This window comes from Equus asinus, chromosome 11 (genome assembly GCF_041296235.1).
Source record: "Equus asinus isolate D_3611 breed Donkey chromosome 11, EquAss-T2T_v2, whole genome shotgun sequence".
NCBI lineage: Eukaryota > Metazoa > Chordata > Mammalia > Perissodactyla > Equidae > Equus > Equus asinus.
In genome coordinates this window covers 12,506,468-12,576,095 of record NC_091800.1, presented here as the reverse complement: position 1 = coordinate 12,576,095, position 69,628 = coordinate 12,506,468, and the positions used below count along the sequence as shown (strand labels likewise).

General features: G+C 43.4%; 2 protein-coding genes across 4 annotated transcripts; both read right to left on the bottom strand.

The window, feature by feature from the left end:
• Positions 1 to 15,346: 15,346 nt before the first annotated feature.
• On the bottom strand, positions 15,347 to 45,665 carry TEX26 (testis expressed 26). 3 transcript variants are annotated; one of them, XM_044777329.2, is made up of 7 exons: positions 45,444 to 45,623; positions 40,127 to 40,208; positions 34,455 to 34,620; positions 31,050 to 31,206; positions 23,187 to 23,363; positions 21,325 to 21,486; positions 15,347 to 15,989 (listed from the first exon to the last, which is right to left on the bottom strand). In XM_044777329.2, the coding sequence occupies exons 1-7, from the start codon at positions 45,502 to 45,504 to the stop codon at positions 15,916 to 15,918; spliced, it is 879 nt and encodes a 292-aa protein (XP_044633264.1). In that variant the 5' UTR covers positions 45,505 to 45,623; the 3' UTR covers positions 15,347 to 15,915. The 3 variants fall into 3 exon arrangements, with proteins under 3 accessions (XP_044633264.1, XP_044633263.1, XP_070376568.1); XM_044777328.2 differs by having other exon boundaries at positions 40,127 to 40,211; positions 45,444 to 45,620; XM_070520467.1 differs by lacking the exon at positions 34,455 to 34,620 and having other exon boundaries at positions 40,127 to 40,211; positions 45,444 to 45,665.
• Positions 45,666 to 51,098: 5,433 nt separating this feature from the next.
• On the bottom strand, positions 51,099 to 68,259 carry MEDAG (mesenteric estrogen dependent adipogenesis). The gene is made up of 5 exons (XM_014831945.3): positions 67,710 to 68,259; positions 57,700 to 57,809; positions 54,771 to 54,883; positions 54,046 to 54,331; positions 51,099 to 52,300 (listed from the first exon to the last, which is right to left on the bottom strand). Exons 1-5 carry the CDS (start codon positions 67,985 to 67,987, stop codon positions 52,176 to 52,178), a joined length of 912 nt encoding a protein of 303 aa, XP_014687431.1. The 5' UTR covers positions 67,988 to 68,259; the 3' UTR covers positions 51,099 to 52,175.
• Between the last annotated feature and the right edge of the window lie 1,369 nt (positions 68,260 to 69,628).

The window sequence follows — 69,628 nt, the reverse complement described above, 5'->3', positions numbered from 1 at the left end:
ATTCTGTCTGGAAGACGATAGTCTGATTTGTATATAGCTCTGAATAAATTACTCGTTATCCTTTACAGCCATCAGAGTATGAGTCTCTTCCTCTTTTTTTTTTTTTTTAAATTTTAGAGAGACAGCAAATTGTGTCAGCAGATGTGAAATGAAATGTTTCCTATAACAACCATACTAGAGGAATCAACACCCAGGGCATCACCCTGGGAAGAAGTCTAGGCGTTACTGAACAGATCACAAATGGCATGGATTTGGGAGGGATGGAGCCTATGTCAGGTAGTTGATTCCAAAGGGATCCTAAGGTGGAGCTTGAATTACAGTGAGAAGCAGACAGGAGCAGAGGGCGATGCAGCCCCACCCTGGGCTTGATCCATTCCAGCTGGGCCCAAGCTCTCTCTTCTGTTTTCTTTGATGTATAGCATACACTCGGGCAGTTTGAAGTGTTGTGCCAATTCATCACCTCTCCCTGTATGCACATTCCTTGCCCTGTAACTCTGTAGATCCTCCCACAAAAGGCATCACGTTCTGCCCCTGACTTTGGGCTTGGTCTTGTAGCTTGTTTGACTGATTGGCTGAAGCGGCAGTGTGCCGGTTCTGCGCCTAGGCCTTAAGAGGCATGAAGTGTTTCCACTTGCCCTCCTGTGCTTTTTGTCATCACCATGAGAAGAACTTCCCTTGGGCAGCTGCTGCCCCTTCAGCTGGGATCCAGAATGAATACAAGTGAAGGTGGGTTACCCGCATCAAACCCAGCCAGAGCGACGGTTGAAGAACTACCCCAGCAATGCCCGGCCTAGATAAGCCACATCAGCCAAGCTGCAGATGCATTGGAAATAAATGCTCATTGCTATATGCCACCAAAATTTTGTAGGTGCTTGTTATGCAGTGGTACCTGACTGATATCATCCTCCATCTTTCCAACATCGTGGCTAACAGTGTCATTGATGATGGAAAAGATAAGAACAACATCCTTCATCTCCCCATTTCAGTAGTCACTGATCACAAGCCTTATTGAGAGAAAATCCAGGTCATGCGTTACAATTTCAATTTTCACTGGGCCCTCATTGTGCATCAAATACGGCATCGCCACCAGGGGCGTTATGGGGGCCAATGCATCTGAGAGAAGCACCAAGTAAATTGTAAGATTCCATCTCCACCACTCCTTTAGTGCTCACGGAAGTCCTGTCAAAGGATTGGCGGGACTATGTTTGAATTAGGGAAGAAGAGTGACATTAGACCTCTCAGAAAGCGTTGTCAATGTTTCTTCATCCCAGAGAGAACACCTTTATCAGAGTGCTACACATTATTACCCTCAAGCTCTTTCTAACCTCCACGTTTCCACTCTCCAGTCAAGATATGCACCACACAAGCACAGCCGATCAATTTTCAACAAATATTTATTGAGCACTGACTATGGGCCAGGCCCTTGGAGTGGCATTCTTTGATGCCGTGTTAAGCAAAAGAAAAGTGGTTGTGATGGGTAATCAGGGAAAGTGAGTCAAGACTGACTCCAAGCCATCTGTTCTGAAGAACTGGGCAGATGGAGGTGCCATTTACTAAGACGGGAAAGCCTGGGGAGGGACTGGTCGTGGGGAAAATAAAAAGTTGTATTTGGGACATACCATGTTTGAGATGCTTCTGAGACACGAAAGTAGAGCCGTCAAGTGGGCAGCTAGACGTCTGGATATGGAGCTCAGAAGAAAGAGGTCTGGGCTGAAGATATCAACTTGAAATGTTGCCAGCATGTAGACGGCATTTTAAAAGACAGGACTGGATGACATTTCCTAAGCAGAGAGTACAGATAGAGAAAAGAAGAGGGCCCAGGCTGAGTGCTGAGGAATCCCAGTATTTCAAGGACAGGTAGAAAAAGAGGAGTAAGCAAGGGGACTACAAAGGAGCACCTGGGGAGGTAGGAGGAAAGCCAGAGTGTGCGCTTGTCCATCCATTTCTACCCAGCAGCCGTCTTCCCCATCTTCCCGCTGATAGAACTCTGCCTTTGCACAGGTGTGGGGAGGTCGTGCCTTTTGTGAGAGGGCTTCTCCCTAGTCACAGGGAGTGAATCGTGGGGTCTAAGACAACCAAGGTAACCCACTCTCCTTGCTCATTTGGGCTTAGTCAAGAGCATTTGATTTGGCCAATCAGATGTGAGTGGAAGTTCACCAGGTGGCTTCTGGGAAAGGTTTTCAAGCTTTTAAAAAGTGAAGAAAAGCAGAAAACCGAGTTCCTCCCCTGCCTCAGACTCTCTGGATGAAGATGTTGCAACCATCTTGCAACCAGGACAAACGTGAGACCAAAAACCCAAACAACAAGGATAGGAAGAATATTTGTGTTAAATTACACCTTTGAATTGTTGAATTAACCAACTTTGGAGAACTCCCTACCAACAAATCTATGTTGTAAGGTAATCAATTTTCTAAATGTTCAGGCATTGTGGGTCTTGTATGACTTGTAGCCCAAAGCATCCTGACACCTGTGGCTTCACAAGACAGGGAGCAAAGTGACTCATGCCCACGGGTAACGTGATTATGCCAAGGGCTTGAAGGTGACGCTTAGCCCATAACTCAATGATTTCTTTTACCTTATTTGGGGGAATAGCAATTACGCAATCTTTTGGGCGTATTGTTTGTCAATCTTAATACTAATCTAATATTATGCTTATAGCTTGTTACTTTCAGCAGTCAAAATACAAATTAAAGCATGTTTTGTCTTAACCATCTCAGAAGAAATGGATCACTTTTAATTATGACGTTTCACCAACACTTGGCCAGTAAGAAAGATGAGTTGAAAGACTGAGTTGGAAGTATTTTTGGGCTTATTTTCCTGCTAACATGAAAAAGAAGAGATTCATGATAGGGCAATGTGAGAAGAAAAAATAGATACCTAAAGGTCAGGACAACAAGAAAATTAAATAGAAACTTAAATATAAATAAAGTAACTTGAAGTCAAAATGTTTGAAATTACATTTAGTATCTTAATTAACCAGACTTTAAGATAACGACTATAGAGTAGGTATCTTCAAATGGTTTGGGACATCCTTCCAGCTCTTTGAATGTGTTCTTTTTATTCAATTAATGTTTCTGAAAGAGCTTTAATTTTACATTAATCAAAAGCCCTCATGATATTCTCGGGATTTACTCAAATTCAAGGTTTTTTTAAAGCACAATTAAGTTATCAAGGCAGAGGCTCTGATTACAGGGACAAAATTCCATAGCAACAGCCTGTTTAAACACTGAGCCCAACGTGCTGCTGCACATGACGCTCGTGCCAGGCCAGCGGGGCGGCGGTCAGGCTCCACAGTGAATGGGAGGAACTTCTCTTTACCTTCCTCCTCAGGAGCAAAACCTGCTTCCTTGACAATGTAAACAGTTACCTTATAATACCTATTTTTACAGCAAACAGCTCTCTGCCTGTACCCCAAGCAGAATTCTAGAAAATTCTATGAGATTAAAAAAAAAGAAAAGACTGAAGGTAACTCTTACCTGTTAACATGAGATGTTTCTACCTTCCCAAAGCAGAACCTGCTCTTCTTCTCCAGTTCATGGAATCAGACAGCAAAACCTGCCAGGTACTCTTTTACTGATCGCAGTTGTGTCCACCTGGGCCCCTAGAGCAATCACTAACGATCAGAGAGATGCCAGGTGAAGAGAATCCTGCTGCTTTCATTCTAAGAGCAGCCAATGCTGACGAGCTCTACCCAGGGTGGTGGCTTGCCTGCCACTGTCTGTGCCAGCGTTTGTAACTAGAGTCCCAGGGTAGGTTCCTCGTCTCTCTGCTCCTCCCCAGGTACGTTAATCCCATCACATGTGAAGGTAATTAATGCTAGCAGGAAGTCAGGGGGCGGCGTGGGGAAGAAATGCCAGGGAGTGAACAAAGAGGAAAAGAACTCTGGTCTTGGAAGTGTCAGAGTGCAATTAGTGATCATCAAAGCTTATATTTGGGTGCTGTCCACTGTCCAATCTTGGTTACCCAGTCTCACTGCTCCTCCATCTTCCCTACCTCAGAGAGCAGCTCCATTTTTTCCAAATGCTTAAGGAAAAACCCCTTGGAGTCACCTCCCTCCCCTCTTTCTTTCCCAAACACACATTCAGTCCACCAATAAATTCCATCAATTCTATCTTTGAATTATCTCCAGAGTCCAACCACTCCTCACGTTCTCCACCAGTACCTCCTGGTCCGAGCCACTCATGGCTCTCCCCTGGACTTTGGCAATAACCTCCTGATTAGTCTATTAGTCTCTCTGTTTTAATTTCTGCCTCCCTACAGTATAGTCTAGGTAGAGAGTGATCTTCTAAAAACAGAAGTTGGATAATGTCAATCCTCTGCTCATAACCCTGCCATGCTTCTCATCTCATTTAAAGTAAAATCCATAGCCTCAGAGGTTCCTATGACCCACCCTTCTATGTATCTGACCGCATTTCCTACCATTCTCCCCTCGCCGCTCTGGGACCACGTTGATCTTCTCTTAGAACATACAGGGCTTCTGCCCTTGTTCCCTCTGCAAAGCCTTCCTCCAGATGTCCACCAGATCGCCTCTCCTCCCTCACTTCTGTCAGGAACAAACTCAGTGCTCTTATAGAGGCCTTCCCCAAACACCCAGCCTAAGACAGCAACCCCTCTTGCCTCTCTGTCCTCAGCCTGCTGTATTTTTCTCCACATTCCTGAATTCAACATTGTGTTATATATTTACGTGGTATTTTATGTATGATGTACATATTTGTATTACACGTAGACGTTTTTCTTCATACTACTATAACTGTCATTATATCACACATTTGTTTATTAGTTTTTATCAATTTTCTCCCTTCAGAACGTAAGCTCCATGGACGTAAATTTCTCTCTTTTCATGCTGAATCTCCAGAGCCTAGAAATGTGCTGAGCGTGGTTGAAGAACAAATGAATGGCACTTCCCAGTTTGCCGATCGCTTCCAGATGGTTCATCCACTTAGTCTTTGGAATCACCCTCCTAAGTGTTGTGATCCTCATTTACACAGGAAGGACGAAGCCCAGATAGGATGCGACTCACCTGAGATTTCATAGTCAGCCCCTGATAGAGCCATTTCTGTTTGGAGATGTGCCAGCTCAGCCTCTGTCCTGAAGTGTGGGGGCCATTGAACTTCACCACAGCTGCGTCACCTGTGCCCTCTCCTGATGTTTTATAAAAAGCGTGCGATACTCTGACTGTAGGTACCATATGTGAGATATCATCGAGCATAGAACTCTGATAATAACTCCACATAAAGTGTACTGTGACGGACATCTACGTATTTTTGTTTTATTTATTTTACATTCATGTGAAGGTGTACAATTTTATATAAATGGGATTACATCATTTTGTAATCTACTTTTTTTCACTTAGCAAGATGTCTAGACTGTGTTTCATTATCAATAAATATAGACCTAAATGTGTGCATGGTGTTCCATTCCGAATTTATTTAACAGTCCCCTATCAATGGACATAAGGGTCATTGACATTTTCTGCAGTTTTATATAGTGCTTTGATATTTTAAAAAAACTGGGCATGTAACTTTTCCCAGTTGTGCAAAGATCTCCTTAGGGTAAATTAATAAAAGTGGAACTCTGAAACATATTGCTCAACTGACGTCATACTGGATTAGCTGGGCCCTCGTCCAATATGGCTAATGTCCTTAGGAGAAGAGGAATACTTGGACACAGATAGACACAGAGGGAAGATGACCACGTGAAGACACAAAGACACAGGGAGAATGCCATGTGACAAGGGAGGCAGAGGTTGAAGTAATGCATTACAAATTGAGGAACTCCTGGGGCTGCCAGAAGCTGGGAGAAGCATGGAAGGGTCGTCCCCTAGAGGCCTCGGAGGGAGCGTGGCCCTGCCAGTGCCTTGATTTCTGACTTGTAGCCTCTAGAACTGTGAGACAATACATTTCCGTGGCTTTAAGTCACCCAGTTTGTGTACTTTGATACAGCAGCCCTGGGACACTAGTACACGCCCTAAACATACGTGAGAGTGTCCTTTCCCACTCTCACCAACACCGTTTGGCTCATCTTGGCCAATATGGCAAACATTTGCCCAGTTTTCCATTGAGGTGTTTGTTAATTACTTATGGACTTAAAAGAGCTATTTGAATATACTACTACTTAGTTATAAGTGACACTAATACTTGCTCAGTTGTCTCTCACGTTTACGGTAGGGGTTTTGGGGGTGGCCGTTGTTTTGGCCACAGTGAAGGTGTAAATTTTTAGGTAGACGAATTTAGTCACCTCTTCATGTAACGATCTGGGTTTTGCAATACACTAAAAAAAATCTGGGTTTTGCAATACACTTAGAAAGGGCTTCCCTAGCTAGAGAATAAAAAAAATTCTTTTAGTAGTTGGATGATTTCATTTTTTTAACATTTTACATTTATTTGTTTCATCCATCTGCAATTTATTTTCATTAAGGGAGTGATGTGCAGACACATCTTTATTTTTTTTCAAAGGTTGGTTTTTCAATGACATTTATTTGATGAGCCATTTTCTCCCGATGGTTTAGTACTGGCACCTTCACTTTACACCAAGTTCTATATATATTTGAGGCTTTTCCTAGAGCCTATTTTTGTTCCATTAATCTGTTCATTTTTCCCTGCTCTTGTAACACAGCTTAATATGGCAACTTAATAGCACATTTTAATATTTGTAAGAGAAATTTCCTCCTAATTATTCATCTTCTGTCTCAAAAATTTCCTGGTTATTCTTGATGTTCTTTCCAAATGAGTTTTAGAATTTTTTGTCAAGTTACATAGACACACACATATACACTCATGAAAAATAGTCGGAAATTCTATTGATATTAAATTTATAGGTCAATTTAGGAAAAAGTATTACTTTTACAATATTGAATCTCCTATAGAAGACTGCAATGCCTCTTCATTTACTCAAGACTTACCCTGTGTTCCTTAGTGTATTTTATGAGTTTTCCTCATATGAGTCCTGTGTATTTCTCTTTTTTGCTTTTTCTCCCCAAATCCCCCAAGTACACAGCTGTATATTTCAGTTGTGGGTCCTTCTAGGTGTGGCATGTGGGACGCTGCCTCAACATGGCCTGATGAGCAGTGCCATGTCCACACCCAGGATCCGAACCGTCGAAACCCTGGGCCACCGAAGCGGAGTGCATGAACTTAACCACTTGGCCACGGGGCCAGCCCCTGTATATTTCTAATTAAACGTTATCCAGGGTATTTTATGGAGGTTTATAGTTACTATAAAAATTTTTTACAAATTAAACTAATAAAACAAAAATTAATAAAAATTAGTTAATAACTGATTACTGATTAATTACATAGGTCAATTAATTTTAAATGTTAATAATATTTCTATTTAAAAATATTTTATGATTTCTTTTTGAGATATAATTGTGTTGTAAAATTCACCCTTTTATTTTTTCCAGTTTTATTGAGCTAAAAATTGACATATAACATTGTACAAGTTTAAGGTACACACCATAATGATCTGATATATGTGTATGTTCAAAATGATTAGCACAATTAGTTAACATCTATCACCCTCACATAGTTACAAAATTTTTTCTTGTGATGAGAATGTTTAAGATCTACTCTCTTAGCAACTTTCAAATATACAATACTGCATTGTTAATTAGAGTCGTCAAGCTGTACATTACATCCCCAGAACTTATTTATCTTATAATCGGAAGTTTGTATCTTTTGCCCACCTTCACCCATTCTTCCCCACCTCCCACCCTCTGTCTCTGGCAACCACCAATCTCTTCTGTTTCTAGGAGTTTGGTTTTTTTAGAGTCCACGTATAAATGAGATTGTCCAGTAATTATCCTTCTCTGCCTGACATTTCTCTTAGCATAATGCCCTCAAATTTCATCCATTTTTTCCACAAATGGCAGGATTTCCTTCTTGTTTATGGCTGAATAATATTCCATTCCATACATACATATCTATATATATTTCAGATTTTCTTTATCATTCATCTGCTGATGGATGCTTAGGTTGTTTCTTATGTCTTAGCTATTGTGAATAATGCTGCAGTGAACATGGGGATACAAGTGTCTCTTCAGGGTGGTGATTTTGTTTCCTTCAGATAAATACCTGGAAGCGGAATTGCTGGATCATGTGGTAGTTCTATTTTTAATTGTTTGAGGAACTTGCGTACCATTTTCCTTAGTGGCTGCTCCAATTTACAGTCCCACCCACCGTGCACAAGGGTTGCCTTTTCTCCACATCCTTGTCAACACTTGTTATCTCATCTTTTTGATAATAGCCATTCTAACAGGTGTGAGGTGATATCTCATTGTGGTTTTGATTAGATTTTCCCTGATGGTTAGTGATATTGAGCCCCTTTTCATGTACCTGTTGACCATTTGAACATCTTCTTTGGAAAAGTGACTGTTCAAATCCTTTGCCCGTTTTTAAATGGGATTATTTGCTTTTTGCTGTTGAGTTGTCCTTCAATTTAGCTAAGCAGGTTTGGAGAGTCACCTGGACCCGTTGAGTGGCACAAATGAGCATGTAGCATTACCGGGAGCAGAAATTGCAAATGGACAGCCACAGGCCACTCCAAATCTAAGATATGTTTTGGCTTGCACATTTTAAAATTTTGAATTAGTTGGAAACTGTTAAGAGACAGAAGATTTCAAATAAAAACCATATTTTTTACTTTCAGCTTCTGCTCAGGGATCTAGAGAGCTGGAAAAGGTGCAATTCCCACCTTATAAGAGCAACAACAGAAAAAACTGTGAGTTCACAACTTTTCTTGTGCCTGTCAGAGAGTTGAAGTCACAGGGCAAGCAACTAGCCCCAAATCTAAGGAGAAACAGCACCTGCGGGGAGAGATGGGGCACTGTTGTTTGCTTACCTGGGACAGAAACAGCTGGACACCAGAAAGGAGAATTCAGCAAGAATAGTTAGTGATTCGGTAGAGACTGAATACCAGCTGGCAAGAGAGGTTGGAGCCCAATGAGGCCACAGATACGGGGGAGTTCCCACCCCCTGCAGAGTTCTCCATCGACCCCACCAGGAGCTCACAGCACGGATTGGTGAACCTCCAGAGAAAACATCCTTTCTAGTACGGGCGTTAGGGATAAGAGCTACCACAGCAGGGCCGGAAGGCCTAGCCAGCCCCCTGTCTGCATTTCCCCCAGGAAATAAAGCTCTAACCTGTAGGGGGAAAGGAAAGACCGCTGCCCTTGGGGCACAGGTGAAACCTATTGCTGCTAGGGGAGGGGAAGAGAAAATACTCTCTAGTCAAGGGGGAAGGACGGGAACAAGACCTGGGCCAGGAACTATCGCTGGGGAGAGGCAGGAGCCCTGAGAAGGCCAGACCCCAAGACCCAGGAACCCAGTATCTGCCTGAGAATAAGGCTTAACCAGAACAACAGAGAGTAGCCCTGCCAAAAGGCTAACAGTAACGAGTAAGAGTAGAACACTGCTGGGAGAACTGCACAAGTGCAGAGACAGCCACATTGAAGCACATGGTAAGGGAAAGACCTAAAGCTGACGATGAAGCGGAAATGGGAAAACCAGCCACTGCCCTAAACACAAGGTATTGTTAGAGGAATTTGAAGCCTGTGGTGCACAGAGAGTAACCGGTAACCGTAGCAACAACAAACCTCAAACTCAGCTCAGCTCTTGACTAGATTACTACTACCCCTCCCACTAGAGGTCTACCAGAAGGAAAAGCTTTAGAAACGTTAAAGGAAATTCTTTTGGCAGAAGCAATAAGGCATCAGACAGAAACTGAGATCTACACAAAGAAATGAAGAGTGCTGGAAATACAATGAATGAAGGTGATAGAAAATTTAATTTTTGTAGAAGAAAACTGATGCTCTAAGAAATAACAGCAACGTATATTTATAGCATAGGGAAAAATAAAATGTATGACAACAATAGCACAAAAGAAAGAAGGGAGGAATTAAGTATATACACTTATAAGGTCCTTAAACTACATATGAAGTGGTAAAATATTTGGTGGTAGGTTCCAATTAATTAAAGTTGTATATTGGAGAAACTAGGAAAAAAACTAAAGTTTTTTCTTAAAAAAATATAGAAATGAAGCATAAATAAAATAGTGGAGACAAAGATGGAATAATAAAAAATGCTGAATTAATCCAAGAGTACACAGGAAACAAGAAAAAAAAAACGAAGAACCAATGGAACAAATAGAAAACAAGCTATCAAGAGGGGAGATTTTAATCCAAACATATCAAGAATTACGTTATGTGTGAATGGCCTAAACACACCAACTGAAAGACAGAGACTATCAGATTAGATAAAAGAGTAAGTTCAACCATTTTCTATCTACAAGAAAATTGCTTGAAATGAAAAGACATAGGTAGGTTAAAAGTAAAAGGATAGAAAAAGATACACCACTCAGAAACTAACCAAAAGAAAGTTGAAATAGCTACATTAATCTCAAAGTAGACTTCAGATATGGAATATTATCGGGGATGAAGAGGGACATCACATAATGAAAAAGGGGTCAATTCAGGAAGACATAGCAATATGTTTGTACCTAACAACAGAGCTTCAAAATACACGAGGGGAAAAATTGATAGGACCTAAATGATAGATAAATCCACAATTACAGTTGCAGACTTGAACACTCCTCTCTCAAATAGAAAATCAATAAGGATACAGAAGATTTGAACCGCACTATCAACAAACTTAGTGTAACTGACATTTATAGAATACTCTACCCAAAAGCACATATACTTTCGTTTTCCAGGGCACATGGGCCATTCACTGAGATAGAGTGTATTTTGGGCCATCAAACAAACCTTAACGAATTTAAAAGAATAGAAACTATACAAAGTATGTTCTTGGACCATAGCAGGATTAAATTAGAATTCAATAACAGAAATATATCTGGAAGCCTGGGCTTTTGTATGTAGTACAGTACAGTGTCTGCCACGAAAGACTTTAAAGAAATATTTTTAAATGAATATTGAATGAAGGATAAAGTTTAAATTGTCGTTATCATACACCTTGGGTACATCTTTTCTGGAACAATCCCAATTTCATGAAAGGTGGTTATTTTTTATTAAGGTGATTCTACAAATGAATAAATAATTTCACTTTATATTTTGTAAAGCGTTTTATAAAATTACGTTCAGAAATCATATTCAGTACTTGGCCACACACTCTGCTTTTGCTTTTGGTTCAGAAAGGCTGACTGGCTGTGTTGGTTATACTGCTTGGCCTCCGAATCCCCTTTAAGGCCCTTCTCTAGCCTGGTCCATGCCCTGGAGGCTGACCCTTCGGGCTTCATCTCTCTTGATACCTTTCTGGTGGGCATCCGTTGGGCTTGGTCAATGGGAGCCATTGACAGAAGGTCAGATTATATCAGAGGGAAGGAGAAGGTGAGAGTGGAGTGTTTCTTACCCCCTCTCCCTGTTTCGTGTCTCTAGCCGTGGCTCTGTCCTCTCTGACTACACCCCCAGGGGACAGCAGCTCCTCCACTGCTCTGACTCTAACTGGGCTCCAGCCATGTTGTCCATTCAGGCCTGGAGATGGTAACGGTTTCCTTCCGTTGCTCGTCTTGGCAAGCCTCACCTCAGAAGCAGTCTCTTCATTTAAGCCCCATCGTGTGAAACAAATGGGGTGGATTCTGCTTCCTGCCTAGACTCGACTGAACTGTCAACTTCACCTTAGCAGGGGCAATTTGCTAATTAGGTCACCCCTCTAGGTCAGTGGGTCTTCCTCTTGCTGTGAATTGGAATCACCTAGAGAACTTTAGGGCAGACTGCCGCTGGGTTCCATCCCCCGAATTTCTGATGTCATTGGTCCAGGGAGTGGCCTGCGCATCAGAGTTTTTTAAAATCTCCCCGAGCCATTCTATTGTGCAGCCAAGGATGAGAAGCTCTGCTCTGCCTCATTCACCACCTGTACAGAGAGATTTTTAGCTCATAATGAAAACTCAGCTATATACATCCTATTGTGATGTTTTTCTCTTTTTACAAATTATCGCAGTCTGCAGTTTAAAGTGATGTTATTTTTCTACTCTTCTACTCGTGAAAATATTTTTAACAAAATAGGACAGGTTTACATATATTTCTGTAACAGTTTTCTCAAGAGGTTAAAAACAAAGAACAGATGTTTCTGGAAAGCATAGAAATGTGCTATATGTACTTTTTTTGATTGGGGTTGTGTGGAGGCGAGTTTTGCGAGAGGGTAGAAAGAGAATCCAAAGAGCCGTCAGGGGATTCCACGAGAGAAAACATTTCAGAATCATGTGTGTTGAAGCACTGCTCTCTTTGAAATACAAGTACAAGCACTATGTAATTAACTCACGTCGAATGCAGTGACTGATCTGGTCTTGACAATGTGCCCTGAGAAGGAACCACATTAAAACAATCATTTACATCTTTTGGCATATTGAAATAAGCAGTGGCTACCGGCCGCGTGAGAACCTTTGAAGTGTTCAATGTTTAAAATGCCTTCACCATTTGGCAAGTTTTAAAATACAAAAGAACCACAATTGTATTCTCCTCTTTTAAAAGACAATTTCACTTTTTAAACACTACTCATTTGTTAGTGGTGATCAGACTTGATATTTTTTGAGGGAGAACTGATTCTATCAAGTTTTTCATTTCATTTTGACCATTCCAGAGATATCTTATCTAAACAGATACTGTGCCTACATCAGTTCGCTATTGCCACATTCATCTCAGTGGCCAGCAAGTATTTATTTCTCACTCACAGGTGGTACGTCAGTAGGGCAGGTCAGCGGGGTAGCTGTATTGGTCCGTTTGGGAAGCTATAAAAAAATACCATAACTGGGTAGTTTATAAACAACAAACATTTATTTCTCACAGTTCTGGAGGCTGGAAATTCCGGTTTTGTGGTGTCAGGAGATTTGGTGCCTGATAAGCGCTTCCTAGTTGAGATGGCCATCTTTTCTCTGTGCCATTTTGTGGCAGAAGGAGCTAGGGAGCTCTGAGAGGACTCTTTTACAAGGGCACTCATCGTAATCATGAAGGCTGTGCTGGAGCATCTCCAGATCTCTACAGAATCTATGGCTTCAGACACCCCAGACCCTTCACAACCACCAAACTGAACTTTATGAGAGGGGTCTGGGGTGTTTGCAAAACCACAGATTCTTCACAGGTTTGGAGTAGCTGCAAGGCTTCCTTCTCCTTGAACCCTTGTGCCTTGAGAGAGCAGGATGCTCAGAGCCATAGAAGACTGTCTGCCGGAGCCCATGGCAAAGATCTCAGACTCCAAGGCTCTCTGGGCCCCAGAGGGGCAGATCTGGGAAGATTCCTTCAAAAGGGCCACACCTGTCCACTTGTTGCTGTGGTTCTTAGAGGAGCTGCCCAAGCTTGTTAATCATACAAAGCCTGGAGGGGTTTGCAACAGTGGGATAAACTTTCCCGAGTCTGTGCAGCTGAGAAAGAGTTGTCCTCCCTTATGTGGAGGAGGCCAGGGGGGGCCTGGGACTCTCAGCTGCACTTCAGTGGGCAAGTAAACCCTTTCTTTGTTAGCCCAGCCCCTTTACTGCCCATCCAGTAAACAAAAACTGACCAGCCTTCCCCTAAGACTCACTTTCCTTGGCCCAAGAGGCCCCAGTGGACTGGCCTAATGTGAGGGCATAGACAACCCATGTTACCCATTTATGAGCACTCCGTATGTTGAGAGGGAAGACCAGACCTGGCAATTAGAAAGGTGGCTCCAGTTAAGGCAGAGTCAGTGGAAAGGTAAAGGATAAGTTTAACAACACAGAAATGACTCTTGAGGAGATTCAATTATAGAGGAAAAGGCAACTTCCTAAAATAAAATGCATGGATTTTAAATTGTGGTAAACAGAATAATCACTGCTAAGACAAACTCATGCTCTGAGTGAGCAAAAGGAAGATCTAGCATACAACAGAAATTAAAAACATTAAAAAATGGAAACTACAAACAAAAAGACAGGAAACTCTAAGGATAGAACCAAGAAGCCTCTGATGCAAATATTATTACATTCAGGACAAGAAAACATATCACAGAGAGTGACAGAGAGAAAAAAAGTCATAGTAAGAAAAAATGAAATAAAAGAAATTTACTGAAGTTAAAGAAAGTTTCCAAAGGAAACTGAACATAGCCTCAAAAAATTACTGAAATACTCCAAAGCCCAAGAGACAACCTTATAAAGACTGTCTTTCAGAACAAAACCAGATCACTTACGTGGTAATCGAATCAGACTAGCGCTAACTTACAAATTACACTCTAAACCAAAGACGTTAGAATGACTGAGGACTACTGAGAAAAAAAGGGTAAGACTGAAGAATTCTATACCCAGCCAAGATATCATTTAATGCAAAAAAATGACATTTGGGGATAAGTAAGGATTCAATGTGTTGCCATCCCTGTAACCCATCTGAGGAAATACCCAGAAACTATTCTAATCAAAAACAAGTAAATCAGAACATGGATCTCATGATTTGGGAAAACAAGAGAGTGCAGGAAACAGGGATAGTTAAATACAAATGGATAACATTGCTGATGCGACTGAAAATTTATATGCGTTTAAGCCTTCTTTAAATAGAAAAGGAAATTATAAGGAAATCCCCAATAAAAGCTTGAAACAAAAATTCCAAACTATCTCAGCAATGAACTGTGTGAGTGTGTGTTTCCATGTGCATGGGCATGTGCAGAGGACGGGGTGGGAAGTACAACACGGAATGGAAAATAAAATCTCCTGTCAGTGAGTGCAGACGGGAGGAACTGTGAAGGCTAAGGAAGTGGGAGCATAGAGATTAGGTAATTTTTATATATTAGTAGAGAAATCCAAATTTAGTAATGACCATGTGTGATTTAAAAAAAACCTACTGGAATAAACAAAAATAGTATAATTAATAAATTAATAGTGTAAGGAAGAAATGAAGAAAATTAGGAATAGTAAAACTAAAAGGAACAAAGAATAGCAAACAGAAAAATAATATAGAAATCATAAAACCAAGTATGTTAAGCATTAAATTACTGTGTACTGACTAAATTCTCCTCTCAAAAGACAAAGACTCCCGTATTAGTTATAATGTAAAACTCAGACATAAGGTATTTTCTAGAAATGCATTGAAACAAAGTTACAAAGAAAGACAGAAATAAAGGGAAAGCAAAGATCTACTAAGCAAATACAAAGAAAAAACAAATCCCCCATGAATGGCAACATTGACATCGCTTAAAATGTAATTGCAGGCCTAATCACTAACGAGGTCAAAGAGGAGTAACATGTAGTGGGGACAAAGTTAATCAAGGAAGAAGTTCTGTAAAAGTCATAAACATTGATAAACAACATAGCAGCCATATATATAAAAAATACACAAATACATATATATAACACACACATATATGTAAAAATAAAATCCCAGAAATACAAGGAGACATTGATGAAAACATGTTTATTGCGAGATTTTAAAAATACTATTCTTTCAGAATTTGACAGTTCAAGTACACAATTAAGGCAAAGATATAACGGATTTTAAAAATATAATAACCTACACATTTTTTCTCTTCTTATATTCATATAATACACAAATTAATTATATACTTAGCATAAAAGAAAATGTTGCTAAATTTCCCAAAGCAGAGGTTTTTTCTTTTACTTTCTAACAGGAAATCAACCATAAAAAGATTTTTTAAATCCTCTAATGATTGGAAAATTAAGAAATCTCTTCCACAAGAGGAAATCAAAATTGAAACCACAAATTAAGTATCCAAAAGAGAATAGGAAAAATATTGTATCAAAACATGCTGTATACAGTTAAAGGTATGTTGGGGGGGTGAATTTATAGCCTTAAATGATTTTATTGTTTAAAAATAAAACAAAACAAAATTACACAAAGTCATGAATATCATATTTTGAAAATCTGGATCTTATTTTTCCTTGATTATTGAGAAAATGACCTGGTAGGCCCTAGTGCTTCCTTCGATTTTCAGATTTTCTGCTTCCGAACTATTTTCCTTTTTCATTCATCCCTTTGTCAATGTCACAGTGAGAGCGAATAAAGCGATCAAGAATTTGTCTGTCTGAAAATTATAAAGAAAAACAGGATGAAAATTTCCAGTTAACTATTAAAGTGCTATATAGAGAAGTTCTAGTAAGGAGGTGCATATCTGATACTAGTACTCTATAGAAATATTTGATGAGACTAAAATAATCTAAGAGTATTATATCTAATAGCTAAAAACACACAATTGTGTAATTGTTAATTCAAAAGAGCAAATTTAATATTCAAAGGATCAGCAAGGCTTCCTGGAAAGAGAACGGATTTTAGACTGAAACAGAGTAAGTTTCAGCTCTGTGCTGTAAGTATTAGCAAGTCATTTGACCTCTCCATTTCTTCATCTCCTCATCTTTGAATATAGGTATAGTGCTGACCTTGCACAGTTGTTGGAATGGATTAGGAATGCTTTGTGTGAAGCACCTAGACAGGGCCTATGCCATAAAAAGACACTCAATATATAGTGTCTTACACTGACCCTCTTATTACTGGGTACACAGTTTTAAATAGAGACTATTGTTATAAAAGTTTCTTCGAAGCCAGGACTGTTTTTCTGCCCACCAATGTTGGTATGCCTTGCTTTGAGTGATGACCGATCGTGGGAAAGCCCTTCAACTCTCTGGTCTCCATTTTCTCATTTGGAAAATGAAGGAATCTTGTCTAGTTCTGAATATCTATAGTTCTCTAATCCTAATTACATATTTTTTTCAAGTAATTTTATTGGGATCATAATGGTTTATAACATTGTGTAATTTTGGGTGTACATTGTTGTTTACCAATTCCTGAATACACTTCATCGTGCTCACCCCCAGTAGTCTAATTTTTACCCATCACCACACGTATGTGTCCCTTTGTCCCTTTCACCTTCCCTCCCCTCAATCCTCTTCCCATCTGGTAACCACTACTCTGTTATCTTTCTCCATGTATTTGTTATCTTCCACATATGAGTGAAATCATGCTAATTACATATTTTTTGATAGTACAGAGTAGAGCTGTAACACTTTGCTCACTCCTAGCAATAGCAATAGTCATCTATACAGCCAAAGCCAAAAGAGAGGAAAAATGCAAGTGATAACATGTTATCATGTTCAATGTCCACGTTATCACGCTCAGTGTTACACATGCCATCTGAGGCCTATAGATCAGGTGTGTGTGTGTGTGTGTGTTCCTCATTTACTCTCCAACGATGTCTGCATTTATTTGTTTTTGTGACCTCACATTTAATTTTGAACCATCTGCACCCTACTCCATACCTTTTTTGACCTCAGCATTTTTCAGTTGAGGTATACTTTTCATAAAGTGAAATGCACTGATGTTCTGTGAACAGTTCAATGGGTTGACATTTGCATTCATGTAACTCACACCCATATAATGATATCGATCATTTTCACCTCCCAGAAAGACGCATCATTCTCCTTCCCAATTAATACTTCCTACCCCAAGACAGATATTGCTCTGATTTCCTTCATCAGAGATAAGTTTTACCTGTTGTAGACATTCAAATAAAAGAAATCACACAAAAATGTATTATATTGTGTCAGGCTTCTTTTGCTCAGTATAACGTTTTTGAGGTTCATACATTTTGTTGAATACATCAATAATTCATTCTTTTTTATTGTCTAGTGGTATTCTATTTTGTGAATGCATCACAGTTTGTTTGTTTATCCATTCTCCTGTTGATGGAGATTTGGGTCGTATCCAGTTTGGGACTATTAAGAATAAAGCGATTACAAACATTCTTATACAAGTCCTTTTGTGGAGATGTTTTCTTTTCTCTTGGGTAAATACACAGAAGCAGCAATTCTGGACCATGGAGTTTAACTTTATGAGAAGCTGTCAGATTTGTTTTCAAAGTGATTGTACCATTTGATACTCCTACCACCAATGTATTGCTCTATATTGTCAACATTTGCTATTTTCAGTCCTTTCGTTTTAAGCCTAAAATGTCTCTATTTTAAATCTTTTATCAAAGAGTTAATTTTAAATAAGCAAAACAGAAAAACCTTTCTCATACCAAAGATAAGCATATAAGATAAATCAAGCTTGGCATGAATTAATAAAAAAAAGATGAGATTGTGTCAAATTTAATGTCAACTTAGGTCCAAAAGGCTGCCAGTTGTAAGTCAAATACTCCCCATATTTATTATGTACAGATGCAGATTCATGCCCTGTGATTTAGTTTATGCTGTTTCCTCTTCTTAGGAGTGGTCCTGCTTCTCCTCGTCATGCTGATTCATCCTTGACACTTAAAGGAGGCCTCTTCTGAGCGGCCTCTCCTAGTCCCCTGGGAACCCACACTTTGGGAGCACCACTTACAGGCTTCTAATATACCCAAAGACTACTTTGATTACGGAGCTTATGACACTATGACCGTGTGTCCATCTCCCACACCCAACAATGAATTCCCTGAGAAAAAGGATTTGTTGTTTATTTGTCTTTGTATCAAGTGAGCATTATAGGCATTCAATCAATGGAATTCATTGAATGAGTGAATAAATGTATTCTTAACAATATAGACTCACCCTCTAGAAAGAATACCCTTTGGATAGCCGTATTCATGGGAGTTTTAATTGAAGGAAGAGAAGAAGAGGGAGAAACAGCTGCAAAACTCTGAAAACCAGATTTCAGATCATTTTGTCTTTCGAGGGGGGAATAAGTGGAGAGATGACAGTCTTTACCAGCAGATAACAGAGGCTGAAAGGGTAAGCTGTTGGATAGTCTGAATCACTCAGATTATAACAGAGATTAAAACAATTTTCAAAAGAAAATGGCCACTAAAGACATCTAGTTCAATTTCCTCAAGTTATAAAAACAGAAACTCAATACCACACAGTCACACACAGTTATTGGAAACCAAAGGTTCGCCTTCAGCTGCTCCTCCTCTCTCCTTGCCCAGATCTATTGTGACCTTGTGGGGTTTTCTCTATCCGGCCTCACCCTGCCGTCTCCCCAGCCCCTGACTTAGGCCATTATGCTGGCCCTTCCCCTCTCCCTTTCAAAATGTACCTGTTCTGGGCTCCCATAGTTACCGTCTAACAGGGACAATCCAGTAAAACAATTTAAACTGAGGTGATAATAATTCAGCCCAATACATCTGCCAGGTTTTTTGTTCTGCATACTCACTCAGCCCTACCACAAATGAGCCCTGCTGAGATATTTGTCAGCTGAAAAGCATTAGCATCATCCCCAACACTGGAAAATGACAAGAGGTTTGGGCGTAAGAATTCAAAGGGAGCCTCCTGTTTGCTCGTCAGCCCCTAGCATAGCTGGCAGGGATGAGCAGGCCATTCTAAAGCAAAGCCAGGAAAGAGAAACTAACGCCCACAGAAAGCCGCTCTACATACGCCCAAGTCAGTGCAAAATGGCAAGGCTCTGGGGAGTGAGCCTTTGGGTACCTGCCCCCAGTGCTGTCCTGAGGGAACCAAGAAAGCAGGAGACCTAAGAAGAAACCAAAGCCGAGACTGGCCCCAAAGCTACTTTGTTAGTTAATAGATCGTGTCTCCCCTGTGGGGGTAGAAAAAGTCCAGCTGGATGGACAGGTTCACAAGAAAGGTCAGCTTGCCCTAGGAATCCTGGAGAAAGCAGATCTGAGTCGAGCAGAGGCTGCTCAAGTGCTCAATCTGAGGGGACCTTAGTTCACCCTTAGAGGACACTGTTAAGGCTCGGATGGCAAATGACACACAGACAACAAGAGGCAGGTGCCCAGCAGCCACCGTGGTTTACCTGTGGGCAGAGAAGGGACGGCTCCATCTGGACTGAGAGTCCCTGGACAGATAGCAGCATCTGCTTCAGGAAGGCAGAAATACTCATTCTATAGGGTCAAACAGATGTGGCTTCTAAAGGTGAAAAGAGCGCCTTAGAAAATGCAGACGATGGTTTGATATGTAAGAACCAAAGCTGAGGAAAGGAGCGGAAAGCAGGGCCAAGCACGGCTTCTGCTGTGCCTCCTGGGAGGATCCGACCAGCAGCCCTCAGGAGCCCTTGGTTTCCTTCTCAAGTGTGAAACCGGTCCAGAGGCATCTGTTGAGAGGAATGAGCTCCCAGTGGAAAACACAGACTTCTGCTTCTGCCTGAGAGTGAGGAAAAGCAGCTGCTCCTTGTACTTCCTTGAAACCCAACATCCAAGCTTTTTTAAGGGCCTTCGGGCCACTAGTCCTCAGTCTGTGAGGGTAGAAAATATTGTCTTTTCCCCCAACACACACACACACACACACACACACACAAGCACACCTCCCTTTCAGTCTTTTCCACAGTGGGGTTTCAGTCCTGTGTGGGGCAAGAGATCACAGAATAAAATGGTGTCAAGGAGGATTTCAGAGGAGCGAGCTCTTCTGATTGTGGCTGGGGACAGGCAGAAGACAGAGAATTGGGCACCCAACAGAGGAAGGAGACAGGGAACAGTTGGAGGGTTACTGAGTACCTGGTGGAAGACCTCAGCTTAAGCCTAACCACAGGGCACAAAACGAATCCGTGATCCCCAAAGAGCCTCGAGCACAGAGCAGGGTGCAGAGAATGATGCACTGAATGCAGGAAGAAATACCAGACCCTCTCCTATATTTGCTTTTTACTTCCTCCTTTAACATTTTGTAAGCTTTACAATGCACATGATGCATTAGTTTAGTGGTATATGAATATACTTTGTATAAACATGTGGACCTGCATTGGGGCATGTACTCAGAAATGAGGGGTAATGGAGCGTGTGATCTATAGCATTGGGTGCTGAGGGGCAGCTGTTGGAAGAGTTTAGTTTCTTCTCCTCCAACTCTTATTCCCTGAGTTGATATTTTACACACACTCAGACTGACCAGTTGCCCCCAAGAGGCTCCCAACGGATTCCAGTCCCTCGGCCCCGGTCTGGGATAAGGCTTTGCTCTGTGGAGGGAAGCAGCACTGTCCTGAGAAAAGCATTGACTCTTTCTGAGGATGTGACACATGAAGATTCTCACGCACCCTAACAAGCCTGTCACAAAAAGTACTACCCAACAGGAACTAAAGATACATCAAATAAAACAAAACCGTGAAAGAGTAAAACACCCACTGGAGACATCAATTAACCATCAGAGGAAGGAAGTCATCCTGGACCAATTCAACCACAGGCAAAGTGAGATCAGAAACGAGTGAAAAGTTACATGATTCCTTTTTAATAAGTGGGGATATAATCACTGGGGCCTCTGTTAAGAAAAATTGATTTTCAATGGGTTGAAGTTTGCCAAAACCTATGGGATTTTTTTGAGGCACTATTTTTCTTTTTGTGAACATTTAACTCCACTGGCTAGAAGTTAGAACAATTTCTATTTGGCATAAAGCAATGTATTACAATCTGTAAATTTATTAAATAGTAACTCAAGACCTCATCTTACCTTTATAGGAAACACTCTGAAGGTATTCTCTGATTTGAGCCGGAGTGAATGAGTTTAAAATCGTTAAGAAATTCAGGTAGTCTTTCCCGTAGTCACTTTGGTACGTGGTCTGCTTCTTTGTGCGCTCTTGATTCCTCATGTGGCTCTTCAGCACCGAAGGGACTAGGGGAACGCAAGGAAGAGAAAGGAACAGAAGCTGTCGCCTGAGCACAGAACTCCCGCCCTTCATTGTCGAACATGCCCCTGACAGCGCTGAGCGCAGCAGGGAGCTTAGGCGGCATCTTAAATGGTACTGGAAAGTGAGACTGGACGATTGACTCCTCCCTTGACTCGGGCTGTGCGGAGCTGCAGGGACTCAGGACTGCTGCTGTTGGAGTGGGAGTGATTGGCGATGGCAGCCAGAAGGTTGAGTTTGACCATCATTTTCAGGAAAGAATTTCTCCCTGAGATCAACCCTTCTACAGGTCAGCAAGTTAGGATGATAGCATTCACCACCTGCTTAATAAACAAATGCTGTCATAGAAGCTGCTTTCCCTTGCATGCAGTCTTCTGTGCAGACTTGGACTGACACACTAAGAGCCTCCCTCAGGGCCTTAGGTGTGAGCAGTTGGAAGAACAATGAAACCTACAGTCAGCACTCATTGTCCATTCAGACTAATGGAGACGTGAGGTGCAGGCAAAACCAAAATCACTTACATTTGACTCTGAATGCTATTCATTTAATGTGGGTTCTGAGAGTCATGGACTTATTGTGAAAAAACAATGAAGACATGACATGAGAACCTAATTTCTACAACTTGCCCAATCTTTGTAAACCTCAAGGTCATCTTAAATACTTCTTTCAACTCCAGGTGTCCCCTTTACAGGGACCATTGGCCAGATGGAGGTGAGGGAACTTGATGCTACATCCCGAGAAGAGTGTTTGCAGGGTCTGGAAATGCTTTTAGTGAAGAAGACTTAGAAGGCATGTAATAAAGTTTCCATAGAATAATAGATTTATGCTACTTAGCCACTGTGAGAAGAAGTAGAACCAATGACTAGAAGTTTCGCAAGGAAGATTCTAACTCTTGAGAACTTTCAACAGTTTAAGTACCTAAGAATGAAGGCGCTGCCTTGGGGGATGGGGTACTCCACTGAGGGGTTTGAGCAGGGACGATATCACCCCTCAGCCAGGATAGGACAGACACTCCATGTCTTACACACAACTTGGGGGGCTAGACTAGGTAACTTCTAGCCTACCTTTTAACCCCAAGATGCTAAGCTTCTAGTCTGTGATTTTTGTCTAAGTACTACTTGATTCCAACTCCATGCCAGGATCAAATTGCTATCTCAGACTGACTCCAAATTATCTTCTTAACTAGTAGCTTGGAAGTGGCTCAGTCATGCAACTTTTAAAAACTTTTCTGTTGAAAATAATAGAATCAGGATCCTAAAAGAACACTCAAATAGAATGGGTGCTAAACCTGAAGATGCTTGAAGACTGTGCCTTGTGGATAACCTTCCAGTGGATAACTAACAAGTCTAATTTGATTGCCACTTAACCTCTTTTTTGGTCATCTTACAGTAACTAAATCCTTCCTTTGATTTTGTAAGGGGGAGGTGTCCCCCAGTCCCAAGGACTGCCCCTTCCAGGCACAGAATGCCCTCATTCATGGCATGAGCAGTCAGTTCTCTTCTAAGACTTGCCTATTCCCTGGGTTTGAGGCTGAGTACCACAGGGGCAGAGTTTCAATTCCATGCAGGGGTCACTGGCATTTTCCATGACTGTTATCAAGAATGCCTGCCAGGACCCTATGTGCTGAGGAATCTTGGAGCAAGGACAGGATCTATGAAGTTGTTTTAAAAGCTACAGGTGTACTTACCTAGACCCTGAGAAGCAATTGGTAGGCTTGAGTAGCATCCATATTTGAAACTAAAATCCTGAAACTCAGGAATTTTGGCTGGAACTTGGTAATTCCGCCGAAATTCAGTGTCTGCAGGTTGCGGAAGTAACTTTTTCCATTCCAGAGACATCGGAGAACTTTGCTTAATCTTCTGAGCTGGGATCAGTGTACAAATGGAAGGCAATAATTATTCCTCACAAGCTATTTCTAAATAGCATCCTATCTTCATTCCATTTTGCTTCTGGCAATAGCTTCCAATTTATCACCCTAAAACCCTTTCTTCTTGTATTAGAGGAATGGTTAATGTACTTTTTATGGATATTTCAAGAAAGAAATAATTTTCTGCTTTATCAGGCACAGGAAGTATATGCTCAAGTGATTAGAAGTAGTTTCTAATGAATATATTGTATGTGAGTTAGGAGAGCTCTTTTGTTCTGCCTAGGGGACACAAAGGCATCCCTCACTCCAGCAGGCTGCCTAGTTGCTGGGGCAGCGGTGGGGGGCAGGGTGAGAGACTTTAGATAGGGGTAGGGTTGTCATATAAAACATAAGACACAAGATAAATCTGAACTTCAGATAAACAACGAATAACTTTTATTGTAAGTATGTATAAGTACTCATTATTTACCTGCTATACACTGTAAGTCATTATTCAAATTTAACTAGGCATCCTGCATTTTTTTTTTTTTAAGATTTTATTTTTTCCTTTTTCTCCCCAAAGCCCCCCAGTACATAGTTGTATATTCTTTGTTGTGGGTCCTTCTAGTTGTGGCATGTGGGACGCTGCCTCAGCGCGGCTTGATGAGCAGTGTCATGTCCGCGCCCAGGATTCGAACCAACGAAACACTGGGCCGCCTGCAGCGGAGCGCGCGAACTTAACCGCTCGGCCACGGGGCCAGCCCCTGGCATCCTGCATTTTTATTTGCTAAATCTGACAGCCACAGATGGGGCAGTGCCTGTCATCTCCATTACCTGGAAAAGAACTACTCAAAGCTTATCTCTTACTGACGGAGGGTTAAGTAACATTGTCATTAGTGGACAATAGCGCTATTATTTCTTTGAAATAAGTCTGCTAACAAATATTCATTAAATATATAATCTTTAACATCAATGAAGCACTCACTAAATGCCAGGTTCCACAAGAACTACCAGATCATGGAGAAGAGTCACAGAAGAAAATCATACACCACCAACTTTATTCAGGACAAAGATGTTAAAAATGTGGATTTCACGAACAACATCCAAACAGTGCATTTATGGACATTAAACTCAATTCTTATTCTAAATTAGTTTTTCAATAGGTATTTTCAAAATAAATGCAAATGTACATTGTATGTCAAACAATATGTGATATCATCTACTGGCACCCAAGAGCATTTTAATATTGATTTTAAAAAATGATCTCTGTCTAGACAGGCACAGTGGGAGAGGGTTCAGTACATGCTGCCTCTTAATTTAGATGACTCAGGAAGGTAGGACGTGGGTACTCAACGGCCTTCATGATGACCTCATAAATGGCCCAAGGAGAAGACAAGGTTAGAGACGAGGAAACTCTAGGGCTTAAAATCAGGACATCCCTCAAGACATTTTGGAAACTCATCTGGTATTGTTCCTAGTAAGCACCATCTATAACTTGGTTTTTGTGAACTACCAAAACCTTATAGGAAAAAAACAAATTCCTGTTGAAATACTTGATGCATATGCCTATCCCTGTCTCCTAGAGCTACCACTCAAAAGTGACTCTTTTCAGTTCCCATGTGTGTTCTGTGCTAACATTAAAGATCATTAAGTCATCAGTCTACCTTAAGACAACCTCAACTAATGTGATTAGAAACATATACACAGGACAAACATACATGGAATGTGATGTCTTGCAACTATAACACTTGGAACTGTGATTCTCACATGGAGATAATACATCAGAATTACCTGGGGTGGTTTTTCCAAAATACACCTGCTGAACCTCATCCTAGACATTGAGAATCTCTAGACATGGAACTCAGGCACTTACATTGTGAACGAGCTTCCCATAGGCTTAACAATCACTGACTCAGAGCTTTAAATAAGGTACTACAGAAGCCCAGAGAGAGCGTGATGAGCTCTGCTAGAGGAAGAGAAGGAAGACAAGAATTAAAAGGCAGATACAGCAAAGGGTGTGCTTTGACGATGGGTCAACACTGAAGCAAAAGATGCACAGCGTGTTCATGAAACATAGTCTGGCTGGCAGGAGTGTGAGGCATGCAGGGCAGGAGGCGTAACTGAGGGGGAAGCAGGAGAAACAACTTAGGAACCAGGCTGTGAAGCGTCTTGAGGGGTTGGGTCACGTGCAACAGGATGGACCAGCCAAGAAGTGGAGTAATTGGAGAAGAAGCCCCAGAAAAGACAAAAATCAGGGCCTACACTTACTGTGAGTTTCTTTGAAGATAAAGATTGTCTTATTCTACATTGATCCTTAGTACTTATCACAGTAATAGACCTCATTAAATATTTACTAAATTAAAGAGTGAACAAAAGAAAAAAATTAGAAACATAATTGTTACGGATTAGCAATTACTCTGAACTACACTTTAGTGACTGCCTGTATGATCTATGCTTAGAGTAACTCTTAGTTCTTCTCAACTATCGCCTTCCTTGTTTTTGTAAGCTTTCATGTTAATGAGTTCCTTCAGCATTATTAAGCAGAGAAGTTCCTGATACAAAGGGACCCAACCACCACCTGAAGTCCCCATTGTGGTATTGAAGTATGGACAGACAAGATAACCATGACTCAGAGAGAAGCTGACCCAATGCTAACCACACCTGCAAAGTCTGGACCCCTCCCAGGGCACCATTCCTGATCCTCAGGAGCTCAGCTCCCACTGGTTTCTCTTCCATCAGATAATGGTGGTACTATCCTAGAGTCGCTATAGCCCAAAGACAGAAACTGGCCTGCCGAAGATTAGGTATGGCATCTGCAGAAAGGCCCAATCCAAATGCAAATCTACAGCAAGGACTAGTCAAAAGCACTGGGACCATCGGCACATAATCTACAGCCAAGTGAGAACCAGTTCTGCTGTCTTTATCTGCTGTTCTAATTCATCAGAACCAAGTTCTCCAAGCCGGAATGTGAAAACCAGCACCTTTTAGTGCTTCTCATTGGTTTGCTTTAATTTAATGATGAGGATACAAAGGTAAGACACGGTCCCTGTGCTTCAGAAGCATAAAGTGTTAGAGAAACAGATCCAAAAAAAGATAATTACAACATTACGTGATAAATGCCGCAAAAGAGGTAAGAAAATGATCTATAAAAACATATGGGATTTTTAAAATTTAAATTCACCCATCTAAACTTGGGGGATCAGAGAAGACTCCAGGGAGAGAAATGAAGCTTACATTTAGACTTCACTTTGCACAGACATAGGCTAAAAGAAAGAAGGGAGAGGTGCTCCACAGGGAGGAAGCAGGTGTGCAAAGAGCACAAGCCTGCAGGGGGCATGGTGAGTCTGGAGGAGAGAAGGCGATCAGTGTCACAGCGTGGGGGCTGGCAAGAAAGAGTGCTAGAATGGTAGTCAAGGACCTATGGTACAGGACTCATGTTAAGGCAGTTAGCTTTTATCCTGAGGACAATGGGCAGTGACTGAAGGGTTTTAAGCTAGAAGGTGACATCTATTTGCACATCCAGAAACTCACTGAGGCTGCAGCATTGACAGTGGATTAGACGGGACAAAACTGGAAAAGGCAGTTGGATTAGGGGTCATCCAAGGGAGAGACATTGGTAGCCTGAAGGAAAGCAGTGGCTGTGCGGGGGGGAGAGAAGCAGATGGAGTTAGAGATTTAGGAGAGAGTCTTGACAGGTCTCGGGTATTTATCTGCACAGTGGGAAACGGTAATTTGCGCATGCTGAAAGGGCAACTTTGATTGGAAGCTCACAGACACCTTCTAAGAATGCTGACATTTCAAATGTTTTTCCGTGACCCTTAATGTTTATCTGCAAGTACGGAGGTCTTTTGATTCCACACCTATCTAGCTTCAAAAAGTATACTTCTTTCCACCATTCAGCAAGTATTTACAGAGTGCTCCTATATACCAGGACTAGACTATATATATTGCACTAGATACTAAGTGAATAAAGGCCTTTGGGGGGCTTACCGAATAGTGGAGGAAAGAGTAAAACAAAAACAACAAAAAGCAAGAATCAGTAAACAAATGACTGCATAACGCAAAGTGCTAGAAGGAAGCAAATGGGGTGGTGGCACACCTCTTCAGACAAAATAGTAAGGAAGGTCACAGGCAATGTGACATTTAAGCTGGAGTCTACAGAAGGACAAAGTGAAACCAAAGAAAGAGCTGGGGGAAGAGCATTTCAGGCAAAGGTGACAGCCTGCACACTGGCTGAGGGTGGGAAAGAAGTCGGCAGCTTAGAGGAATTGAAAAGAGGCCCAGGTGGCTGAGCCTGGGGAATGAGGGGGATGAAGTGAGGGGGAATGGTGAGGAGCTAAGGAAGGGCCGGGTCAACTTTGCAGGGCCTTAGGAACCAAGAGAAGGAACTGGAATTCGGATTTTATTCAAAATGCAGTGGAAAGCCAGTGAAAAGAAGTAATAGAAAAATATGACCCAGTTTAGATGTGTAAGAGATCATCTAGCTGCCACGTAGCAATGGGATGGGAGGGAATTATAGACGATTTAGGAAGATCAGCTACCAGAGGAAGGAGAAGGTGATGACTTAGAAGTCCCATGAGACGTCTACTCAGTCCCCAAATACATGAAACTAGGGGTCTGAGGAGAGGTTTGGGGAAGAGACACAAATGTGGAAGTCCTCAGGATACTTGCTTTTTAAAGGAATTGGAAACCCTAATGAACTCTAATAGTTAGAGGTCAAATAGAAAAAAGGAGCCAAAGAAGTAGGGAAAAAGAAAGTGGGGTGTCACAGAAGCTCAAAGAGAAGAGAGTTTCAAGAAAGAGCAAGCAGCCAACAACATTTACTGCTGCTAGAAGGTTGAGTAAGATGCAGATGGAAAAATATCCATTGAAGGTCATTGGGGACCTTGACAACCGCAGTTTCAATGACGTGACGGGGGCAGAGATCAGATGGGAAGGGGTTGAAAAGTGAAAAGGTTAGCTTCCTATTAAACCCAATGGATTGCATCCACCCATTTATGACTCCTTCCTCCCCAAACTTTGTCAGAAGGATAGTAGATGAGAGAGAGTAACACATTTTTAGAAGATGGAAACCGAATGGAGATATAGCAAGTGAATTAGCAAAGTCCATAGAGGAAGTTGAAACTAAGTGACTGCAAAGGGCATAGCAAAGAAGTGAGTTAATACACACTGTGGAACTCTAACAGCCTCAAACTTGGAGATGACAGGTACAGTGGAAGGCTGGTAGTGAGGCTCAGGGCTGAAAACAAGAGGCCTGGGTGAAAGCTTGGGTACAGAGTGGTTGGAGTTTCCTGGATCACCTGCATAACCTCACACACTCATGTGACCATCCTTCCTGACCAGAGGTTTCTTCAGAGCAAAAGAGAACCAAAAAGCTCTGGATTCTGGGACACCAGGAATAGTAGAAAGTGGGTATAGTGAGATGCTGAATGAGGAAAAACAGGGGTTCAGTGAGAGACTGCAGTGCCAGCGGGAAAATCTCAGTCCCTTCCCCAGTCCTGCTCTCTGAATGCCAACAGCCAAGTGTTCACCTCTCTAGAGAAACTGACCTATAAATACTGGCATTTGGGAGTTTCCAAACAAAAAGAGAGCTCATCACTTAATCATCCAAGTCAAGCACCAGCTAACAAGCCCCATCTCTGTAGGTAGTTTCTAGTCAGATTTGAGTACCTTTCTTGCAGGTTTTGTGGGCCCTAGAGCTTAATATTTTGGGCACACCCACTTTAAGAAAGAGAAGAGCCCACAGAGACAAGTTTTATTGGCTTCATAGTAAATCTGCCTCCACTTCCTTGTAAATGTGAACAGAAAGCCAAATTTTCATTAGACCGTTAAGTCACTCGGGGAAAAGATAAAAACACTGAAAACTAAGTATATCATAAATATCCTAAAATTTATAAGAGAATTACTGCATCTATAAAACAAGAACAGAATGCTATTTTAAAAAAAATAATCAGAGAGAAGAATGAAGAGGGTTTGGAGATTAAAAATATGAGAGCTAAAATTAAAATTCAATAGAAGAGTTGGATCAAAAAGCAAAGAGTTTTTCAACTAAACAGACCAAAAATACAAAGAGAAAGATACCAGGAGAGAAAAGTTAAGAAAATCGGAGGATCAACCCAAGTAACAGCAGTCCCAGAAGAGAACAGAGAAAGAGATGGAAGAAAAACAGGTGAGGACTGTGCGGGAAACAATTCCCAGAATTGAAGGACATGAGTCTCTAGATTGAAAGGGACCCTGATTGTCCAATACAATTAATGACAAAAGATTTTCACTAATGCACACAACTGTGAAATTTCACAATGTTAGGAATAAAGAGAAGAACTTGAGAGTTTCCAGGAAAAAAAATACAAAAGAGTCAGGAATCAAAAGGGCATCAGTCTTCTACAAAGAAATCCTGGATGCTAGAAGTCATTTGGAGGAATGCATTCTGAGGGAAAATGATCATCATCCTAGAATTCCATATCCAGCCAAACTATCAAACAAGTGTAAGGAAGAATACAGGACACTTCTAGTTTGGGACACTCTCAAAAAAGTTCCTCCCATGTACCCTTTCTTAGAAAGCTACTAGAAGATGTGCTTCAGCAAAATGAGGGAGAAGGAACAAGAAAGAGGAGGGTGTGTACTCAGGAAATGAGATCCAATGCAGGCAGAGGCCAAAGAAATGCCCAGAATGATGAAAAAGGAAGTCTCAGGGCACAATGGATAGCAAAGCTATACAGAGCAACCAGTTCAGATTAAAGGAGAATGAGGGAGGGTGTCAGAAAGAAGATATCCAGGAAAACACGCAAACTGAAAGAATGTTTGAAACTGTGTTTGGGAAAAACCTTGGTAAGTGTGTGGCAAATATTTGGAAAAACTTAGTGACATGCACATAGAAAACGAAGCATATGAAACAAAGTCAATTATTAACTCCTGTAAAAAAAAAAAAGCCAAAGGAAACATAATCATAAAATGACACCTGGCTCAGCAGTAAATGTTTATATAATCATATTACATCATATCATTGTAATCACAATATAAACAGTAGCAATTGAATTAACCAAAATTTTGTAATATAATTATATCGAGAGGATGGATGGAGGGGGAGTGAGGAAGTTATAGGAGAGCCAAATCCTCAACCACCAGGACAGGAAGTCAATGATGTCTAAAATTGCTGAATCCAAACTAGCAGTATAAGCATATTATTTTAAAATACAGAGGATCACGTAGGACGAAACAGTTGAAAGGACTGAAATTGCCACAGAGGAGTAGGATTGGGAGAGGAGAGGGGTGGGTCAAGAAGTACTGTTATTTCCTTATAAGCTTTTAGGTATCAATTTGATTTAAGTACATGCATGCATTTGTTTAATAAAAGTAAGTTTTGACTTTTAAAAATGGTAGACAAGTAGTGAAGAATTGGAAACAGTATGTTTAATTCAATCTCTTCATCTTCACCTGGCTCATTTGTCCTTGTCCTTCAGGCCCAAGAAGCCTTTCCTGACCACCCTCCCCACATTAGGCTAGATGTCCTACTGTGTGCTGCCAGAGCACCCTGCATTTTCCACGGCGTGCACCTTGTTATATTTGACTCTGTTTGCTAAATTGCTTTTTTCCATGTCCATACTGTGAGTTCCCTGTGGGAAGGGACTGCATCTGCGCCGCTCGCCACTGCGACTTCAGTGCCTAACACATTACCAGGGAAAGGAGAAAAATAAATACGTTTACCTTCCTTTCTGTCCACAAAGACTCTTCTCGTCTGGGAAATAAACTGATTTGATATTGCCTTCCTAACCTCGTCCACTGAAGCAGCCATTTTCCAAGGGAAGTAGCTCTTCACTGATGGCTTTGATGGACCTTGAGGAAGTGTCCAGGGAAAGAACCCCTGTCAATACAAACACAAGTTTCAAGAAAATTCACATGGGTTCCCCTAACAGAGTGAAGAATATACGTGTTTGTGTGAACATTTTCTTTTTGAGTCCTTTACACCCAGGGACCACTCTGCAGTTGCAGTGTATGCAGGAGCCTGTCCACAGGAGCCATCAGTTTACCCAGCTGGAACCAGGGTACTTGGTCATTTCTTTGACTTTTCATGTAGACGACAAGAGAATGTGTTTGTGAAATCCAAAGAGCTGTGCCTCCCATCAGAAATCTCCGGACAAGACGAGAAGAGGAGAAGACCCATGTGAGTTCTAGCTCCGGCTACACACGCCCGAGAACAGAGAGAGCTGTGCTTCCCCTCAGAGCCCCGGGCCCTGAGAGACACCCTGGGTCACACGCAGAGGCCTCAGCAGCGTCCTGTAGGGTGGGGAGGGTGGGCCTTCTCTCCTCTTCACCTCCAAGGAGATGTTACGATTATCAAACTTGAATCCTCCACCACCTCTTTCCATCTTCTCTCTCCCTCAGGACCTTGCTTCCTATTTCCCTGAGAAGATTGCTTCTTTTAAGCATCCTTGATCTCTTAATGGTGAAGTGCCCCAAGGTTTGATCCTCAAAGCTCTTCTATTTTCTAGCTTGATGATCTCATCCAGGCTCATTTTATTCCAACCACATCAGATGACTCCCAAATTTATCTTCAGCTTAGACTTCTCCTCTCAACTTAGATCCATATATGCAACTGGCTTCCTAAGATCTCCTATTGAAAGTTTACTGAAGACACCTCCAACGTCACATGCCCACAGAGCTGAATTCTTGAGAGTCCTACTAAGTCTAGAGTATTCCACATTTCAGTTAATGGCCACTCTCCTTCTAACTGTTTAGACCTAAATCCCTGGAGTGTTCCTTAGTCCATCTCTTTGCTTCACATCCCACATTCTAGACATCAGGAAACCTTATTTACCTACAAAATATATCCAGAGTCTGACCACTTATTCTTCCTACTGCTAACACCCTAGTCTAACACTAAAGCCGTCATCATTTATCTCCTAGATCATTGCGATAGGCTCCCGTCTAGTATCTCTGCTGCCATCTTTACTCTCTTACAGTCTACTCTCAGCTGGGCCAATCCTCTTAAAACATCATCATGTGATTCCTCTTCTCAAAAGCCCGCAATGGCTCCTCATTTCTTTTATAGTAAAAGTCATAAAAGTCATAGTTCTTGGGGCCAGCCTCGTGCCTGTGTGGTTAGATCCATGTACTCCACTTTGGTGGCCTGGGTACGTGGGTTCAGATCCCAGGTGTAGACTCCACTCATCAGCCATCCAACCGAATCAGCTGCAGGGGCTCACGAGCACTGGTCAAGTCCTGACCTGCCTCCAGCCCGTTTCCACCAAACTGCCCACACCTTGACGTGTTACAGTTGCTGCAGACATCAGCCCTCGTTTTCCACTGCTCTTTCTCTGCAGGAGCCCCAAACCACCAGTCCGCATTTGAACTCCCAGGGCGATACTCCTCCTCTGTTCCTTAGTGGCAGATCCTCCCTGTTAGCAGAGTGGGAGCACCATGCTAGTGTCATCCTAGTCCAGGCCCTGAGCCACCCTCAAAACTGTTTAACAGAAAACAAAATAAATGGCAGAAATAACTGCCTCAGGAGAGCAAACAAGGCAGCACACCCTCAACTCAGGCTGACAGGAAGGTCACTTGTGTGCTGGGAGGGTCTGCAGTCTGGCATGGGAGCTCTCATTGGCCGAGAGAGCACAGAACACCTTACTACAGTGGCTCTCATTGGCTGAGAGCCTTCAATAACAAAGGGAAAATAAATGCTGTATGTATGTGTATGTATATGTACACATATACAATATAATATTGTAACTGACTATTTTACATTAACTTTAAAATCTTAAAGAAAATATTTAAGAGGTAAATAGATTATAATGAATGGGTGCCGTGAGGAACCAAATTAAATGGGGTATGAGTGTTTGTTCTAATGACCCCAAAGTCTGGGTCTACAGCTCACCTCTTCCACACGAGCTCCAGGTCTGTATAGTCAACTGCCTGTTGAACATATCCTCAACCAACATGTTTCAACTGAACTCACATTTTCCCCTATGCCCTTCCTCACCAAACCTGGTCCTTTTCCATGTTCCAGCTCAGTAAACAGCATCAGCAAACATCTAGCCATCCAAGTCAAAAACAGGAACACCGTCCTTCGTTCTTTCTTCTTTCTTGTCTTTTACATCCTTTCAGTCATCAAATCCTGTCCATTCTACTGCCTTATTTTCTATTGAAGTCATCCAGGTGGCTCCATTCCAGGTGGCACCATTTCAGGTGGCATTCAAGTAAATGAAAGCCTTTACTACAATTAGGCATTGCCTTTTGTGATAGGAGAAGGGTATCCATTGTCAAGAAAACAGAGGGAGGGTCAGTTACATCCATCCAGAGGAGAAGGAAATTAGTGATGGATCTCTTTAAGCTGAGCTTTGAAGAATCCATGAGTTTTCTCGGTGCACAGGAGAAGGGCATACCAGATAAAGTCCACAAAATGATAAAAGGTCTGTTGGCTTGAGAATGCATAATATCAAACACAAATACTTGCAGATGCCTGTTCATAGCAGCATTATTCTTAATAGCCAAAAGGTGAAAACCAACCAAATGTCCATCAATGGATAAACAAATTGTGGTATATACTTACAATAGAATATTATTCAACAATAAAAAGGAATGAAGTACTGATAGATGCTACAATGTGAGTGAACATCAAAAACATTATGCTAAGGGAAAGAAGCCAGACACAAAAGGTCACATATTGTATGATTCCACATATAAAATGTTCAGAATAGGTCATCCATAGAGATAGAAAGCAGACTGGTAGTTGCCAAAGGCTAAGGAAGAGGGAAACAGGAAGTAATTTCTTAATAGCTATAGGGCTTCCTTTTGGGATGATGGAAATATTTTGGAATGAGATGGAGGTGGTGGCTGCAAAACATGATGAATGTACTAATTGCCAGTGAATTGTTCACGTTAAAGTGGTTAATTTTATGCTATGTGAATTTCACTTTGAGTTTTAAAAATTTTAAACGAATTTAGGGGATAAGGGAGAGGTAGTTAGAAATAAAAGTGAGGTGAGCAAAAAAACAGTCTAAGAAGGACCATTAACTGTAGATGATGAAGGATCTTCTGGATATATTCAAACTCTAGTTCTTATGGATTATTGATACAGTATTAAATTCAACAGATATGTAGATGTCATCTTACTTGAGTGGGGTAATATTTGTGGCTCCCAATTCCTCTTGAAGTGCCAGTTCTCATCAAATCTTCTCTGGAATATGCTTTCCAGACATACTCATCATTGTACTGTGTCTGGTTGGGAATAGGATCACTAAGTGAATACGTATATCCTAATCTTCTGATACTTTTCTGACTACAAGAAAAGATATTGGAAATTAGAGTAAGAGGTTAAATACCAAATCTCACAGTTGTACGTATGTCAAATAATTTTACTCATTACATTCTTCTAAAGATTAGCTGGCTTAAGACTTGATGCCAGAAATCATGTAATTTCCAGATTCCCCTGAAAAGAAACAATCCTGTATCTTAGGATGGCTCTTAGCAAAAGTATGGGAGACTTAAAATGAAATTTAAAAGAATAACAATCTGAAATTCATTAATTTTTTTAATTAATTTTTTAAAGAGCTGAGCACTGTCCTGTATAAACAGTACTTCAGTGTAACCACACAGTCGGTGAAGAAAAGTTTCTCTCTACAGAAGTAAAGAAAGAATTAGGATAGCATTGGTTTGCAAGTCCCTAAAGAAAGAATGCATCAAGGTAATGATCAACAGTTCCCACTCACAGCTCGAAGTGGGACCACCAGATATCATGTGCTCAGGATGGACATACACAGCACCACCCATTAAATATTTTTGCCAAAATACCCGATGAATCAGATGAAGTCTTTGGAATGTCAGATTACGGGAAATACATGAAAAGAGAAATATTTTAAATGACATGATGGGGATGAAATCAGAACAATGATCTGTTTCTTCAACAAAGAAATTCTCAGGAAAAAAAAAAAAAGAGGGGAACCTGTAGTTTAAATGAAGTAAGAGATAAAATAACCAAATGCAGTGGGTAGACATTGTTTGGATCCAATTTCGCACCAGTTGGTGGGTTTTTAGTTATAAGACAATCGGGAAGACTTCTTCATTGCTGATTGGCAGTATTTGATATTAAGGAATTTTTTTAGGTGAGATCATGGCATCGTTACGTTTTTTGTTTTTTTTTTAAAGATTTTATTTTTTCCTTTTTCTCCCCAAAGCCCCCCGGTACATAGTTGTATATTCTTCGTTGTGGGTCCTTCTAGTTGTGGCATGTGGGACGCTGCCTCAGCATGGTCTGACGAGCAGCGCCATGTCCACGCCCAGGATTCGAACCAATGAAACACTGGGCCGCTTGCAGCGGAGCGCGCTAACTTAACCACTCGGCCACGGGGCCAACCCCATCATCGCTAGGTATTTTTAAAGAGTCTTTATCACTTAAAGATAAGGAAAAAGCAGTTAGAATTGAAATAATGCATAATGCCTGGAATTTGCTTCAACATCGTCCAATGGGAAGGCTGGTGCAGCCTACGGCAAACAAGTGCCTAAAAGTGTTGATTATCGAAGCTGAGTGATACCTGGAGATTCACTGTATATTCCTTTGTGTATACCTAAAATATTTCATATTGGCTTTTTTAAAAAAGAGGGCTGGGTTAGATGCAGGTTATGTATGTAAGAGTCTACCAACCATCTGGAAAGTGGGATCCATCTGACTGATGGACTATTTTACTTGCCATTCAGGGTCAAGTGGGACTGAGGTCCTAAATCAAACTGAAGAATCAAAGGTACATGAAGATTTTCCAAAGGGACCACAGCACAGAGAGCTTTAAAGGAATTGACTTTCGTGTCTCCGTTCCTCAGTACACTTTCCTATCATGTGCCTGCCTGAGAACAAGCCATCTGCTCATCCTTTCCTCCCACGGCCCTTCCTCCCCTCCCCACTTCACCACAAGATCTTACTAAGGTGCAGCACACCTCGGAGTGTAAGCCTCCGACCATGAGGCGGTGCCCAGCGGAGGGAAACCTTGTTATAGTGATGCAGGGGAAGCCGACTTGTAATCCAACCTCCATACACTTGCCGGGGCGTCTCATGCACGCTCCTGACAGAGGGAAGGAGGTGCCGTAACCAGGGCGTTTCGGCCTGCGTGGCGATGTTCTGAATTTAGCTACATTGTAGAGTGGCATGGCTGAGAGTAACGTCCAGTTTTTCATCCGCTAACAATCATAAAATGTTCACCCCTCTTTAGAGAGAAGCCTCTTGAGAGGAGCACAGAGACTAGAGACGGCTTCAATTGGCTCTTTTGCCCACATTTAGAGGTAAGCATTTTTTCAGCTTTTTTTAATCCCTAAGAGATGTCATTAACTGCAAAGAAAAGCATCTCTGAGTAGATGAAGCAGTACAGAGTGGAGATGCTGATTCTTCTCAATATAACTGGGATCCTTTCAGAAACTACCAAATTTTTAAAGATTCACTGGATAAAACTGGTACATAAAAATGTTGCGATTTTTTTTTCAGATTTTGTATTCATCATTTAATAAGGTATTTAAATCTTATTTTTTAACCATATCATATTGTGAAATATTTACTCCAATACAGCTGGTCCTCATTTTATTTTATGTTGTAAAATATTAACAATACATGGAGGTATATACTGGCTTGCCAGACCAATTAATTCCTACCATATGTAACTTTCTCTTTCAGTAAATTCATAGCAAATGCTTGATCTGGTGTCTAAAGAAGTCAATGAAACTGTTTCTGATTTTTATACTTAATTATTATTTAATTATTTGCAAAAGTCAAGCACCAGAGTTCTACATACATGAGAACATATTTAACCAAGGAACATCATATTTTTTTATCCTACTCCTCACTTCACAGATAACTTACACGTTTAGCTACACATTTCATTACATTTTTTTTAAGTTGAGGTTATGACAGTTTACAACTTTGTGAAATTTCAGTTGTACATTATTATTTGTCAGTCATATTACAGGTACACCCCTTCACCGTGTGTGCCCACTCCCCACCCCACTTTCCCCTGGTAACCACTAATCTTTTCTCATTGTCCATGTGTTTGTTTATCTTCCACATATGAGTGAAGTCATACAGGGTTTGTCTTTCTCTATCTGGCTTATTTCGCTTAACATAATACCCTCAAGGTCCATCCATTTTGCTGCGAATGAGACAATGTTATCCTTTTTTATGGCTGAGTAGTATTCCATCGTATATACATGCCACATCTTCTTTATCCAGTCATCAGTCAGTGGGAACTTAAGTTGCTTCCACATCTTGACTATTGTGAACAATGCTTCATTGCATTATTTTTATTACTTGGATATAATTGATATATTAGACCTGAATCTTTTTATATTTCCCTGTCTACTTTTAATAATCTTCTCTAAAATATGCATTCTGTAATTTATCAAGTTTTCGTAATATGCCTTAAAACATATGTTAACATTTATTTGAACTAGAAGTGCAGTCAGATTTTATTTTGACAAGAAGTAACCTAATTTTGCTTTTTGGCTTGACAAGGACTGATTTTACCAACTAGGTAAACATGGTGTAAATTGTATGAGTTAAATTTTCAGCTCCACGATTTTGATAAAAATATATTTAAATTATGTGATGATAAAAACCTTTTATTTTAAAAAAAGATTGCATTGGAAAACACTTATTGAAATTAATGTTCCTACTTGCTAAGTTCTTTTTGAGTATATAATATTAAACAAATTTCCTCTAAGTGAAAGAGTAACAGATGTAATTTAATAGTCATTTGTTAAGACATGCCTTTTCAGTATACTTCTCAGAAAATGAGAGTGAATAACTCAATAACTGGATGACAAATCATCTAATTATTTTCTTTCAATAAAATTGAAGGAGTACACAACCAAGTTGTTAGTCAATCAATCATTAAAAGTCATCGTGTGATTTTTGGCATGTAACTCAGACAGAGTTCAGAGAACTGAATGGCAATGCTACACTAAGACTGCTTTCATTCACGTCTGCTTATTATGTGAACTAAGTTTCTCAACACTACATCTATAAATTGGAAAAAAAAAAGCAGAAAAAAATTGATGCTGAATGCAGTCTTATTTCAAAAAGACAACACTCAAAACTAGATACATAAACTAATTGAAAACAAAACCTCCCCATTTATCTCATTAAGATGCAGTTCCAAAAAATACTTTTCATATTTAGTAATTATTAACATTTGTAATGTGTTTATTGCTTTGAGCAATTGCATACTAAAAACAATTGTCATAACTCAATACTTAGGGCCTAATGTTTAAAAATTAATTTCAATTAATATACTAAAGTTGTTGCAAAGAAGTATAATGCAGTGATCAATAAACTGCTTTCAAACACAAAATATATTACAGCAGGGTAAAATTCTATGGAGGAAGTGGGGTAGAAATAAGAGTTCAAAAAGGAAAAGGGATGAAATCAATCGTCTATTAAAGAGCTTGTGTGTGTATTTTTTAAAAGATGACAGGGTGTGTGAATTTGCTAAGATGTTTAGATTACCCATTGAATATATTCAAAGGCATGACAACAGTTTTATTTTAAAATGTCAATATTTAGGATGGGCTGGAAGTTTTATTTTTTGCAACTATGTAAATTTATGATGGAAAGTTTTCTGTAAACTTAAAAATTATGTGAATTTGAAGGCCACTGACCTACACTCTGTTAGTATCCATTTGTTTTTGGCTTTCATCCCAAATGTTTCTTCTCCAGACAACTGTTACAGTCTGGGAAGCTGGCATAATCATTGCTGTCAGATGATAAATCTCCAAGTTAAGGACATAACGTGACTCAGTGGGACAGCCAATAACTCGGAAATCAGGAGTCTTGCAGCCCTGCACTTTTTGGAAGTATGTCATATATAATGCTGGGGGGAAATGAATGAAAATTTTTTGAGTAATTTCTTGGTGCTAGTCACTGTACTAGTCTTTCATTCTGCCCTCAGAACAACCACCAACCATAAGACTGAGCCACAGATGGCTTGTCACTTGCCTGGCAGAGACAATAAGGATTAGAGCAGGAGCTGGGTTAGAACCCATTTCTGCCTGACTCCACAGCCACAGTCTTGCCAATACTCCATTTGACTTCTCAACAATTTGAACTTTTAAGGTGAAAGGATCCTCTCTACTGGAAACAATTTACAGAGTAAAGACAGTCATGGGAAGGTTCTCCATGCTGACTTCTCCCCCTACCATTGATGCAATGAAAGATGACAGGGCTTTCCTAACGCCACTCTCAACTACCCACCATGAGCCTAGAGAGGCAGGTGAGGGATAGAAATGCCCACCACCCTCAGGTCAGGTGGAGTTGGAGGAGAAGGTACAAGCCAACATTGCTTTAGGAAGCAAAACTGGAGGAGTGGAGGTAAGGTCAGGGACTGTGGCTTCCTCAGCTTACAAGACTGGTGTTGATGATGGAAGTGCCCACAATTCTTCGTTCATCCATTCATTCAATTGTCATTCCCTACTGGAGATCAGGTAATGGATTCAGTTCATACTTAGTGCTTAGGTAGCACAATTCTATGAACCTATATATTGGCTCTATTGTAAACCACGACACACAGTGACTTTGTAAAGGATCCATGTGTCAGTTTTCTTAGTCTTCCTGCTGGAGGTTTGGACACTGTTTGAAGAAGGGAGCCCTCTCTGACACCTGGAGGAGACCTGTGCATGCAACGGCTCCTACCCGAGTGCATTTTCATAAGCTTTCTCTGATTACTCTTTCCATTTGTTTTGAATTCTGAATAACAGTAGACAAGTGAACAACTTAAGGTGTGTATCTCAGTGTGGCTCCAGTAGGGACGTACCGAATTAAAGCGGGTGCTGCTCCTGTCTTAGGTGTGAACGCAGTCTTCATCGTGGTCGCGTAGGAGTCCCAGCTGGTGTTGCCTGCTGGGAGTACAATAAAGCAGTTTTAAATGTGTCAAACCAGCATATCTTGATCGAATGTTGCTTTAAATAATTAAATAATTGTGTAACAGAAAAGCATTTTGGATAGCAATTTAGAGTTTAAAGGAATAAAGGCCAACTTGTAGCCTCTACTAAAAGGGGAAACTCAATTTAATTATCTGAGTTTCCCCCCCAAATAAAAATAGGTCTATTGTTTTTCTTGAGAATTCATAATGCTATTTTAAAGAGTTCAGCAATACATAAAGATATAAAGCAGAAAGTTCATTTGAAATTCTATCATCTTAAGATGCTGTTACAGTTTCAGACACCAACTTTTCATGCATCATTATTAGATAGACTTGTAAACACATGAAATGATTTCACAAAGGGCTCCTAAGTTACATGTCAGGTTTTCTCCTGGACACCTTCTCCTTGCTCCTTCCTCTCTCTGCCTTGTATCACCCTCCCCCCCACCCCTCCTCCCAGGCAGCCTATGTTAACAATTGTGCCTATTCTTTTCCAGACCTTTATACTTGCTGATATAATCGGATACAGGTTTATCTATACAGATATAAATACATTGACATATTGGGTTTTAGTTCCTTCCATTTTGTTTAACAAAAATGGGCTCATATTATACAAAGTGTCCTTTTTCCTGTCACTTAGAGTTGTCTGGGAAACCCCTCGGACTCATCTGGTGCAGCTCTAATTCATTGTTTGTAACGACTGCACGATTCTGTAGTGTAGATGTTACTTCAAGCTATGAGAGCAGGTGAGATCAACAAGGAAGGGAGCATAGTTAGCGGAGGCGAAGTCCGAAGGCTGAAGCCTGGGGCACCCCAATACCAAGAGGCGATGCGGAGGACCAGGGAAGGAGGCTGAGGAGAGCAGTCAATGAGGTGAGAGGAAACCAGGAGCATGTGTGTCCTGAAAGCCAAAGGGAGGAGATGCTTCCAGGAGGAGGGAGGGGCCACCTATGGCAACGCTGCTGGGGGTCCCGGAGGATGAACACTGAGAATCAGCCATTGGGCAGACACAACAACAGACTTTATCCGCCCCAACATGCCATTGTCAACAAAGTGCCACCAAACTTCTTGGGGATATATTTTAAATTTAATTCAATCATTCTCTCATTTTTCATATCTGGGCAGTTACCTGTGGCTTTTCACATTTCACTAGAATCTGGGTTGAAATGATCCCTTTAATGTTTGAATAAACTGCTGGATGGGGTCCATCGCCTCCCCTCTAGAACACTGCAGCCACCTCATTGCCTGAGTTTGTTCCTGCTCAGGCATCCTGAATACAAGTGCTGTGAAGTATCTTTCTCAAATGCATCTTGAATTTCCAAAGAGTCTTAAGATCTCTAGGCCACTGCTCAGTATATAGAGCCTGACCCAACATTTCGTTTTTGCCATCTGTGTACTTCCTGCTGTTCATCTCCCTGTCTCTCCCAACTAGGTCTTGTTTTTAATTTAAGAGAACCTTGGACCCAGCCATGCAGTTGGATCTGCTCGTCTGTGGCTGTTTACCGGCTGCCTCCCACTGGTTGTGTTTCACCTCCACCTCAAGCCATCTCCAGTCTAACCAAAGCCTCAGCCCCTGCACGTTGCTCTCTGTGCTCTACTTACGCAGACTCCTGGTGTCTACGCTCTGATCCCACTCTACGAGAAATGACATTATCCTTGATACCCCTGCTTAGTGGGAATCACTTTAAGCTTTAAAGCTTTTTATCCCAATAGCAGAAATAAATGTCCTTTCTAAAGAGAATTTCAAGCAGTGACAAGTAAGTGGGAAGAAATTGTGAGGCAGTGCTGCTCTTAAAAGAAGCCTTCATTTAACCTGATTTAACCTGTGTTTGACTCTTGGAAGAATCAGGAAGGATCCACTGCACAGAGACTGCACATCACTTCCCTCTCTTTTTCCTAAGGCAAACAGCAGTGACCTAGGCTGGCTCACTTTCCTGTTAGGTGCAGACATGTCTCCAAAACCCTGGTAAAACAGCACTCCAGGCAGCATCTCCCATGGCAGAGAGCAAGATGCACCTCTGGGTGTCCCTGTCTGTGGTCTTTCCCCGTCTGAGGACAGGCTGGGGCTGGCAGCCTTCTGTTGCGAAGAGCCTATTCCAGAAGGTGGCAGGTGCAGGAGCGGCATGCCCGGCTGCTTCTAGGGCCTGAGACCAAGCGTACCCCCTCTCCCTAAGTCTAACGCACTGGGATGGCTAAAATGATGCACACTCCATTTCCAGCACATCTCTCTTGAATTTAGTGTTTAATGGTTTTTCCTAGAATTCTTTTTGTCAGAACTGTATTTATATGCTTTTTACTTCCATTGACAAAGCTTCCAAAAATAACATGCTGTTAGAATTAATCCTCTTCATTAACATAAATATTAATTTTAAAATTTATAATCTTAATATTCTAAAAATCTGCTTCCAGTGTGTGTCGCTGCTTTCTTTTGCCTTTATTCTTGGTATGTAAGTATCTCAGGGTCTTTCTCTGTAACTGCCTGATAATCTCTCCTGTGATTCTGTCTTCCTGACTGTTTTTCCTTTTCTCATTCTCTGTTCACTTAACAGTAAACCCTGAATTCCACCCCTCCGTGGGCCAAGCCCCGTGCTAGGCAGTGGGACATAGAGACCCTGTCCAATATATCAAATATCCAATGAGCACAAGTTTACAGATGGGCTGATGTCCTGTGTGTCATAGCAAGACCGAGGAGGTGTGATTCTCACTGCTTAGATGAGAGGAGGGCCAGCAAGGTGGGGTCCAGGAGGAACTTCATAGAATAGCTGGTATCTGAGCTGGGACTTAATTTAGTAGGACTTTACGGGGAAGTGCAGGACGACATGGAGGGAAGCACTTTGCTGAGGACGTAGTGTGGGATTTGAAAGTCTGAGAGGCGACAAGCGGCCCAGTGTGAGGGAAGGGAGGGAGAAACGGCTGACCACAGGTCGGTGAAGCCTTGTGTCCTGTGCTACAAGCTTGAGCTTTATTCTGCTAACCTTGGTGACCCCTGGAGGCATTCACAATTGTGAAAACTCATTATAAAGTTTTGAGAATATTATAAAATATAAGCTAACGTGTATACTATATTACACTTTACAAAGTATTTCCACATATGTTATCTCATCTTATTCTCAAAATACTCTGACAGATAAGGCAGGTATTAATAGTAGCTAATAATTCTAACTTCACATTGTTGTCATGAGGATTAAAGGAAAGGATAAATTTAAAGCATTTATAGTAGGCTGAGTGGGACCCCGAAAGACATGTCCATGTCCTAATCCCAGAAGCTGTGAATGGGACCTTATTTGGACAAAGGGTCTTTGCAGATGCAGGTGAGGATCTTGAGATGAGGAGACCACCCTGGATTCTCCAGTGGGCCCTAAATTTAATTTTAACGTCCTTATAAGAGATTAGAGGTGGAGGGAGATTGAACAAAGAAGAGGAGAAGTGACATGACCGTGGAGACGGAGACTGGAGTGATGAGGCCACAGTCAAGAATGCCATCAGCTACCAGAAGCTGGAAGACGCAAGGAGGTCTCTCCCCCAGAGCCACCAGAGGGAGTGCAGCCATGCCAGCACCTTGATGTTGGGCTTCTGGCCTCCAGAATGCGAGGAAGCAAATTTCTGTTGTTTTCAGCCACCAGGTGGCTTTGCGGTTATTTACAGCAGTCCTTGGAACGAATACAACACTTAAGCGCCCCAGGCTACAGCAAGAGTTCAATAGCAGTTAGCTGACAGTAGTCATCATCAACCTCATCCTACTTTTGGACCAAAGCTGGGCAGTGACACATCAGGCCCACCTTTTGAAGGGTGGCACTGGTAGCAGTGGAGGATAGAGTAGCACAGAGTGGCTATTAGAGACCAAGATGGGATGTGAAGAGGCCAACTTACCAGGGAAGGAGAGTGTCAGAGGCAGAATCAATGAGACCTGGTGTCACTGAAGCTGCCCTCCCTCCTACTTTGTGAGGCTGGGACCCTCCTAACTGCCCCAAAGTCTAGGAGGACAAGGAGTGTAATTATGTCCATGCTGAGGTTGAGGTCCTTCTGTGACATCCAGACGGATCTGGTAGACAGTTGGATATTTTGGTCCGACGGTTAGGAGGAACCTCTGAGTTAGAGTAAAGATCAGAGAGCCGTTGGCACTTTTATATAGACGTAAAGCCCTGTGGCACGAGGCGGCCCCTTACATAGAGGATGTAAACTGAGAAGGATGAATCTTGGAGGACCCTAGCATGTCCCAGACTAGAAGAGACAGGGTGGCTAGAAAGGGGGACGAGACTCAACAGGTGGGAGAAAGGGATTCTGGGGCAGAGGCTCTCTCCCCTCACTCTCCGCCCTGCCCTACCAACATACAGAAACTGGGTGTTTTCAATATTTTTTGTACTAATTAAGTATTTTCATTTTCTATCCTTAATTTACAAAGTAAATGGAATGAAAATACCCATTTCATTCATTCTTGTGGGACTACAATTCTAGGGAATCTGTAGTTGAACAATCCCCACTGCTCTGTAGCCACCGTGGAACCACAATTACCCAGCTAGACGGCTGCAGTGGGTTATTAGTGCCATGAGAAAAGCCAAGAAGGAGCTGACTGCACAGTAATCAGCCACAGCATCACAGCTAGAGTGGCTCTCCCTGCACTGACACAAAAAGCTGAGTTGGTAAACCTGCTGCATTTGCATGCAAAATTAGTATTAATCGCGCTACATCTGTTAAATACAAAATCACTTTGAAAGAAAAATCAGCAAAGGTTAGACACGACAGCTGAATGCCACAGATCCAGCCTCTGCGACAGGCGGCTGGGGCGCACTGCCTCTGCAGATGCGCTTGGGGCTCGTTTCTCAGTGTTCTGCACCTCCCCACTCGGCTGGATCTGCTCTCTTCAGAGCTTCACGACCTCTCTTCCTTGTCTCTGGCCTTGTTCTCCTGGAAAGGCACTGCTCCTTCCTTTTTCTTGTCCTCTCCCAGCCAAGCATTTTATGGGTGTTTAAAAGCACCTGAGCGTTTTAGCGAGGGGTTTGGCAGAAAGGATGGCAAAGGGCCGGAAAGGGACAAGGTCATGAACACCCCTTCATTCTGCGTGACTCCCAGCCTCTCCTTAAATTGAGTCCCGCCCATAAGAGGAAGGCAGACACCCTGGGGGATCGAAGCAGCCTTGGCTCTGGCGTGCTCCATCTGCGGGAGAGACCCCTCCCCCGCCCCCTGCCAGCTGGCAGCGCCGCAGTCTTACTGGGCCGGATCTTGTGGCCGTCTTGAGAGGGGCCCAGAGCCTCGAGCTCAGGCTGTGCCATTCTTGCCCGAAGAGGCAGTCGCTGGTTCTCCTTCTCCACCAGGACAGGACGCCGCTGCAGGCAGCGCGGCTGCTTTGTGACGCGTCGCCATGGAGACGCGGGTCACTTCCCCGCAGTCAAACCCGGGCCACGTCTGCGGGCGTAGGGCGCTCACGCAGGCTGGCTGGGGACGGCGCGCGGAGAGCGAGATGTCTCCTACTTACTTTCATGTATTTGTATAGTTCTTGCAATGAGCCTTCCTGAGCATTGTTTTGTGTATTTAGGAGAGGAGCAAAAGGAGGAGTAGATTGAAGAGAACGTATTGTCAGATTTTTCAACCGCAAATTTTCAGCTGTTCATGACTTGCAGCTTAAGCAAATGTGGGCAAGGTTTTCATGGATCTTGCAGTAATTAGGAACCAAGCAAGAGGACAAAATCACAAGTCATTTTGTGTAAGAACTAGAACCAGAGTTTCTGAGAGAGTTTCATGCTACCAGACTGGTCATCGGGACACAGGAATTAGGAGAGGGCAGCAGGGTGAAAAGCATGCTTGGAATCAGGAGTGGGCAGGGGTGTTTGTGATTCCTTTCTCCTGACCAGGCCATGTTCCTGGCACCAACCATCGTGTTTTGTGATTGTTGATTTAATTATTCAGATTAAACCATGTCTCTTGTCCACATGTCTGTTAGAGTTCTCACAGGATATGGAGGGTCTCTTATCTTCATGTTCTGGCACCTGCCTGGCAACTTGACATATAGTAGGTGCTTAATGATGTTGAATGCCTCCAGGTTAGGATACAGCCGTTACCCACTTGGGTGCAAAGAGAATGCAGAAAGCATAGGGTGGAGACTGTGGGCAACATGCTTAGAAAGCAGTTACAACCATTCCTTATCTTTTAGAGCAGTTCTGCTAACATAGGCCCTTAGGTGGACCACTGATGGAACATGACAAAGGGGAGTTTGTCAGAGGAGACAGAATAAGCAGCAGAGGAAGGATCCCAAGTACATGGGCGTGGAATTTCTTTAAAATGAAGAGCCAAACTAGAATTTTCTGAGCGTAGTTTCCTACCCACATAATGGGAATGAACATAACACATTTTAGATTCCCAAATTGTAAGGCAATGAATGGTAGGACGCGTTAGAAAGCATAGACTTCTGTCAATGCTATTAAAAGGAATAAATCTAAATTAGGATTTAGTAGTGGCATCCAAATTAAGGAAAGTAACACCCAATAACAGATTACTGTCTGGAAATGGTAGAGCTAATTAGCATAGCCTAATTTAAGAGAAATATATTTTTAAAGTAGAGCAGTGAGTATGTATATAGAATTTTAAAAGTGAGTTCTTATTAATGTCTTACATTCATCTCATCTTAGGCAAGCTGTGAATTGGTGGGGTGCGCACTGAATCGAGAGCCAGATCTCTTTGTACCTTCTACCCGGGGGCCCTTGGGGTAAAGCGATAGTTTCCTTATCTGTAAAATGAGTATATAGTACCCACCTCGCTGTGCTGTAAAGATTAATAGTTTGAACGATAATTTATAAGTTGTAAAGCCACACAAACCTAGGATATTGCTCTTCCGTCCCATTGCTATTCTGATCTTGATTCTTTTTACAGTCTTTCATTTCTGCTTCAAAGTGGATTTTTGGTGCGGATCCGTGTTATTGTGAGCAGTACAGCACGGTTCTTGCCTCTGAATTTGAGTCACTGGTGGCAACCCCTTTCAATGATTAAGTGGAAGTTTTTTTCCTTTCTTCTGTCCCTCCACAAACACTGAGCTGGATGATAACATATTAAGGGCAATGCCTTGGGAATTATGGTAGCTTGGGGAGGTGGTGCTGGAAGAGGAAATGCCCGAGCTGAGTTCTCAAGGATGCCTGGGAGGCAACCAGGTAAAGAGGCAGAGGGGCCACAGGCCAAGCACGGGCCCAGCAGGCATGGAACAGCCCGTGTGCTCCAGAGCCCATGAGAACATGGTATTGCCCTGTAGTGAAGGGTGGGGGGAGGCTGAGAGACAGTGGGAGCAGAAGGCCCTGTAGCCATGCTGAGAGCTTGGAATTCACTTGAGCACAAGGAGAGTTTGCTGGAGCGGGTTCAACAACAGAGTGAAGGACTCAGATGGGAAGTCTATAAATCCCGGCCTCTTTTTCCAGGAGTAAGAGAAGCAAGTTTCCGTATCACCTGCCAGAACAGGTTAACCATACAGAAATTAAGAGGTCTAGGTTACTATATGCCTTTCACAGAGTTTTTAATTGATCAAAAACAATTGAGAGTAGTTGTATTGAATGGGTTAAATGTTAATTGGTTGTTTCCAATTTAAATTATTACAGTAAATTTCTTTCTGCACACACATACACATATGCACAGAGGGAACAGGCTGTGAAGTATAAAGACAGGGGTGGGTGGGTGGTGGAGGGAGGAGACAGCAAGCACAGGACACTCAAATTTTGGCTGAGAAGGAGAAGAAAGTCTCTAGCTGGTGGAGAGGGCGTGGGTCACATAGAGAATTATTACTTAAAATGAGAGAAGAGTAACCTAGTTCACAGGCCAGGGTAAGGAGCAGGGAGAGGGAGCTGATGCCACAGGAGAGAGCAGGTAGGGCCCAGGCCTGGAGAAGACAGGGGCGCTAGCACTCTGCTCCTCAGACTGACGGCACCGCCGACACCTGAGCATCTTGCGAGAACGTGGATTCTGATTCCAGCAGGGTCTGAGCTTCTGCATGTCTAACAAGATCCACAGGTGATTCGTAAAGTTTAAGATGGACAGATCTAGAGCCTTGTCCCAGGACCAGCAGTCTCAGCATCACCAGGGAGCTTGCTAGAAACACAGAAGCTCAGGCTCTACCCAGACCTACTGAATCAAAATCTATAGCTTAACAAGGCATCCAAGAGGTTCCTAGGCACACTGGAGTTTGAGAAGCCCTGCTCCAGGTAGTGTGAGAGGCAAGGCTGTCTCCTGAAGGAGAGGGAGAATGGGAAAGCGTTGATGGGAGAATTAAAGAGCAAGCCAGTGAAGGACGTGTAACAAGCCTTGGCAGGTGGCTGCTTCCAAAAGCCCACAAGAGGTCTCAGTCTACAGCGATGCCCAAGTATTTTGGATACAAATATTCTGAGTGAAGCTTCTCTGGCTTGGTTTTTATATTTGGACAAAGGACTTTCTTTTACTTTGTAGTATGTAATGCTTTTATTCAAGTGTCTTTGTGTAAAAAAACCAGAATATTGCTTTTTCTTCTTTATTTTAGCTGACTGATTAACTCATAAAACATTTTCTCAATTTCTGTGATGGACTCTATTATTCAGGGTTCTCTAGAGAACCAGAACCAACAGAGGGAGAGAGAAAAAGAGAGAGAGAGAGGATGTGTGCATAGAGAGAGGGAGAGAGATTTATTGTAAGGAATTGGCTCACACAATTGTGGAGTCTGGCAAGTCCAAAATGGCAGGGTGGGCTAGCAGGTTGGAAGCCCAGGACAAAGGCAGTGTTGAGGTTCAAGTCCAAAGGCCATCTGTGTGGAATTCCCTCTTGCTCAGGCAAGAGCAGTCTTTTGTTCTACTCAGGCCTTCAACTAATGGGAGAGACCCACTCACATAGTGGACGGGAATTTGCTTTACTCAAGGTCCAGCAATTTAAACATTAATCTCATCCAAAAACGACCTCATAGAAACATTCAGAACGATGTTTGACCAAATATCTGCACAGACGGAGATCTTCCTGAGGTCCTCTAGTTCATGTCTGCCACTGAGGGGTTGTGGTTAAGCAGTCCAAAAAGAATTGCTATCTATTTATTGAAAAGTTCAGAAAAGAAAATCCTATAATATTCTCTATTATCTTAGGAAAGTCCAGTTTAATGGGGTAAATTCTAACCTCTAACTTGCCAGTCACCGAACTTACTTACATTTTACCCAAATAAAGCCAAAACAGCAAGTTCAGACTGTTAATTCTATCAAAACCTCATCAGTCCCATATAAATGTCACCTCTCTCCTGGGCCATCCATGTTGTCTCTGATCCTTGGGTTTTTCTTCTTTCTGAACCCTTAAGAAGTAAGCTGACCGAGTCAGTCGTTGGGTAATTACCAATGCCTTGTATTGTTAGTTCTCTCAAGTGTATTCAAGGAGTGAATATCAAGTGTGAACACTCATTTTAAATCTGTTATACCAGCATTTATCCACCCAAATGAACACTCTTTTCTTCAAAGTAATAATTTATTCTAATGACACTGCCATTGCTTAAAGCATTTTTGAAATTCTTTAGAAACTCCCTTCAGAAACTGATACACATTCTTTTGAATTTCTCAAATAGGGGCATAACTTTGCTCTTTGAAGATAGATTGGGGATTTGAAACAGTAAAAAGACATTCGAGCTGATAATTAAGGTAGGCGATCAAGTTGGGCAATGTTATCCTTCAGCCAAAAATCAAACTATAACCATGAGGTAATGAGAAAGAAAACGTCCCTCATGCTGTAGATAATTTCTGGATTTGCATTCTAGTGGAATAAATTAACAGCCTCCAAGGTGACTCTTCCACTGGGAGCTTTGATAAATTGGTGGCTGGGATAAATCAATCCTCACATATTTGTTTTAAAACTAAATTTCACAGTTAGACTTCATTAATTTGATCTCTAAACTGGATCATGCGGTCCTTAGCTGTTCTTTTTGAGCTTCTCTAGTGGCACTTATTCTGTTGTTTTTATTCACTTGGACGTCTGCCTTCCTTACAAGACTGGAAGGTCCTTGAAAGCAAGAGCTGTGCTGTAGGCACCTTTATATACCAGTATCCACCTCAGTGTACTGTGCACAGTAGCCACTTAATCCCATGTGTTGAATGAATGAATGAACTGAATGCATGGACAGATTGCTTAGGTCTTTGTTGCCCTATAGATTTCTATTGATCTTAAACTGTTAAAATATGTGAATTAGGCCACATTTAGACCCAGATTGAGGCCTCTTTTACCAGGAAGATCCACCCCAATAGACTTTTCACCAATTTTAAAGATTGCCCAATATCGCATCTTTGTGACATTTGCTAATAAAATACGTTAGCACAGTGTATATTTCCTTATAGGCAGTCGATAAGACTTTGCCGAGCAAATATTGAATGAGTGAACGCATTCAGTCAGAGTCAACTGGAAAAGTTTTTAAAGATAAAAGAAACCTTCCAGATCTTTAGTCGATTCCTGAAATGATTACTGATGGTTTTTCTCCACTCAATTACTTTCAGAAAATCTTCTCTGTCAATTTTTGTGACTAGAGTTTCTATTTCCTTAGGGAAGCATTTAATATTTGAGATCCACCTAAGGTTTCTTTGCACTGGTGTAAAACTTGTTTGATTGTTAATACTCTTCATTTCACACAGAGTCAAATAACAAATGATTATCCTCTTCTGTTATTAAAGAGCATTCCCCTTTTCAGAAAGATCAGTATCAAATTTTGTTTCTTTTCTCCAAACACTTCATAGACTTGTTCTTCAAAAGGCTCATCTTGAGAAAGTAGCTGCGAAAATCACAATTCTTATTGTGATTTAGTAAGTTACAAGGCAAATATCCCACCTGAAAACCACAGTGGACAGATGGGTCCAAGGTAGGACCGAGGCATTAGGCCACAAATCTAATCGAGTCTACGTTGAATGTGAAGAAAAGTTTTAATTGCACAAAGATAGTACATAACGTTTCAAATATAAATGAAAGGACAATCAGTAGTGCTATCAAAATGTATAATACAGGAACATTTTTAAAAAGAATAGAAAAATTATACTTAGGACCTATAAATCTTCCTCATTATAAGCATATGTAGCAATTCATTCATGCAGGTTCTTATATGTAGATAGGATGATTTTTTTTTCTTTTTGAAGAATTCCATTGTAGCTATGGGATGAAAAATGTATTGATGTAACAATGTATTATGGTAATGTTATAGCTTTCTTCTATTTTGCTTTTAGTGTTAGGATTGCTAAAAGCTTATTTAAAATACCCAACTGACATAATGTGCTTTCAATAAAGAGGACACTGCCGTATACATTATCCTTCCTCGGTCACTGTTTGATACCACATCGCCTGGCCTCTTTCTACATAGGCCACTTTGTTAAGAGGGAGGCCAAGGGAGTTGAAATTTCAGGCAGTGGGTGGCAGAGGTACCATCCTATCAACCTGACCAATCCTCCAACAACCCTTACATCCAATGTTTCTCCTAAGGTATCCTACGGGCAGGATGAGGAACATGCTTGCCTTCCAGTGAAAGACATCCTTGGCTTTTCGCCCAGCCAGGTGTGCAAGAGATCAGCACTGCTAATCCCATGCTTGCTGGGTTTGAGTTCAGACAAGGATGTCCCAAGCGGAGGGCCAAACCCTGATTTATGAAGATCAGATTGCTCCCGTAAGAGCTGCCAGGAAAACTCCCAGGATGCCAGGGTACTAAGCAAAGCACTCAGGGTAGCAGGACTCTGCCGCCCCCTCTGCCTCTTTGGAGAGGTGTTAAAAGGAGAGGATACCTCCCAGGCCATGAGGCCGAAGCCCCCCCATCCTGAAGTCAGCTGCAGCGGGCCTGCCAGGGCATCACCCACAGCCAAGGAAGACTCCAGGGAGGGGCAGAGGGATCGACAGGCACGTGGAAGTGCCCGCCTCCCACCCCTGCTAGTCCCCTCGACCCTCAGTTCTGGCAGAGGCCTGGAGTGCAGGAGTAACCGCAAAATGTTCAGTCCAATCAGATACATTGGTTGGGTGTCTCCTCGGATTCCAGAACACTTGGAAATGGTAATTCTGCCAAAAGAGGCTCTGTCATAGATGATCTGGGTGACAGATTGCAGTTAAAAACTTCATCTATTGAACCTGAAAAAAAGTAAACAAGGCATGCATTATTAGCATCCCTGAGAAAACAAAAACGAAAACCCAACAGTGCCTTTAAAACTCACACGACATGCTCGGTAACCAATTCAATGATCAATAGAGAATCCTGGCTTCCTCAGAGACACTCAAACAGCTAAAGAGAAATGTGCTGCTTTCTGTTTGCCAGTACGACATGGGTGGTCGTTGGCTGTTCCATGGGCTGGAGTGGCTTTACAGGAAGCTGCACACACTCTTTCTCATTTCATGAACAAAGGCCCCGATCCAGGGAGTAGATGCCTAGGACAGAGGTCAGTTTTGGAGAATCAGGTGGAGCTGGGCTAACTGTGTCACCAGGGCGGAGCTGTGGAGGCCAGGCTCAGCCTGCCTGCCAAGGCAGCTGATGCAAGCCGGCTGCGCCATCTACAGTGCACACTGACTGACAGCTCAGGTCAGCCTAGAAGAATCCTTCCCCAGCACTCTACAGTGGAGGTGGCCCCAGGGCTGGCTGAGGGTAAACCTGAAAGGAAGCACTGCCCGACTTCACATGCTCCTTGTGTCCCCAGGATGGCGGTAGACACCCCAGGCAGCCTTCACGACCGAGGGTGAGCAATGTGAAACAGTAAAACCCTGCCCAGGCTGCTGCAGCCAGTGGAAGAGGCTGGAGGGGTGTCCCAGGAAGGACTGGGCATCTGCAACCTTGCCCCAATTGGGCAAGTTAATCTTCCCTTAAAAGGATCAGCAGATAATCCCCCCACATGACTGCAGTGGAGCAAAGCACAAAGGCATCTGCGAAAGGAACATCCAGACACAGAAGGCAATGTGGAGGGAGGGAGAGAGAGTGGGGGCGGTGGGGGGAGTAGGAAGGAGACAGGGGGAGCGGAGGAGGGAGACACAGACAGACAGACTACTTCCATAAGAAATAGCAAGGAGTAAGCATTTTTGCTATAAACGTTGGAAGAAAGCAACAACTGTCATTAAACAGAATGAAGACTCTGTTTTACATCTGAACTTTTTGAAAACTGCAAGTTCATAGCGACTGGTGTTTGTTTGTTTTTAGTTTTGTTTTTGCAATTAGCAGCCAGAGTCCTGGTTCAAGGAAGTTGCTTTCTCAGCCCAGCCCAGCACGGACAGAGACCGGGTAGCAGAAGAGAAATCCAGACGAGACTCCACTGATATCAAGCCACACGGGACTGAGATGTCTCGCCAGCTCCTCGGGAGGCGGCGCTGGCTGTTATAGTCTAGAACCCACCCTACATAATCCACAGCTTGCTAAGTGAAGCATTCTCAGGAGTTATTCTTTTGTGGTCTTACAAACTCAGGGGAACTCTTTCCAATATTGTTAAAGGTAGACATCTTGACCATGCAGACTCCTCCCCGAACTGAACTTTTAATTAACATTCTGCTGCCCAGAATACGCACATCAGGAAACCATGATTCCTTCAGAATATTTAAATTATTAATATTTGAATGAGTATTAATATGTAATTAACGATACATTGTAAAATTATTTTCTGGGTGTGCTGCACAATATAACTGCTATGCCAGAAAACTTTTGGGAGCCTAAAAGGAAAAGGTGTTATATTTCTTTTTGGTAGCAGACATTTCCTACTTCCTACTTTCCGAATCATGTGATATTTCCCCTTTATCAAGAGGCCTTGCCTTTTCAATTGATGCACTCTCCTCCCCTGGCTTTATTCTACACTGTTATTTAATCCCCTTCCTCAGGTACTGGAGAACGGTTAACATACCTCTGGAAGTTACGCTGAATTTTCGGTCAGAGAAACTGCTCCTTCGGATTAAAGGTTCGCTCATTTTCTCCAGAAATAATTTAATTGTTTCCTTCTTTTCTGGGCTTGTACTTGACAAATTCAGAACTTTTCCATGCACGTTTACAGTGGAATTGCTGAGCCCCAACCAATAGAAGAAATCAAATAATGCATCTGCTTTGAATTCATACGCAAAGCTCAGATTTTCTCCATTAACCACCTCATTTCCTGGAGGGAAAAAATTCTTTACCGCCTCTTGAAAATCAAACTGAAAGAGAGAGAAGCATTTAATTAATTTCACGGATAGAACTATAATGCTATATTCTAGAATTACATATTATTATAGGATTATATTATAGAATTAACTGCCCAAATATCCAAAGTATCACACCTCTTACTTCTCTTTCACTCTGACAGATATTTTTTAACAGTTGCCTTTATTTTTCTTAAACAGACTTTTGCATTTGCACCATATACCATCCAAAGACCTTCAACTGCTTGGTCAAATTCACACTGATTCTTACCCCATTTCTAAGAAGTTGCTAGACACTTCATTTTGTTGGTAGTGATATTGGAGTAATAGAGAACTTAGATGTCTGGGTACAATTAAGTTACAGACAAGCTCCGGGGTTTGGGTCCTTGCATGAAACGCACAGACCCCTTTCCGTGTGGTTGGCAGCTCTGGATTCAGACAGGCGGAAGCTTACCTGAAGCCGGTAGCTTTCTCCAATCACTGAGGAAATGACCATGTCCATCCCTTGCTCTATCTGTCTTCTTATCTTGGGGTGCCTTGTGTTCACAAGAAACGCATACGTCCTTTCTAGAAATTAGGAAGCAGAATTCAAAAAGAAGTGTGCACATGTGACATAACCATGCTTCCTAACATTTGATAAAGCAGCGAGTCCCATCTTATTTGGAGAGTTTATTCACTTATAACTTCCCTAGCCGCTCCCTGACACCCCCACTACAAAGCCTAGCCAGATTTCTAGAAACGTTTCTGAGAATTTTGCAGGTTTGAAGGAAGCTCTGGGATGTTGTAAAAGTAGGTTAGAAAATTGGCTCCCCCAAGGCTGCAGTTTGTCACTCAGTTGCATCTCGGAAACCGAAAGTTCCATTCTATAATTATCACAGACGAGAACTGAGCCTCCACCGCGGGCACCCAGCATGGAGAGCTAAAGTAAAAAATTGAGATGGCTGGTTTTCATGTCACTGCCTTGCTGGATATTTAACTGCAACTTGGCTCTCACTAGCATTTCCTTATTTGCAAAGCAGAAAATCAGCAAAGTCCAGGGAAGGAGGCGGCCCCATTCCTTTCCCGTCCCTCCCATCTCTCCCCATCCTCCCCAGGGACCTGGCATTCGTTCTGCCAAAGGGCTAGTTGAGGGTCCCAAGGATCAAGGTGACTCGGATTGGTTCTCCTCCACGCCCCACACCACACAATCCCCGGTGGGAGGGGAAGTGGCTCCCCTTGTTCCCATAATCCCATGTCTCTGTCCTGGCAGACAGTTGTTTTTGTTGTTATTGTTTGTTTTGGGGTTTTTTGGTAATCCCTTACGTCCAACCCTATATAACCTAAGCAAAGAGAAGGCTGTTTACTCATTAAGAAATTTGAAATTTTATTAACCAACAACCTCTTGACTTTTCCAGCCCCCGGAATGAAGCTCCGTGGCCTTAATTACCAAGTACTTCTTCCAGGGAGACACGTAGCATAGATTGCCACCCACTGTTTAAAGGCCATGGACCAGCCATTGTGTGATTCTGAGAACTGAACATTTTGCATTGGCTTTGAGCGTCAAACCCGTGGTCCACCAATAACAAGCGTTGCATCCTTGAGGAATACATTTTGAACTAACATTTGCACTAACCTTATTCATCTTATTTTTCCTACCCCTGTTTTCCTTTCTCCCAAATGATTTTTTAGGCCCTTTAGATATACACTACTCCATATCCTCTTTGAGATAAGAGATAAATAAGGCAAGCAAGTTATTTGATACCTTGAATTAACTTTCACACAAAGGAAACCAAGACCTTTAGGCTCACTCAGGGCTGCCACACTCCACAGTTGTAACGGTTGGGCAGGTTGTGCACTACACAACTCTAGAGGAAGCCTTTCGCATTCACAGACATCGTTTATTTGTATATTTATCATGACAAACTTCTGGGAAGGGTTAGTAAATTGTTTTGAGTTAATGGTGGCTTTTTCCAATTTGCACAAAAGTGCAGTTCAGGATAGCAGCGGGGCTGGACGCGTTGCCTTAATCACAATTTTCATAATTTCAACTTGACTATCTTAAGCTCCTGTATCATAGAATCTCTTCATTTCCTGGCTTTCCTCACACTTAACGAGTACTGGGTTTCCACCCCTCCTTCCACAACAGTTGTCACACAACTGTGTACCTTTTGTAGGCCACTTGCAAATACCTCCTTGTACCACTCCCTGCACTTTCATTAAAATGGTAAAATGGAGGGGTCTCTTGCTCTTTCTTAAGATTCCTCCTGAGATGGACGATGCAGGAAGGGTGCTTGGTAATCTGTGAATTACAGTCTTGGAGAATGCTCTGCTTTCTGGCCGTCAACACGCCAGGTAACAGCAGGGCTCAGGCATTCTAACGAGCATTACTCGTTACCCTGCGTTCTGCTCCCGGCTCCTCCTGCCGAGAGAGCATCGTGACTGTGAATTATGAAGTGAGCAGAGGCTCGGAACGATTCTGAATGAAAGGAGCAGAGAACCGGCTCCACGAATCTGAATGAGAGCGAATGTTTGAGGAAATCTATTTGGCATTTGTAGATCATTTCTTATTACCTTGGACTCATTTCAAGAATATTTAGAAGTAAGTTTAAGAAAGTCTACCTCTATCACAGAACACTCTGCCCAAGACTTTCCCCACATATTACTCGGAGCAGGAGGAAGAAAGGGAAATTGAGGTCTTTTCGCATTGGAATTTGAGCTAACATAGTTGTTATCAGCTAATGGGATTTCTTGGAAGAAACGATAGAGAGATGTGTCTAAAACTGAAATTCAAAGGCCACAGCATGAAATAGAAAAGCACCTACAACTGCTGTTTATTTTCTTTATCTTAGTTTCCTCGTCTATAAAATGAGGATAGTGTAAGTCCGTCACAGGTAGGACGACCCTGCCTCCTGGCTTGCTGAGTCAGTCCCAGAGCACACCTTTGTCCCAGCACAACTGTTAACAGCACCTACAGTCATGCTCACAAGGGTTCCCCTTGGGGTGATGAGCCCTACAGGGTCGTTGTGCCAGTTAATGACCTTAGAGCTAGCCTCGAATAGGCAAGTGTTTGCTATGTGGTAGATAGTATTATATATCATCATCTGCACGACTCCAGCCATTTTTGCAACACCTGCAGGCTCAGAACGTCCAATCACTTCCTGCCTAGACAGGAAGTAGAAAACAAAGCCCAGAGACAGATGGCTGCTGCCCTGTGCTCATTTAGGGGCTTGTGCTGCAGGCTTGTGCTGTGCTTCAGACGGCTTACACACCAGGCTTCTCCCTCACAGCCTCGCCACAAGCTGGCCTCCACCCTGCTTTCTCCATGCCCCACTTCTGCCTCATCAGCAGGCCACAGTCCACAGCCCGGCAAGGCAGAACCAAACCAAAAATATTTATATACCTACCTTTTGAGGGGTCTTTTTTGGTCTGTACATTAATAAAGAAGAGCATTGGTTTGCTCAATATAGTTTCCCTGTAGTCTTTATAATCACAGTAGTTGGTCAGTTCCACGTATCTATGAAAAAAGCAGAGATAATTGCAAAGTAATGTACCTTCCCATCTAAGTCAGGAAGGGGATGTGCTGGACAGGGCCCTGCTGTGTCCACAGATCCTATGACGGAAGTCTCCTGAAATGTGTCCATACAGAGGCAGCCATATTTTGTACCATGTGCCCCTCCCCTGGTCAGCTGAGAGATGAGCATGTAACCTAAAGGAGGTCATTGTCCTTGGGGTGGCCTGGCACTAATGCCTGGCCCTCAGAGGCAACTTTTACCAGATGATGACTAATACATCTATCTGTTGGGCTGTATGAGTTCATTTGAAGCTATGAGGGCTCTATGTCTCTCCGGGCTGAGAATGAATTACACTCAGTATGTAGAATTAGCTGGGTCTTCTCCAGTGCAGTCATCCCGCCTTACTGGTGGGTCTGAAATTTTTCTTTCCTTCTCTTTCCCTCTTCCTTTCTCAAATCCCAAAATAAACCCAGCCCCCTCCATGGATTACACAATCAATCAATATTCATATGAACTAGTTCTCATCTCTCTGATCCTGAGCTTGTGCAATTAAAAAAACAAAACTAAACTAATGTTGGACTTCTGCCCAGGGCCCTATTAAATTTATCTTCCTGGGTTTTCATTCATGATTCCAGCCTGGGAAGATCTTTTGCATTTGACTCTGTCATCCAGCACATCAGCTTTCTCTTCCTACTCTACAAATTTTCCAAGCAGTCCTTCTCCGTCTCTGCTTACACGGTCGATAAAAAGACAGATCCATGAACAAATTAGCTTCCTTCAAGAAGTGGCTAATTTTCTAACCAAACCTAATCTCAGATGCCACATGGCCATGGGCAGGCTGAACGCAGTCAGCAGGCTGGTGCTCCTGCCACAGTCCCTCTTTGACACGGACCTGGTTCCCCACCCACGGGCACAGCTGTGAGCATCTGCACGAGTGAACAGGCTGGCCTGGCTGCCAGCACGGCTGCTTGTGCTACACTGCAGAGTGTCTGCTTCTTAGATCTAGTCATGGGCAGAGACAGCTTGAGTGTTTCTTTCTGGCTTGTTGTCCTTCCAGTGCCTGACATGAAAATAACAGCCTTGGAGAGAGCCCCACTGCAGGGAGCTGTGGCCACACAGTCCTCTCAGCCTCCCTCCCTGGAGCCCACTTGCCACAACGTGCTTAGAGGGGCCAGTACACAAGACCACGACCCAGGCATGGGTCAAGAGCATGTGGGAGAGTATCTACCCTGGAGTCACAAAAACACAGCTTCTACTCTCTTTCTCCCACCTTGGTTTCTTAGAAATCTGTGTCATTATCTTTTTTCTGGGATTGTCAGACCTGATTTTGAGAGCTTTTAAAACCTGACCCCTGATGGAGCCTCTAAATGCTTCCTGCCTTCCATTTCCCCAGGCTTTTAATGTGGTCTCCACCTCCCAACCTGGGCACTGGGGGTGGCTAGCAGGCTGGTCTGGGGGTGGGAGGGAGGACACAGGGCTGGCACTTTCCAGAGATGGAAAGGGATGCAGGTGATGTTCAGGGGTGTGGCTGAGGAGGACAGCAGCAAGGAGAGGAGGCTGGAATGGAGAAGGGGTGCGGGACCTGGGGGATGGGCTGGGTAAGCTACTGCAGACGGGGTTTGTATGGTCCTCCTTCCTCTCCTCCCCCACCCCCGCCTTCCCCCTCACCTGGGCACAACCGTGTGGAGTGAGAATGGGGTGAGGTGGGGCAACTGAGGGGGAGTGGCACTGTGTTCCTGATCAGCAATTGTCCCAATTGACCAACGGCCAAAAACTACTGGAGAAAGGAAGCAGTGAAGGAAGGAGAAGGACCCACCATTTGCTGGGTTCATTCGATCTCATTCATTCATTCAACAATGTTCCTTAAGCGCCAATTATATGCCGGGCACCAGGTGGGCATCCACATGTGCCTTCTCACATCTGAGGATCTCAGCACCTAGGGGGTGGGGGTTAGTAGAAGGGCGGCGGCACTGGGCTTCCCCTGTGCTCTCCCACTCACTCTGCCATCCATCTCTTCAGCAGCCAACGACCTGGTGCAGGCAGGCAAGAGTGGCAGGGGTGGGGATGAGTTCTGTGGTTGCAGGGGTGCAGGAGAGATGCAGAGGGAGGAAGTGGGAAGAAAGTTCTTGTAGCAAAAGAAGTCTGATGGGGGGAAACATCAAAAAGATAGACGTGTGCTGCCAGTGGGCGTCAGGTACCCTGATCCATCCAGGGCAGATCTTTACATTCTCCCACTTGTTTATCACGGAGTTAATTTAGAGCCATTTAAGCGTTTAATATTTTCCTCAAGGCGATTCCTCAGCTCTCTCAATATCCACAGTCTGACTGTCATTCTCCAGGGCGTGCAAATGGCGTTTGGGTCCAGTGCATCCAGAAAATCTCTAGTTTTGCTTACTAGTCTGATGACACAAATGACAGTGCAGAACTTGACTCTGTCTACAAAATCAACTGACATATGATTGGAGGTATCATCAGTAAGAAAAAGACAAAAATCTCAACTCAGAAATGAGTTGGGAAAATAACCCGTTTTCCCCAGAATCCTGTGGAAGACTTTTGTGAACAGGATTGAGCTCAAGTAGCTGTGACTTGGCGTGATCAGAGAACGGGGACTGGGTGGGGCGGGGGCTTCTGGATAGCCCCATATTGAGTTTAATGCATAACCTATTCATGAGTCACCCCTTTAGAGTGTGAATTTAAGAAGATGCCCTGAATAATAAGACTGTGCTCAACATAATTTAACCTTCCTTTGAGGACTTAGAGGCACTTTCAGGATCTTAACAGGGCTGTAAACACCATCACAGAGCATGTCAGCTATCACTGTGCCGCAGATGTATGAAAGTGTTGCTTATATGAGGGTTCTGATAACAGCATTTACAGACAAGGGACTGTGGCGAGATCCCTACTTAATAAACTCTCTTTTCAAACCAGGTCACAAACAAGCAATACCTCCATAATTCATCCATTCCCAGCCTCCCAGTAATGGTCCAAGGGTTAAACACCTCAAAATTCCAGTGAAATAAATAAATGTGAGCATTCCTCTGGACTTCACTGTTGTAAAATTTGGATATGTAAGTCACTAAAATACAAAAAGGTTTAGGACCTAGTTGTTAAATCTCACGGATTGACCCTAAGCTAACATCTGTGCCAATCTTCCTCTGTTTTGTATGTGAGCCGCTGCCACAGCATGGCTGCTGACAAGAGGAGTAGGTCCACACCTGGGGACGGAACCTGGGCTGCCAAAGTGGAGCACGCTGAACTTAAGCACTAGGCCACAAGGCCAGCCCCCTAGTTATTTCATCTTTAAATGTGCCTATTTCTGAGTTACTAATGCAAATAGTGCTTCTGTGTACTGGATATTTATTATATTTGCTGAAGTTATCGTTAGGGATGAAAAGCAAGCAGTTAAAGATAGTTCCTTTAAAGTCCCACTTCTTCAATGCTTTCACCCTGGCCCCAAAATGCTTCTAGGCTGAAACTTTCTATGCCTGGCTTCAATCCAAAGATTGAAAGGCAGAACCATGTGGTGGAAAGCATAGTGAGTCAAAATAAGAAGATCTAATTCGTGTCCTAACTGACCAGCTGTGGGAACTCAGTCCCAGAGCCACAACTCACTATGACCTTGAGTGAGTGACTTAACCCGTCTGACCTCTGCCCTCATCTGTAAAAGGGATAACAGCATTGCCTTTATTTGTTGACTGAATGCAGCACAAGTAACATAGACATAAGTACCTGGACCCACAGTAGGTGCTCAACAAATGTTACTAGCGTCTTTAATCCTGGCCAACTTTGCTGACCATAGGGTGAGTTTTGTAAACTTGTGACGCACAACAAGGGCTGTGTTCATCTGAGTTAACAGGTAACAAGGACAACAGGAATATCTGAAAAATAAAGGAGCAAGAGTTTCTCCTTCCTTGCTTCGATTTCTTTCCTCATCTTTTCCGTTTGGAAGACTAAAGGGAACAGCTTAACAAGTGCAATATCTGAAAGATGAGACCAAGAAAGAACTCCGTATTTTTGCTTCTAGCAAATCAGGAGTGGCTGAAAGATTGCCCACCATCTAAAATACCCAACTTTCTCCAGAGCTTCCTTCAGATTTCACATCATCTCTAGCATGATCTGAAAAGCTGCTCCAAATTTCCCTGGGCTCTGACAATCTAATGATCAACGACAAATAAGAATTCAAACCCATGGCTTCCATCTGAGGGGGTGTGCATGGGTGTGTTCGCTTGACGAAATATAGAGTGGAGCAGAGAAAAGAGGAGCCCATACTGCAATAGTCCTCGTGTAGAAGGCCAGAAATCGCTCACAGCTTCCAGAATGCTTTGCTGGGACACTGAGCAGGGACCTTCTGCCCTTGGGAGCAAGCAGGATGGCCCTGCTGTGTTTCCACTGTGAACTTGGTAGCATTATGCAGAGCATCACCCTAAGCTCTCAGACACTTCCTTCTCTTTCACTTCCTTCCCTCCTTCTTCTGGTGAAATCAATCAAAATTTTCAGATTTATCACTCTAATGTCTATGACTTGAATCAAGGATACACATGTTCAGTCATTTATTCATTTGTCAATTACTGATGCTCAGTGCGTGTGAAACACTGTGATGGGACAAAGAATGATTCACTCACGTATTCGCTCATGCAATAAACATCTGCTAAGCACCTGCCATGTGCTGGGCTCTGGGGACACAAAGATGAGAAAGAAAACAGTCTTGCTTTCAATAAGCATATAGTCTATTGGGAGACAGATAAGAAAATGCACCATTTCAGTAGGAAATCACAGATGTCTAAGACCTTGTTGCCTAAGTGTGATCACTGGGCCAACAGCACTGGCACCACCTGGGAGCTTGTGAAACTGCAGTATCCGGGCACCTCCCCAGTTTTATTCCATCTAAAACCTGCATTTTATCAAGCTCCTCAGGACACTTGTGAGCTTATTTAAAGGTTGAGAAGCACTGGTTCAAGACATGGACCCTGCCAGTCAGAGGCTTACAAACTAGTTAATCATTCAGAGGTACAAACGCCCGAGGGATGCAGAGGTCTCTGCACTCGTGTGTCCACACTCCATGGAGTCATGTCCTACTTATTTAAATAAGAAGGAGCAAAGGGGGAAGGGCCCGGCCTTAGAACCTTTCACTGCGCTGAGACAGGCACTAGGAGAGCGATCGTGTGTCAATCCAAACACACCGCCTACGGCTGGACAAAAGAAGGGGAGATGGGGACCCCAGGAGGAGTCATGGCTTAGCCAAGCCTTGGGGACTGTGGGGGACCACATCCAGGCATTTGGACCAGGTGAACTGAGAGCAGGAAGTAGACCAGAGTGTGGCTGGAAGCCCCAACCAAGGCTCCCGAGAAAGGCAGGCAGGAAAGAAGGCAGCAATGGCTCGTGGCTGTTGAATCACCAGATGTGGGTTTGATTTCTGTCTCTGTGAACACAGTAAGTTTTTTAACCTCTCTGAGATTCATTTACTCACCTGTAAAATCTGGCTAACAAAAGGCCTCCAGTGAGGTGGCCGAAAGATTACATAATGGGTGTGAAGCACTTGGCTTATGGGGCTTCTTAATAACATAAGCTAACAATTGTCAAGTGATCAGTATGTGCCAATAACTGTTTGAAGGACTTTATAGATTTCAACTCTCGACAACAACCCTATAAGGCTGTTGGTATTATTTTCCCCATTTCACAGCTGAGGAGACTGAGTCACAGAGATTAAGTAACTTTTCTAAGTCACTCAGCTACCAAGCAGCAGAACCAGGATTCAAACCAAGGCAGCCCCAGCCTGGCCCCCACACTCGTCCACGCTTAGTCTACACGGAATCTCATCAGAGTCATAGCGCAACACACGAATGATTATGACTTCATCATTATCGTTGTGTGTCCTGTTAAGGGGATGCTGTCCTGGGCAGGTCACCAAATCCAAGACTCAGACAGGAGGACCAAGGCAGAAGAGCAGTCACAAGGACAGGACGGAGCTCGCTGAGTGCAGCGGCAGCATGGGTGACAACGCCACGTGCTACCTATGGAACCGCGGCTGCTTCCCCAGCTTCCGGCCTATAGTCAGGGTCACTTTGGGCCTGGCCTGGGACTGGGCAGGCAGACAGAGTCCAGGCACTTCCCACCACGGGTGGAGGCGAGACATCGCCCAGCGAAGATCAAAGTATGTTCCAGCCCTTCCTCCGAGGCCTCACTCTAGGCCTCACTCTACCCCCGTCAGCGTCCTACCCTCCCCCCTGCACTCTGCCCCAGGGGCTGACTTCGAAGTGAGTGTGATTGTCCCTAACACTGGTGGGACATGGGCAGGAGCAGGTCACGTCTCTGGTTTTAGCGGTTTCCTTAAAACCACTGGATTTACTTCCTCTTTTAGGCTGATTATATAAGATGCGCACTGGCTAATGCAATTCCAGTTATTTATCTGTAGACCCCGGAAATTTACGAGGAAGCTGCTGCTGTCCATAGTGAGCCAGGATTATTTCAGGTCCGCGGCAGTCTGCTGAAAGCACGGGCTTTGTAGTCAGACAGAGCGACGGACAAGCCTGGCTCTCCCGCTCGGCAGCCTCTTACTCAGGTCAATTACTTCATCTCTCTGCGTCCTAATTTTCTCATCTGTAAAAAGGGGAAACAAGCAGAGTGCTGACTTCTAAGCCTCCGTGAGATAATAGCTGTGAAATACTTCACACCATTCCTGGGACGCAAGTCAACATCAGCAGCCACCATTATGATTGCCGTGATTATTTTTATTACCCAAGCAGCCTCTTGCAAGTGAGGGGACCACTGAAAAGAAGGAATTCGACCTCCTCCTTGCCAAAGGTTTGCCATTACACCTCCACAAGAGGCTGCATTATAGGAAAAAAGGTAGGGGTGTGTGTGTGTGTGTTATCCTGAGCAGGCTGTGTTTGTTACACGGATGGATATCCTGAGCTTGAAAGAAAAGAAAAACAATAAAGATATTGCCATAAATCCCCCAAAATAGGACAAACATTTTTAAAGCAGGGTCTCAGGAGCTTTAAAGCTCTTAGTGGCCATCACTAAACCTTCCCACAACCCCAGGTTTCCCTAGGGTTATTCAGGTATGTATCTAGAAAAATGTTCTGGTATCAGAAGAAAAGCTGGAGTAAGCAGAACCACCGAATCATCCTCTTGCTGTCTGAGTGAGTGAATCATATAAATGTCAGGGTGAGTAGCTCTCAGTCCCTTGGGGTTCCTTGGGAAAGGACCTCATCAAAGCCACAGCACACACTTCTGACGCCAAGAAAAGAAATCCTGCTTACACTGTGGGCTTATCCCACACCAAAAATGTTTGTTGAATGAAAAAAAAAAATAGAGAAGGATTCTTACCCTCAATCCAAGCACCTCATAAACTACTTGAACAGCCAGCGACACTGGGTGCATATCTACATTTCTGGGGGCAAGGTCTAACATGACTCTCAAAAGCTCAATGGTCCCAAGTGATTACGAATCATCACTTTGCCTTCCTTGCTCCCCAGCCATCTCAGCGGCTGCTCTTGGATGGGGGCTGTCCCACACCTAAGGCAGGAATATAGTGGCCAAAAAGAAGAGGCAAAAGTTGCTAGAGTCCATCAACTCTAGGCCCCAACTCATTATGAACAGCGGAAAGTCGATGCTTGGTACAAGCCACCTCTGAAGATGATACTCAAAGCAAAGCAAAACTGGTCATCCTTGCCAAAACTGCCCGACCGCGAGGAAATCTGAAATAGAGTCCTATGCCACGTCATCCCAAACCAATGTCCAGCACTACAGGGCAATAACATTGAACCGGGCACAGCACACAGGAAAGACGACAGAGTACACACGCTGGCTGTCATTGGTCCAGGTGGTTCTGTGACCTTTAGAAGTGTGCCAGAATAGACTGGTAAAAAGTAAATCAGGCCAATTATTCTCTAGTAAAACTGGCCAGAGCCTATGCAGGGAAGGAAGGAAGGAAGCGGGGAAGGGAAGGAAGGAATTACTGAATTGCCGCTTTGGAGCACTATTTTAAGAGAGGAAGTTGTATGCTATCCCCAAAGACAGCTGGGTAAATTTGGAGATGTGAGGAGCAGCAACTGCAGACGTCTGAATTCCGACTATGGGCCCCTCCCTCCTGATCCATGAGGGCAAAACCTCTCACTGTTGTCCGAAATCATCTTCCCTCCTTCTAGAAGGCTCTCTCCATTCAGGCCAGGTGCCCCCCAAGTCATCCTTCAGGACTTCACACCCAGCTATAAAAGCCTACTTCCCCTGCCTTAGCACGTCCCCTGAGAGGAAGACAGATTGTTCCTACCATCACCCAAATTATTCTCAGCTGCTCCTTGCTATTTTCACGAAATTGCTTAGACAACAAGAACCTTGTATTTGTGTATTCCCATTTGCATCCTGGTCTGCATCACCTGGTCATTGTCTATTCTGGACTCTGACCTGCCAGAGGACCACTGCTGTTTAACTTTCTTTTGTGTTGGAGGTGTTCAAAGCAAGAGTTTAACAACCAGACTTCAAAATCATTTAAATTTTGCAGCACTGTCTGCTAAGATTGGAGGAGCTGGCTCTCAAAAGCCTAACCTACAACTTCAATTAATTCTGGACATTTTTATTTTCATATTCTTTTCTCAAACACAATAGTCATCTTTTTAAATTTTTGCAAATCAGAATTCTAACTCAATTCCTCCCACAGTCCCCTGCTTATGGGTTGGAATTTTCAATTCACTAAGAAAGAGAGACATTCTTGCTGGGGAATGGTTTTTCAGACTCTCAAAGCCCTCACTATCTTGTGTGGAAAAGCAAGGTTTTTCCCAGCAGCTTTGAAGAAGGCATTTTAACCATCTCATTTTGTTTACTTGCCCTTCCTGGCTCCATCCCACCCACAGGGTGCCACGGCGCCGCTGCCCTTCCAAGCAGCAAAGCTTTACATCTTAATAGCTGGCCGGCTTACTCATCTCTGAATCAAACTCCAGACTGTACTGTCTGCTTCCGGGCACTCAGTTCTGCAGCACGAATATAAGAGCCCCCGGCCCCCGGCCCCATGCACACGCTCACTCTCACGCACAGGGTGACCTCTGGAGGCAGGAGGCCATGTAGAATCAGGCGTGGAGCTCCCGCCTCCTTTACCCCGTGGCATCAAAGCCTGCTTCACAGATGGACTCCATCCCGTTGGCTCCAAGTCTGCTAAGAAGTGCTTCAGACACTTTGGCCACAGCAGTTAAACATCCTGGGCACCCTCCATCAAATTAAGCTTGGCCCAAGCTCTGCCCCAGGATCCTGGAAGCTACATTCATTGCACTTATTTTCCCAGAACTTATCTGCCCACACGACAGCCCACATGGCCCTGGATTGGACCTCACCAGACTTTGTTCCCTTCTCAGCCATGGATAATTAATTTATTTTTTGAAAACTAAGGGAGGCCAAACAGGGGAAACTTTGAATTTTTGCAGGCTTCTCCACTGGATCAGCTCACTGGATAAAGCTGATAGTGCACAGAATTGAGCATCTTCGTCCTGCCCCTACCACAATCTAAAGCCGGAGTGTGTCTCTCCTCTGTAAACAAACCTGGAAGGGTGTGCCCCCAGTTTGAGTTCATCTGACTCAGTTAAGGAGCCAGAAAGGGAAAATCATCCGTCAGTTAGGCGCTCCCCGCCCTGCCCTCCCCACGCGCCTGCCCTGATGCTCTCCTGGGCGGCTTCGAGCGGCGGCTGCAAAATGTCAGTGCAAAGGGCAGAAAAGCCAGGGAGGGGATAGCTAGGCACCTCTGGGTGACGTTAGCAATGAGAAAAATCTAGAAGTGGCACGTAAGGATGGGAGGGGATGTCCAGGTCGGGTCTCGGGAAGCGAGGCCAGCCAGGGCTCCCGGGGACGGCAGCGAGGCGGAGGCCTCTGCAGGGACCAGGCGGCGGGCCGAGGCGCGCGGCGAGGCCACCCACCTCTTGATGTAGCTGCTGAGGCGGTAGAGCTGCCCGTCGAGGCGCACGAGGCCGTCGCCGAAGACGTTGAAGCCCCCGCGCGCGGCCGCCGGCTCCCCCGGCCCGGGCACCACGAGCTGGTCGCCGCGCAGCTGGAAGGCGCCGGGCTGCAGGCGCAGCAGCTGCGCCAGCGGCAGCAGGGCCAGCTCGCAGTCGCACGTCCACAGGCTGCGCAGCTCCCCCGACGAGATGGAGGTCAGGCTCGGCCTGGCCGCCGGCGCGCACGAGGCCGCCTCCATGGCCCCACCCTCGGCGCGTTTGCCTCGGTGCGCCCCGCTCCGCCTCGGTGCGCCCGGCCGGCCCGGCCCCGGTGCGGTGGCCCCAGGTGCGCGCCGCCCGCCGGCAAGGAGCGCCGCTGGCCCCGCGCGCAGAAAGTGGCTCCGGCCCCGCGCGGCCCTTTTATCCGCCCCGAGCGCGGTCGCCGCGCCCCTCCCGGCCCTCGGGCACGACCCCAGACGCTCGGGCCGAGTTATCGTCGGCTCAGAATTTGGCACGCTCTCGCCTGGCCGCGCCTGCCCGCAGCCAAGGGTTACTCATCCCCCTCGGGTCCGTTGCTCCACACCCGGGGCTGGGCCCGCCCCGGCCTGGCCCGCACTGCCGGGGGCGGGGTGGGGAGAGGCCGCCCTGGGGTGCCGAGTCTGGCCCGTGGTGGGAGGGGAGGGCGCATTGCTCCCACCCATGAGCGAGACACCACACCGATCACACGCGTACTGATTGGAGGGACGCAAACGTCCGTCGCCCCACTCTCTCCACTTGGGGCCCGGGGCCGTCGAGGTAGGGCTCAGATGCCCACCCCTATGCCCCGCCCCAAGCTGGAGCCAGTTGCCAACCGCTGCCTCCCAGCCTGTTTTCTACTTTTTCCCCCCTCCAGATCATACCCTGCATTTTCTCTCCTCTCAGTCTTTCCCCGCATGATTCCTTCCCCTGGATTCCCTTCCATGTAGAAATTCCGCTCATGATCGTGTCACTTCCCGGAAAGCCTTCCTGAGTCCCCCGTGGCTCTCCTTGCTTCTCCCACACGGTGGGCCTCAGGCCATGACATGCCGGGTAGCGCGGACAGAAGGGACCGCGCAGTCCTCTCCTGCCTCCGCAGTAGGCTGAGCTCCTTGAGTCCCGGAATACGTTCATTTATTGTCAGTCATTGGAGAGCTCGCTAGGTGCTCCTTCTGTGGGCATACTGAATGTGCTCCGTCTCCTGCGGTATTAAAGGAGGACTATTTTCCTTCAATTTAATTCACTAATTCTGAAACATCTACTAGGAGAAAGACAGCAAGCTAAATTCTGACAAGACTAGAATGAACAGATACAGCCCTGCCCTTGCCTGATTTGCGGTCTGATGGAGGGTAGACAAGTTTTCAGCAACTGCAGTGTGTGAATGAAAAGTTGCCGCAGGATAACCCTGGACTTCCGGGAGGAGAATCCAGCTGGGTTTTGAGGCGCTGGGGAGGCTTCCTGAAGTCCTGTAATTCAGAACTCTAAGCTAGGTCCTAAAAGTTGAGTAGAACTTAGAGAATACCTTTAATTTGTGTTTGTGTGTACCTAGTGTGAACCCATGCATAGGTTTAATGGAAGAGTCCTTCTGTCATGTCTCATTTAAATCCCAGAATGTCAATGAGCTCCATTCACACATCCTTTCTCCAGACATGGGTCCCTTTGCCCCAGGATCAATCCCTGTCGCTGGGTTTCTCTGAACAAATCTACTTCCCCCAGAATGCATGGATCACCACTGCATCAATCTTTTGCAGAGAGGAAAGGGAATCTGTCTGTGAAACAAGCACCTAAGGGGATTCTTTCACAAAGTGAAGCCTGAGGATCATTGCCCAGAGGATGGGCATGGTGGGTGACGAGACTCCAGGCAGGACCCAGAGGCTGGGGCTCTG

Bases quoted from the DNA above. Each gene is read 5' to 3' on its own strand.
- MEDAG (XM_014831945.3), bottom strand. From the start codon at position 67,987: ATGGAGGCGGCCTCGTGCGCGCCGGCGGCCAGGCCGAGCCTGACCTCC. The intron at 57,810-67,709 runs GTGGGTGGCCTC...CTTTTTTCATAG, and splicing joins CTCAGCAGCTACATCAAGAG to ATACGTGGAACTGACCAACT. The intron at 54,332-54,770 runs GTAAGCTTCCGC...TCTCTCTTTCAG, and splicing joins GAGAAAGCTACCGGCTTCAG to TTTGATTTTCAAGAGGCGGT.
- TEX26 (XM_044777328.2), bottom strand. From the start codon at position 45,504: ATGGCACAGCCTGAGCTCGAGGCTCTGGGCCCCTCTCAAGACGGCCAC. The intron at 23,364-31,049 runs GTAAACGTATTT...CACTGATCCCAG, and splicing joins CTTTGTGGACAGAAAGGAAG to CTCAGAAGATTAAGCAAAGT. The intron at 21,487-23,186 runs GTAAGTACACCT...GCGTTCCCCTAG, and splicing joins AATTGCTTCTCAGGGTCTAG to TCCCTTCGGTGCTGAAGAGC.